At 34.5% G+C, this 72,089-nt stretch overlaps 6 protein-coding genes across 7 annotated transcripts; 1 reads left to right on the forward strand and 5 right to left on the reverse strand.

The window, feature by feature from the left end:
• Positions 1 to 13,070: 13,070 nt before the first annotated feature.
• On the reverse strand, positions 13,071 to 13,622 carry LOC145956469 (uncharacterized). The gene has a single exon (XM_083072074.1). The coding sequence runs from the start codon at positions 13,620 to 13,622 to the stop codon at positions 13,071 to 13,073; it is 552 nt and encodes a 183-aa protein (XP_082928200.1).
• Positions 13,623 to 19,268: 5,646 nt separating this feature from the next.
• LOC109794724 (RNA polymerase II, Rpb4, core protein) lies at positions 19,269 to 25,272 on the forward strand. Of its 2 annotated transcripts, none has more exons than XM_020354251.3 (5): positions 19,269 to 19,411; positions 22,667 to 22,738; positions 22,845 to 22,962; positions 23,086 to 23,238; positions 24,893 to 25,272. In XM_020354251.3, the coding sequence occupies exons 2-5, from the start codon at positions 22,731 to 22,733 to the stop codon at positions 25,082 to 25,084; spliced, it is 471 nt and encodes a 156-aa protein (XP_020209840.1). In that variant the 5' UTR covers positions 19,269 to 19,411; positions 22,667 to 22,730; the 3' UTR covers positions 25,085 to 25,272. The 2 variants fall into 2 exon arrangements, with proteins under 2 accessions (XP_020209840.1, XP_020209778.1); XM_020354189.3 differs by lacking the exon at positions 19,269 to 19,411 and adding an exon at positions 21,649 to 22,117.
• On the reverse strand, positions 24,801 to 27,617 carry LOC109794880 (putative calcium-binding protein CML18). The gene is made up of 2 exons (XM_020354341.3): positions 26,972 to 27,617; positions 24,801 to 25,006 (listed from the first exon to the last, which is right to left on the reverse strand). Exon 1 carries the CDS (start codon positions 27,406 to 27,408, stop codon positions 26,989 to 26,991), a length of 420 nt encoding a protein of 139 aa, XP_020209930.1. The 5' UTR covers positions 27,409 to 27,617; the 3' UTR covers positions 24,801 to 25,006; positions 26,972 to 26,988.
• A 7,025-nt stretch (positions 27,618 to 34,642) lies between these two features.
• On the reverse strand, positions 34,643 to 35,050 carry LOC109790063 (uncharacterized). The gene has a single exon (XM_020349193.2). The coding sequence runs from the start codon at positions 35,048 to 35,050 to the stop codon at positions 34,643 to 34,645; it is 408 nt and encodes a 135-aa protein (XP_020204782.2).
• Positions 35,051 to 41,170: 6,120 nt separating this feature from the next.
• Positions 41,171 to 44,506, reverse strand: LOC109795322 (putative serine/threonine-protein kinase PBL7). Its single transcript, XM_020354783.3, has 6 exons — positions 43,786 to 44,506; positions 43,027 to 43,284; positions 42,771 to 42,934; positions 42,583 to 42,662; positions 42,318 to 42,465; positions 41,171 to 41,729 (listed from the first exon to the last, which is right to left on the reverse strand). The coding sequence occupies exons 1-6, from the start codon at positions 44,324 to 44,326 to the stop codon at positions 41,376 to 41,378; spliced, it is 1,545 nt and encodes a 514-aa protein (XP_020210372.1). The 5' UTR covers positions 44,327 to 44,506; the 3' UTR covers positions 41,171 to 41,375.
• A 17,110-nt stretch (positions 44,507 to 61,616) lies between these two features.
• LOC145956470 (uncharacterized) lies at positions 61,617 to 63,862 on the reverse strand. The gene is made up of 4 exons (XM_083072075.1): positions 63,259 to 63,862; positions 62,942 to 63,060; positions 62,494 to 62,842; positions 61,617 to 61,687 (listed from the first exon to the last, which is right to left on the reverse strand). The coding sequence occupies exons 1-4, from the start codon at positions 63,860 to 63,862 to the stop codon at positions 61,617 to 61,619; spliced, it is 1,143 nt and encodes a 380-aa protein (XP_082928201.1).
• Between the last annotated feature and the right edge of the window lie 8,227 nt (positions 63,863 to 72,089).

Genomic DNA, 72,089 nt, shown 5'->3' on the forward strand with positions numbered 1-72,089 from the left:
TTTTGCTATGTGTTTGATGATCTAAGTATAACTATGAAATTATTGTTGTGTTTGATTGTGAATGATGATGGAATTCATTGATTGTGATGATTGGGTGGTGATATGCTATAAATGATTTGAGAGTTTTGATATGATTTGTTTAATTATAAAATTTTTGATTTGAATATATCTCGACATTTAGATGATTTTTATCTATATTATTAACCAAATAGAGTTTTGTTTGTTGTAACATTATGCACCAGAGTAATATAGGTGAGCTCTAAGTCTGTAAAATACATTCATCTTTTCTTTTTTTTGTCTAGATTTCCTTAGTGCGTGAGAAATTATTACAGGATTTAGGATTTGAAACTTGAAGTTTAGGATTGAAGTGGGTTGGAGTGAAACTTGTGTGGATTGAAGTTCAAAATCGTATTCTTTCTTCTCCTTCATCATCTTCACTCTTTCTTAAATAATATTACTTATTTTATTAATTAAATATAATATATTATTTATAAAAACTTCTCTAAAGTTATAGATTCAAACCTTTTTCACTTCTATTCTAATTCTTACTAATAAAATAAATTAGAATAACTATTAACTCTGTAAATATTTTATTTTCCTTATTTTCATCTCATATTCATTATCATTTAAATAAGTATTAGATTTGTAATCGTTCTATTCTCCTTTTACACTCATATTTATTATTAATTTATTTACATAAAATAAATAATTATCATATGCATCATACATACTAAAATATTAATTAATTACAAAATATGTAATATTTAAAAACTTTTATATTATTATTCGATAAAAAATTTTAGAAGATATTTTACCTAACTTAATTTAACATAGGTTTTCTTTTGGTGCAAAACATAACATAACAATGTCAATATATATTAAAAATATTTAATGAATAATCTAATTTTTTTAATAAATATACTGTGGTAATTACTGATTCAAAAACTTGTCAATATTTAAAAAAAAATTATGAAATTAAATTTTAAAAAGTATAAATGTTTTAAAACATTATAATTAATTTTATTTAACTTTATTACTTACTTTTTATTTTGCTGAATACTATATTACTTACTTAATTCAGTAACATTTTTTTATTTTATGTAATGAAAAATTAAAATAATTGTTATTTTTTTAAAATAAATTATATTAATAAATAAATAAATTTCAAAATAAATAAATTCAAAATAAACTAGAATATGTGATTATTATTTAATACAGAAGTCAATGAAACACTCAAATTACGAAATCAAAATCTAATGTATTGAGCATGCATGCATTTACACTTTGTGAAAATAATATATATAACGAAAACTATAGTTGATTCGTGATGAATGTAAAAATTTGTTGGATTAGTAACCGACATAATATCGCAAATAAGATTAATCTCTAGCCTAATTAATTAAAGAAAACTTGTGATAGAAAAAAAAAAATCAAGACAGAAAAAACACATGATTTTAGGATAAAGTGAGATTCAAAGAGGAGTGTGAATAAATTAGGCATATGTCGTAAAAAAAAACTATACTAAACTAAAAGTTACTTTTTTTTTTCTTCAAATTTTCTTCTAAGGAAATAAAATTTTCATTTTTTAAGAGTTTTTATGAATTTTGTTTGACTCAACTTTTTTTTAAAATAAAAGAAATAAGTTAAGAAAAAAGATGGATGAAACACATTGTAAATTATTTGGTCAAAACTCAATGGAGAAACATTGCATGTTGGACGGCGAGAAACTCTTCCACTGTCTGCTAGAGTGAGTACCTTCGAATATGAAACAATTTATAGTATTTAGATTGAAGACCACCCAAATTTCACGTGCCAGACATATATGTCCATTTTCTGGACGGTCCTAATCGAAGGCTCCGCCACCTTTCAGACTTTAAAGGTTCGGGAAAATAAATTGGTTGAACCAATAAATGAACTTGTCTAGAAACATTATCTATTTATAGTTTTATTCGACTCAATTTTATGTAATGTCTCAATAAAGAATTTGCTTCATGTTATCATTTTTACTTCTTCATTTTGGCTTTAACTGTATACTTCTTACTCACTGTATAATTTTTTTTTTAATATTATTATCTCATCATAAATTATTGATATCATAATAACTAAAACCAGAATATAAAAGATTTTACACTAATAATACATAATTATTAAATCTTTAGATTTATGTTTATGTTTTAAAAAAATGTTAATTTTTAATTTAGCAAGTAACTTGTTTTTTTTTTTAAATAATTGTTTCTCGGTATAAAGTGTGTATTAGCGTCACTTATAATTAATCTTGAAAAATATAACTGAACACTTTTAATAAAGTACCTTTTTCAAATCATGATTTTTTTTCTTCATAATATTTATACCCGATACCTTATTTAAAATGTCTAAATCAAAATCGACTTGAATTAACAGGTAATTGTAAGTAAATAACTTGCTTGATGAATATAAAATTACTTGAAGCATATTAAATTTATCATAATGAAAAATAAACCCAATTAAAAAAAATCATTTATTGTGTATAATTTTATTTTCAAAGAGTGAATTGATATGATAAGCACTCGTGACTCATGGCATGGGCCACAAAATTCAAATGAAAAGTTGGCATCATCCACAAAAAGGCAGGCCAAAGAAAACAAGTTGATGAAATGTGAATATTCAGATTAGGGCAAGTTGAGTTCAACCCATCTCCATCTCGAGTCGAAATGTCTTTAGTGGGTCCTTGAATTCAATTGAGTGTCTAAATTAAATTTTGCTCAACACAGTTTCTTCGAATATACAAGGTCAGAACAATGATTTCAGAATACTTGGTACAAGTATTTTTTGCTATTATTCTTAAACAAATTTAAAATTTATTTTAATAACCGGCACAATAAAAACTGCACTAAAATTTTTATTCATAATTTATTATTTAACAACAATTAACGATACACTTTCTAATACATTTTTTTAATATATTGTCTATTATTGATTAAAATTATAAAATTATGAATAAAGACATGAAATTCATTAAGTAAAAATTAATACTTTCAAAATTAACAAATCTTAATAAATTTAAATCGGTAATGGATGTATCATGTTATATTCTCCTACAATATTTTTTTTTAAAATTTTGATATTTCCTTTGTATAATAAAAAGTAAATATGGTTTATATTTATAACTTTTTTTTTAATTTTGATATTTCCATGTGTAGAGGAGTGTAGAGGAGCAATTGGGAGAAGGAAATTGTATTGAATCTGGATGTAAGACTGAATGTGAATATCTCTGTGGAGAGTGACATAATACAGGAGTATTTATATACAAACGGAGAAGGGTAGAGATAACTAGAGAATATCCTTTTTATCCCCCTTCAAACTTAGTGTGGATTGTTTATCTACAGTGAGTTTGTGTCTTAAAGCTAAGAAGATAGATGAACTTGGAGCCTTAGTCAATAAATCTGCGACTTGAAACCGTGCTGGGATATGCTTGACTTGAATTTGTCCCCGAGCCACTCTTTCTCTAACAAACCATAAATCCAACTCAAAATGTTTTGTTTTAGTATGTAATACTGGATTGGCAGATAAGAGAACTGCTCCTTGATTGTCGCACCATATGAGAGGTGGCTGGGTGCTGCTAATGTGAAGTTCTGAAAGCAGATTCTGAATGTATTGAACCTCTGTGACCAGACTTGCGAGACTCCTAAATTCTGCCTCGGTGCTGGACCTAGAGACAACCCTTTGTTTCTTTGCCATCCAAGACACTATATTAGGCCCTAGATACACACAGTTCCCTGATGTTGATCGCATGTCTTCATGGTCACTCGCCCAATCTGAGTCACAGTATGCATGTATTCCAGTATCGGTTGACTTCTTGTAGTGTAATCCATGTTGTAGAGTGCCTTGGAGATATCTGAGTAGTCGCTTTACTGCTTTCCAGTGGCTTTCAAGGGGGTGATGCATAAACTGACACAGCTTATTTACTGTATAAGCTATGTCAGGTCTGGTGATGGTTAGGTATTGCAGGGCACCAATGACTGACCTATAGAGACTTGGATCCGGGCACACTGCTGTCCCATCATTTGTGAGCTTGAGGGAAGGTGCCATGGGAGTTTTGACAGGCTTCGCATTTGACATGTTGAGTTTGTCAAGAATATCTTTAAGATACTTGGTTTGAGAGAGGTGAATGCCACCTGCACCATCAGAATTGACTTCGATTCCAAGAAAATAATGAAGACTGCCAAGATCTTTGAGAGGAAAGAATCTATGAAGAGTAGAAATCAGAGTTTGTATAGCTGCAGGGGAGTTGCTAGTTATAATAATATCATCAACATATATGAGAATGTATATAGAGGTAACTTTAGATGTAAAAGTGAAAAGAGAAGAATCTGATCTGGCCTGTTTAAAACCGAGTTGAAGGAGAATTAGAGTGAGTTTTTGAAACCAAGCTCTTGGAGCTTGTTTGAGGCCGTATAGAGCTTTCCGTAGTTTGCAAACTGTGTTTGGAGCGCCATTATGAAACCCCTGTGGCTGAAGCATGTAGATGTCTTCTTTGAGATCACCATTTAAAAACGCATTGTCCACATCTATTTGATGAATTGGCCAGCCTTTTGAAACTGCTAGAGCAAGAACAATTCTAATGCTGACAGGTTTGACGACAGGACTAAAGGTGTCTGTGTAATCGAGTCCTTGTTGTTGGCTGAAACCTCGAGCTACTAGTCGAGCTTTGTGTCGAAGGATCGAACCGTCTTGTTTGTACTTATTTTTGAATATCCATTTGCAAGTTATTGCTGTTCGTCCTGGTGGTAAGGAGACTAAATCCTATGTATGGTTTTTGAGTAAGGCATTGTACTCATCTTGCATGGCTTGTTTCCAGTGCTCGTTGTCAAGAGCTTGTGCAACACTAATTGGTTCAGATGTAGCAAGAAAAGCCTTAGGTTTGAAAACACCAATTTTGGCTCTAGTGATCATAGGATGTTGATTTGTTGTGCGTGTTGCAGGTGATGCTGGATCTGGGACGGTTGTAATAATTGGTTGTGGGTTCGGCTGAGAGGAAGATGTGATCAGATTATCTTGGGAGGTGTCAGTGGTGGAAGTGAGTTGAGAATCTTGAAGAGACTCATCAATGGAAGAGACTAATGGAACAGTGGTAGCTGAATTGGGTGCTAGAGACTGAGATGGCAAAACGTGTATACTTGGCACAGGTTGTGGTGAGTGAGACGATGACAGACCTGCAACATTGTTAGTGTTGAAATAGGATGGACCAGGAAATGTGTCTTCATCAAAAACCACATTCCTGGAAATGATGATTTTGCCATTTGTTGTAAAACATTTATAACCTTTGTGTTGCATGCTATACCCAATAAAAACACATTGAGATGATCTAAAATCCATTTTATGACTGTTGAAAGGTCTTAAGTGGGGATAACACGCACAACCAAAAGGTCTTAAGAGAAGATAGTCTGGTATTTTATTAAACAACACTTCATATGGAGATTTGTGTCCAAGAATAGGTGTTGGAAGTCTATTTATAACATGAATAGCCGTGCTAAAAGCATCAGACCAAAAAATATGTGGAAGACCAGAGGAAGATAGCAAAGTTAAGCCAACCTCTGTGATATGTCTGTGTTTCCTTTCTGCTGTCCCATTTTGTTGGTGACTATGAGGACAACTGAGACGATGTGTTATGCCATTTTCATTGAAAAGCTTTGTTAGACAGGTAAACTCTTTTCCTCCATCAGATTGGAACATTTTAATCTTGTGTCCAAATTGGTTTTCAACCATAGATTTAAAATGAATGAAATGATGTGCAGTTTCAGATTTATTATGCATAAAATAAATCCAGGTATACTTTGAAAAAGCATCAGTAAAATGAACATAATATCGAAACCCCTCTCTAGATGCATAATGAGAAGGTCCCCAAACATCACTGTAGACAAGTTCAAGAGGAGAATTATACACAGTATATGAATCAGAAAACGGAAGTGTATGTGATTTCCCAATACAACAGGATTTACAAACAATAGAGTCTTGATGATTAATAGGCATTGGAACATTACAGGTTTTCATAACAGCTTGAACTATTTTCCTAGAGGCGTGAGCAAGTCTATTGTGCCATACATCATAGGATTTCCTAGTCCTTTGTACATATAGAGTGGTACGGTTAGTGGGAATAGAGTCAACAGTATGTTCATATACATCAGGTTTCAGAATTTGCACTTCATCAAAGACATATAGGCCATTTTTAAGATTCCCTCGTAGAAGAGTTTCCTTCGAGTCCTGAGATTTAACAAGACAATAATTGGTGTGGAATTCAACATATACGTTATTATCTTTGCAAAATTTTGATACACTTAGCAGATTTTTGGTAATGTGAGGAACATGTAGGAGTTCTTTTAAAGTAAATATTTTAGAAGACATAGGAGTATGAAAGAATGATGTACCTGTATGATTTATTCCGATGGCTTGACCATTTCCCATGTGAATCTTGTCTTGTCCCGTGTAATCAGTTTTGGAACCAAGATTATTCAAATCTGATGTAAGATGATTTGTGGCACCTGAATCTGGATACCACTGATCATCATATACCATATTTTGTGAACCCGCAATCATGGCTTGCATCTGTTGCTGGTTTCCTGGGTTGTAGACATTAGTATTATGATTTAAATTGGGTTCAGTATATTGTTGATCATACCTGTGCCAGCAGTGAAAGGCTATATGGCCAATCTTGCCACAGACTTGACACGGTTGCTTATTTCCTCTGCCGAAATGCTGGGCTGATCTGCCACGACCCCTGCCCCTGTGAGGACCTCTTCCATGAGTGCCATTATTATTGGAACCTCTTCCTTGATTGGTAAATTGTTTTCTTGAGTTGAAACTGCCTTGAGCCAAATTGGCTTGAAGAGGAACACTTTCACTTGCTTTGTGTTTTTCCAGTCGTTCTTCTTGCGCCATCAGTAGAGATTCTATTTGCTCAACAGAGTATTCTTCGGTTCTTGTAAGAACAGAGGTGATAAAGGGGTCATACTCTTCTGATAACCCATCAAAGATAGCATCTATGTGTTCAGCCGTATTCAGAGGTGACCCAATTGCTGCAAGATTGTTGACAATCTTCTTGATTTCAAGAAGGTACTGATTTATGGCTGTGGTTTTCTTGATTCCTCTTAATTGAATCTTGAGTTGTTTCACACGGGCTTTGGTTTGCGAGGCAAAGTATATTTCTAGGTTATTCCAAATCTGGTGGCACCACTCATATCCAACCATCCTTACCTTAAATTGCGGTTCCATACTCTCCAGTAACCAAGATTTGAGGAGATTATCTTGTTGATCGTAATCTTCATATTCTGGACTGAGAACTCCTTTGGCTTTATCCTCGTCTGTCTTGTGTTGGGCTGGAACATGCATGGCTCCAAGAATGTGTTTCTTTAGACGATACCCTCTTATGGTAGATTCGGCTTGTTGCCTCCATGTGAGAAAATTGTCCTCACTGAGTTTGGACGAGATGGGATTTGAAAAAGCTTGTGGGATGAACTGCTTGGTAGTTGCGGAAGCCATGGAAGTTTTCCCGGGAAAGAAAAAAAACAGGAGCTCTTGATACCATGTAGAGGAGCAATTGGGAGAAGGAAATTGTATTGAATCTGGATGTAAGACTGAATGTGAATATCTCTGTGGAGAGTGACATAATACAGGAGTATTTATATACAAACGGAGAAGGGTAGAGATAACTAGACATAATACAGGAGTATTTATATACGACTTCTGCCTACTCTAAGCAGTCTTCATCCTTTCCTGAATCATCTTCACTTTCTCAATGGTCTGTAGGATCAGCTCCGAACCCACCACCACTGACTCACCATCCTGATTCCAGCACAGAGGAGTCCTACATCTTCTTCCATACAACGCTTCAAATGGTGCCATCCCAATGCTTGCATGAAAACTGTTGTTGTAGGTGAACTCAACCAACGGTAGGACCTCCTCCTAGCTACCCAAGTGGTCTAACACACAAGCCCTAAGCAGATCCTCCAAGGACTGGATTGTCCTCTCTGACTGACCATCCGTTTGCGGATGATAAGCAGAACTCAGCTTCAACTTCGTGCCTAAGGCTTGGTGTAGACTCTGCCAAAATCTGGAAGTGAACCTTGGATCTCTATCAGAAATAATACTAGGAGGCACCCCATGCAGCCGTACTATCTCCTTCACATACAACTGTGTCAGCTTCTCCAAGGACCACTTGATGTTGACAGGCAAGAAATGCGAACACTTGGTCAACCGGTCTACGATCACCCAGATAACATCATTATTCCTAGCTGACCTAGGCAACCCAACAATAAAATCCATAGTAATGTTATCCCACTTCCACTCCAGAATTTCCATCTACTGCATCAATCCACTCGGCTTCTGATGCTCAACTTTTGCTTTCTGACAGGTCAAACAGGCCGCCACATACTCAGCTATCTCCTTCTTCATGCCAGGCCACCAGAAAGTCTTTTTGAGGTCTTGATACATCTTAGTCATACCCGGATGTATGCTAAGTCTACTCTTGTGGCCTTCCTCTAATACAGCTTTCTTCAGCTCAGCATCCTGAGGTAGGCAGACTCTGCCTTTGAACCTCAAGATTCCATCTTCTTCTAGTTCAAAACCATCAGCCTTCTCGGTACCCAACAAACCAAGAAGCTTCACCAACTCAGCATCTTGCAACTGCTTAAGTCCAACCTGCCTCAAGAACTCATTAGTTATGGTGACCGTCCCACAACTAATGTGATCCTGAGCTAACTCCACAGTTCAAATCTTTGAATTCCTCAATCAGTTCCAACTCCCTCACCATCATACTCGACATGTGGATGGATTTACTACTCAGCGCGTCCGCCACAACATTGGCCTTACCAGGATGATACATCAACTGGAAGTCATAGTCCTTCAGAAACTCCATCCACCGTCTCTGCCTCATGTTCAACTCCTTCTGATCAAACAGATACTTCAGACTCTTATAATCACTAAAGACGTTGAACCGAGCACCATACAAATAGTGTTGCCATATCTTCAAGGTAAAAACAACAGCTGCCAACTCCAAGTCATGAGTGGGATAATTCCTCTCATGATTCTTCAGTTGCCTTGAAGCATAGGCCACCACTTTCCCGTGTTGCATCAGCACACACCCAAGACCCTGGTGAGAAGCATCACAATACACATCAAAGGGTTCACCAGAATCCGGCAACACCAACACACGAGAAGTAGTTAACCTCCTTTTCAACTCTTCAAAACTTCGCTCACAGGCGTCCGTCCAGATGAACGGCTGTTCCTTCCTTGTCAGCTGGGTCAGAGGCGCTACTATCTTAGAGAATCCTTCAATGAATCGACGATAGTAGCCTGCCAAACCCACAAAGCTCCGAATTTCAGTGACAGTCCTTGGACGCTCCCACTGCAACACCGACTCCACCTTAGCCAGATCAACACAATCCTCTCAGCTGAAATCACGTGACCCAAGAACTTCACTTCATCCAACCATAACTCACATTTTGAAAGCTTAGCATACAGCTGCTTCGCCTTCAAAATCTCCAGCACCATACTCAAGTGCTCTCCATGCTCCTCCCGGTTCCTTGAATAAATCAAGATATCATCAATGAACACCACCACGAATTTATCCAAGAACAGCCGGAAGATCCTGTTCATGTAATCCATGAACACCGCAGGGGCGTTGGTCACACCAAACGGCATTACGACGTACTCATAGTGACCATACATAGTCTTGAAAGCAGTCTTCGGTATGTCACCCTCCTTCACCCTAATCTGGTGATATCCTAACCTCAAGTCAATCTTAGAAAACACCGATGCTCCCCTCATTTGATCCATTAAGTCATCTATCCGGGGAAGTGGATATTTGTTCTTAATGGTCAACTTATTCAACAGTCGGTAATCAACACACAGTCGACTACCTCCATCCTTCTTCTTCACCAACAGCACAAGAGCACCCCACGACGAAACACTCGGCCGCACCAACTGCTTCTCCAATAGGTCTTCCAGCTTACCTTTCAACTCAACCAGCTTGGCAGGAGTCATCCTATAGGGAGCCACCGACACTGGCCCCGCACCTGGAACCAGATCAATGCTAAACTTCATCTCCCTAACAGGAGGCAACCCAGGCACCTCATCAGGAAACACCTCAGCAAAGTCTCTCACCACATCTATCTCAGAAATGACTCTCTCAGTCTCCACACTCATTATAGCAAGCAGAAGGTAGTACTCCGCTCCATCCCTCAGCATTGATTCAGCTTGACCAGCTGAAATCAACAACTCATCCTCTTCCTGTGGAAAGATCAACCGCCTATTGGCACAATCTATAAGGATACGATTGGAATATAACCAATCCATCCCTAAGATTATGTCAATATCAACCAAAGGCAAACAAATCAAGTTTACCTTGTACTTCTTCCCATTCACAACAATAGGGCAGTTAGCACACAGCTCAGAAGCAACTACTGAAGCAGAAGCAGGCGTCGACACTAGCAGTCTCAACCCCAAGTCACACACAGACACACCTAGCATAGCAACACAAGTATAGGAAATAAATGAATGGGAAGCCTCAAAGTCAAACAAAAGCATCACATCCTTACCAGCAGCCTTGCCCTTCCCCTTCACTAGGTCATAAGAAGTCGAAGCCTTAGCACCTGTCAAAGCAAACACCCTACCAGTTGTAGTGGGTCTGTCACCCCTCTAAGTCTCAGCCCTCTGCACACTACTCCTCTAAGTATCAGCTCTCTGCGCATCACTCCTCTGAGTACTCCTCTCTGGTCTACTCCTGGTGGGACAGTTGAAAGACACATGGCCTATCTGCTGACATCTGAAACATCTGCTCTCAGTGTGTGGACAATCCCTGATCAAATGGGATCCACCACACCTGTAACACCTAAGGGCAGTACCTCCACCTTGTCCTCCTCCTCTGGTAGTCTCAGCAGGTTGCCTAATGACAGGACCCCCTTGCTGTGGTTGGGGCCTATCATACGGCTTCCTCTGACTTCCACCTCCTTTCTTGGACCCAACTGGTCCCTCAATAGTTCTGATCGCACGGTTACCCCCTTCTAACCTCTCCAGAATTTTCGCCTTCTCTACTATGGCCAGAAACTCGGTGATGGCCATAGGCACCACCACCTTCTTCAACTCATACTTCAGACCCTCAGCAAACTTTCTGCACTTCCAGGCCTCATGATGGAACCAACTTCTCCATGAGAGTTAGTGGTTGATTCCTTCTCTTCTCCAAGGTTGATATGATGTGAAGGATGATCTCTTCAAGGGTATGGAAGTGGAGGATTTGGTGTTTGGGAAGGTGAAGGGTGACGCACAAAATGAAGGAGAGAAATGGATGGTGTTTGGTGGTGTAGCTCCTTTAGGCTAGCTCACTTCACTTAGGATGATGAAGGCCAACCAAGGAAGACCCAAACTCACTCTAGCTAGAGAGGAGAGGATAGGGGGCCATGGAGTTCCTAGGGGACTAAGGAAGGAATGAAGAGGCACAAAGGCTCACTCAAATTCATTAATTTCCAAAGTGGCTACAAGGTGGGTTACCTAGAGTACTTATAGGGAAAGAAAGGCATCTAGGGTTTCTTGGGAGCATTTGGCCGAAATTTTGGTGTCCAAATGCACCCTAAATGAACCCTAAATACATCCCAAATGAAATGGGTCTCATCCCTCCTAAAAGACTAAAGTACCCTTAGGTCAAAAAAAGAAAGAAATGGACTTTTGACCTTAAAAACAAGGCTTAAGTCCTAAAATAAATCCTAAGACTAATTTTTCCCCATAATATAAAGGCTAAATAAAAATACAAAATAAAATCCTAATATCTAATGTACCCCAAAATACAAGGGCAAAATGGGAAAAGGAAGCAACAAATTAAGGAGATGGCTAAAATTCCACACACATGATGATCATGGCCTTTGGTGTGGTGTGTTCTTCATCTTCCTCTACTCTCCTAGCCATGGACCTTGTGATAGGCCCTATATGATGCTTCAAGGATGGTCCTCCATCATCCCCTCCTTCTTGAGAAGGATTTGACCTCAAATCGTCATCCTCATCCATGTCATTAGTCCTCTTGATTTTGCTTGAAGGCAAGTGATACACTTGGAGCAATGCCTTTGAACGTCCACTCTCATGTGTGGCCAATAAAATTTAGATTTCAAAAGGCTTAGGGTTTTATCAACCCCAAAGGAAACCTATTTTAAAGGAAACCTAGAGCACAACAAAGGAAGGCTCATGAACCAACAATGAACCACACAACAAGAAGACAAGATTTTAAGCAATATTTGAGAGGATAACATCAAGACATATGAGAAGACATAGACATGACAAGAAACATTTAGAAGACACAAAAGAGAAGAGACAAGTTACCCTTGAAGACAACCATGGCTCTGATACCACATGATGGAACCAACTTCTCCATGAGAGTTAGTGGTTGATTCCTTCTCTTCTCCAAGGTTGATATGATGTGAAAGATGATCTCTTCAAGGGTATGGAAGTGGAGGATTTGGTGTTTGGGAAGGTGAAGGGTGACGCACAAAATGAAGGAGAGAAATGGATGGTGTTTGGTGGTGTAGCTCCTTTAGGCTAGCTCACTTCACTTAGGATGATGAAGGCCAACCAAGGAAGACCCAAGCTCACTCTAGGTAGAGAGGAGAGGATAGGGGGCCATGGAGTTCCTAGGGGACTAAGGAAGGAATGAAGAGGCACAAAGGCTCACTCAAATTCATTAATTTCCAAAGTGGCTACAAGGTGGGTTACCTAGAGTACTTATAGGGAAAGAAAGGCATCTAGGGTTTCTTGAGAGCATTTGGCCGAAATTTTGGTGTCCAAATGCACCCTAAATGAACCCTAAATGCATCCCAAATGAAATGGGTCTCATCCCTCCTAAATTTTATTGGCCACACATGAGATCATCCCAAATAAAATCCTAATATCTAATGTACCCCAAAATACAAGGGCAAAATGGGAAAAGGAAGCAACAAATTAAGGAGATGGCTAAAATTCCACACACATGATGATCATGGCCTTTGGTGTGGTGTGTTCTTCATCTTCCTCTACTCTCCTAGCCATGGACGTTGTGATAGGCCCTATATGATGCTTCAAGGATGGTCCTCCATCACCTCAGAAATAGCCTGTGAATAAAAATGAGCCAAGTGCTCGAACCTCATCGCGTACTCCGATACCGATAGTGCTCCTTGGTGTAACCGCATGAACTCAGCCTCCTTGGCGTGCCTCACGCTCTCCGGGAAATACTTCTCCAAGAACACTGTTCGAAAGCACTCCCAGTCAATTGTAACTCCTCTCGCCACAAGCATCTGATAAGTGCCCCTCCACCAATGTTCGACCTCTCCTACAAGCATATACATAGCATATGCTAACCTCTTCTCTGGAGAACATCCCAGAACAGAAAAAATCTTCTCCAACTCACATATCCAGCGGTCAGCTGCCTCTGGATCTGCATCTCCCACAAACTGTGGAGGATGACACTTCCGAAACTCAGCTAAGTCCTGGCTCTCCTGTGACCCCGTGGGCCTTGCTGCACCAGCTGCAGCTCTTTCAGCTTCCATCCTTGCAAAATAAGCATTTTGTTGCTGCATAGTCATAGCCATCATCTCTATGGCACGGGCTATTTGTTCGTTGGTTCTAGTCATCGTCTACAAAAATAACAGCTTCTTCAGTATACTACCACTCAACCAAACAACAATTAACAACACAACAATTCATCGCATCAATCAACACAGCAGACAACACGACAAGACAACACAACACAGAGCTAACACAACAAAAGCCTAAAGGAACCACCCCCAAAGAGTGTCCACTAGACTCGACCTGCTCTGATACCACTAAAGTATAACGACCTGGCTGGTCACTACACTCACAACCAATAGCACACCGGAAACACTAGACAGAATCGAACAAGTATATAAATACAAGATCTAGAATATAAATATATACAAAAGTTCCAATCCGACTAGAGTTAGAGTGTACAACGTAAAATACAATCAAAATAGCCAGATACTGGCTTAACATCCAAAACACCAGCAAGACAAGACTCCTCACCCTCTTCCAGCTACAAACTTGCTCTTATCGCCAATCTAGCCCTGCTCTGCTCCCATACAAGTATGATCATCGCAGTCCAAGTACACGAAAATGACAAGGGTAAGCTAGTAATAAAAAAAGAACAGCATATAGAAAAATTTAAATATTAAAGACAGTTACAACTATCAACACTTAATTAGCATACATCTCATCAGTTGTACATTATAATCATTAATAAGCACACAATGTGTCGTCACGCATATCATCTCGGAGATATCCTACAACAACTCAGTCTTTCGGCCTACAACAACTCATATCCACATACAACACAACACAACTTTTCAGTACATCATATCATCTTACAGCACATCTCAACATCGTACAACATTATACATCTAATACGACTCAACATCCTCAAACAACCTTATCTACTAGTCATTACATCATATTCATCAATTTCGGCTCATACTCAACATAAAATAACTTCTTATCAGCAATTTAGAGAAACTCATCTCCGCGCCCGGCGCACTCGTGGTTGCGCCCAGCGTGGTGAAACCAGAGAGCACCAGGGGGCTAGCGCGCCCAGCGCAAACATGCCTGCGCCCAGCGGGACTCAGCCAAAGAGCCCAAGGCTCACACGCGCCTGGCGCAATACCAATTACGCCCAGCGCAGGCCATGCAGAGACTCCAAGGAGTCCCATGCGCCCAGCGTGCTCCAACCTATGCCCAGCGCGGGGTAGGCAGAGACCTCCCTTGGTCTCGCGCCCAGCGCAATTCAAATTGTGCCCAGCGCCCACAAGGCAGAGACTCCCAAGGAGTCTCACGCCCAGCGCGACAAGGGTCGCGCTTAGCGCCATACCAGAAGTACAAAAACAAGTCACAACCAATATCGCGCCTGGCACGGTTCAAGTCCCGCCTGGCATGGGCCATCCAGAGGCTAACATCCTCAAGCCCGCCCGGCGCACACATCTTTGCACCCGGCGGCTTGCCTAAATGCTGCCCTCGGGTGGCCACGCGCCCGGCGCGAAGAACTGTGCTAAGCGTGAGCTCAGCAGCAGACCCCCTATTTTCGAAAAAAAACTCTTCAAAACCTGCAAAACAACCAGGAAACTCCACATGCAATCCATTCCAGATATCTCATTTTCATCAAACATTTAAAAAATACCACCTTTTTCAACATGCAACAACAAATCAAGAAATCCCCAAATTTCTCAAAACCCCCCAAAAAACCCCAACTTCATTTTCCAGCTATCTCAACTAAAAATCATCATTCATCAACCAGCAATGGAATCTCTAGAACTTGTTCACAACCAAAATCCGCAAGAACTAGCTTCCCTTACCTCGGGCAAAGATTTCCGAGCTTCCGAGAACTTGAAAGGAGAAGAAAGTGAAAAAGAACTTGAACGGAGAGGAAGAACTAGCTTGAGGGATCAGTTCACGGACAAGGAATCATCTCCCACACCACTTGTACCTACGGCCACCAAGATTCACCACCAGAAAAATTGAGAGAAAAAGTGTGAGAGTTTTGGGGGAAAGGAGTGTCTTGAGTGAGGGAAGGTGAGTGAGGCTGAAGTGAGTAAGGGTGAAAATGGGAAAATAACAGTAGGGTCCTCACACAAATCTGTTATGTAATTCTATAACAAAAACTGAGTTTGAGATGATGTATAAATATTATGTTTTTCAATTTAATTTAAAAAATTATTATTTATAAAAAATTAAAACAAAAATAAATAATGGAAAAGAATATGATTTAGGTTTTTTTTTTAATCTTGGATAATATAAGAACTATAACATGAATAAATCACACTGAATTATGATTACACCATATTTTTGCACACAAATTATGAATAAATTGCAATAAATTATTGTAATGTGACGCTAGTAAAAACGTTTTTCCTTAATCAAAGATTGAGTAATCTAGGAGTATATGTTGAGTCAAACTATTCTCAAGAATTAATTTCAAGTTTTTATGCAAAGGAACCTTCCCTAAAGGTGTATTCTGTATTATACCATCACAAAACACATATATAGATGATACATGACATTCAATACTCAATGTATTTACAACATGAAATCACATATTATTTTACATGTCACACTTCATCACTTATCATGTTATAATTCATAAAACTTCATACTTCATCACTTTATCATATTATGATTCATAAAACGTCATGCTTCATCATTTATCACTTCCATTTATCATAATCTTATCTTATTGTGAGTATCATACCTTTACACAATTCACATATATACACCCACATGAAATCAAGTCTAGAAATAAGATTGTGCTCAACAAGACACATCCTACACTCGCCATGTGTGAGGTCCAGAGTCTAGAAGGATTACGCTTGACATGGTTCTCCCCATGACCGAAAAGATGTATCCTGAGGACTTATAGAGCTCTTGTGCCTAGCATGACCTAGACCACATCTATCATTAACATTGCCGCAAATATTTTGGGCTTCCACGACTAATGAGACCAAGCCCACACCTAACGTGGTCAAGGCTGCAAGTAATTCATGGTTCTTATGCTCAACAAGCTCAAGTTGTTATTCAACCTTGACAGAAAGTATTATCTCAAACCCTAGCTATCACGAAAGATAGAGAGAGTATAAAGAAAAGTCAAAGAGAGTGAAATCTTGGTTTTCTTCTCAAGAAGATCAAAGTACTATAAGGATCAAAGGAGATTTTCATTATGGGGAAATGTACATACTATTTCTTATTATTATGTGAGTATCATGAATTTCAAAGATCCTTCTAATTTTCTATAAATGATGTATTAGACAATTATAGAAGTTACAAAACAACCCAATTACAATTATAATATAATAGAAAGATAAGCTAAAAATATTATTTTTTTAATTAATTAACTTTTGACGGGTACGAGTATACCCGATACCCGATGGGGATGAGGATGAGATGAAAATTACATACTCGACGGCATGAGAACATGAACGAGGATGAGGATGGGTTTGAACCACGGGAATGGGGACGGGTATTATGAAACTTGTACCCGACCCGCCCTGTTGCCATTCCTACTCTAAGATACTCATTCTAATGATCCTTTTTATTCTTACTATTAAATTAAAAAAAGTAACTTGAAAAATATTGTTTTTTAAAACAAGATTAATACAACAAAATGATGTTAACTAATTTTCTTAATTAATGTGAATTATTATTTTTTAAATTTAAAATTAGAGATAATACTTTTGTATTGATTCATCATCAAAGAGTATTTTTTATCAATCATATAGACAATTTTTTTAGGGTATAAAAAATATTGAATAGGTGAAATTTCCATCTCAATTAAAATCTTTTGCATTTACAAGACTCAAAATTTAATCCTTAATCACTTGGTTAAGTGATGTGAATTTCTCGCTACTCATGTCAATTCAAGTTAATAGAGATAATATTTTATAATCACATATTATATTTTAATTTAAATATAAAATTAAGATATAATAGAAAATATTATTTCAATATATTTATAAAAAATATCATAAAAGAAATTAAGTTGCCAAGATGGAGGCAGGGACATGCGAAAAAAAGTTAATTTGTTTCTACATATTCAAATACACAAGTGTTTTAATTAAAATAATATTTGATTAATAAAAATCATATCTTATAAATTTATTATGTAGACTATGTTGACATTAAAAAAAATATACGAGTGATTTATCTATTAGTTAGTGTAGAAGTTTCAATGTTGGAAAATTGAAATTTAGTTTGTCCTTTTAAATTGACGCCTCTTCTTCTAATGTTCACATCTTATTGCACCAACGAAGACGGTGGATAATTCATTTTTTTTTTTTAAAATGTCATTACTATTGGTTGGGGAGACTTATATATATATATATATATATATATATATATATATATATATATATATATATATATATTAATGCAAAGCACTTTAATATAATTTTTTGAATTTAATTAGAATATATTTACATTTTCATTTAATTATGAATTATCATAAATGATATGATTACTAACTTTATAATAATTATTTTTAAATAATTTGTAATTAATTAATATAGAGTGTATGAAAATTAAACCTATAACTTTTCTTATATAATTTATAAACCCTTACACTAGTTGAGTATGACCATAACACCATACCCTGTCGTATAACAAATCACATGAACATTAACTTCGAATAAAAAATCACAACTCTTCCCGTTGTTTAAAGATTTGAATGAACCAAGTCTTTCGTAATATAATATAAATTCAATAAATTTTAAATTCTTAATATTTAAATTATTTTGATTTTAATTTTTATCATTTTTAAAATATTTTATTTGGATAAGTCAATTTAAATTTATCAAATTTTAAATTATTAGGTAAGGTATGATAATTTAATTCCATCATGATCAAATTAATTTTAAAAATATATTTATATATTGAAATTTTTAAATTAAATTTTATAAAAATAAATATTAGATAATTTTTAAATATTTAATAATTTTAAAAATTAATATTAGATAATATTTAATAATTTTAAAAATATTTTAAATATTCAATAATTAAAAATATGAAGAGATAAAAGATAAGATAAAATATATTAGTGAAATAAGAAAAAAATATAAAGAATTTCAAATTCTTATTATTTTAAAAAATTTCACAAATGCTTAAACTTTAAATTCTTTATAAATTTTTCATCTAAACAAGATATTTTATGTTAATAAATTTTAAATTATTCAAATAAATAAATTACTCTATTTAAATTTTTCATTCAAACACACAAAAAGATTTGAATATTTTATCACTTTTAACTTTTACGTTTGGTTTATGATATATACACCTCCTTTTTAAAAAATAATTAAAATTTTAAAATATTCTTAATTTTTTGTTTTAAATTTTTTAATTTTACATCCACAACATTTAATTTAGTATTTTTTTTCACACATCTGTCCTCCTTTTTTCAATTTTTACATGCACCTCCTTATTTTTCCTTCACCTCACTTATTTTGGTGGTAACATGTGAAAATTGAAAGAGAAAAAAAAGTATGTGAATAAGAAAAAGAAAGTAACAAATTGAAAGTTAAAAGTGTAAAATTAATTTTTTTAAAAAAAATTTATAATATTTTATAATTTTTTTAAAAAAAAAAAGATGTACTTATAAAAAAAAGAAGGTGTATATATCATGAACCTTTACGTTTTCGGTCAAGTTTCGTTTTTTTCTTTTTTAGGTTTGGGCTTTTGAAAACATTGGCCCGTATAATGCAAGCCCTAAAACCTAAGTTTACTTAGAAAAAACACGTCACTCAGTTCTTGCGTCCTCTTCAACCTTTTTTCCCAAAACTGTGTAGAAATATCGTGACCACTGAGTCACTGACCATAGCTCTCATCCGCTGCATCTATTGTGAAGCAAAAAATTGTTGTGCTCCTTCCCGCGGTTCGTCATTCTCGTAGTTCTCTTCTGATTGTTTTTTCCTTTACTCCTGTGACTTTGTTTTGCTCACAAGTCATTTGTTATCTTTCTTAGTTTCTGTTTTCTATGATTTTAATTTGGATTATCTATTTTAGTCTTAAACTAGGTGTGTTATGCTGTTTTGCTATTTTAGGAGCCAGAATTGGAATGAACCTCCAGCTCTATGTATTCATTTTTTGGTTTATGATTCTATGATTTGAAAACTCAATGGCCATAAGTCTACTTTCATGTCTTGTGGTGCCACGAAGCTATTCTGCTAGGGTTGCTCTGAATTTTAGAGATTATCATAAATTCATAATTCCATTCTTGCATGGCCAGTGAAAAACCAAGAGAATGACCCCTGCATATTATTGTTTTTGTTTGATTCAAGAAATTACGAATTTCAAATTCTTAGAAGTGAAATATCTTGTTTGGATGGAGAATTTATAAGGAATTTAAAATTAAAGCATCTGTAAAATTTCTTGAAAAAGTAGAATTTCAAATTCTCTCAAAAAAAATAAGAATTTGAAATTTTTCATATTTTTTTCTTCTTATTTCACTTGTATATTTTATCTTATCTCTTATCTCTTCATGTTTTTAATTATTGAATATTTAAAAATATTTTTAAAATTATTAAATATTATCTAATATTAATTTATAAAATTATTAAATATTTAAAAATTAGCTAATATTTATTTTTATAAAATTTAATTTAAAAATATAAAATATAAATATATTTTTAAAATTAATTTTACCATGGTAGAATCAAATTATCATATTCAATCCAACAATTTAAAATTTGAGAAATTTGAATTGACTTATCCAAACAAAATATTTTAAGAATGATAGAAATTAAAATTAAATTAATTCAAATATTAAGAATTTAAAATTCTTTAAATTTGTAAAATTTATCATCTAAACATACTCTTAAAGTGTTTGTGGAAATTCCTCAAAGGGAGTAAAGTTGGTCTGAATTTCTACTTTAAATGGAAACTTGGAAAGTGTAATTTATTTTTGGTTAAGTTGCTTCTCGTTATTATGTGTGCGGATGAATTATAAATTAGTTGAATAGGCTATATTTTTACTACGAAACCTAGTTAGCAAGTCTTGGGGGTAGGTCTTGTGTTAAGACTCAAAGAATGAGAGGGGAACCTCTGAAACCAGTTAGTGTGGTTAAATCTTTAGAAATTAATGGGGATCTGGGAATCCTTGGAAGGGCCTCTAACAAAATTATAACTTGGTGAAGAGTATGGTCCATGATGCAATATTGCTAATAGTAATCAATTCGGATAGCGGAGCAGTCGACCTTAAAAAAAAAATTAAAAAAATAAAATAAAATAATAAAAAATATATATATATATATATTAAATAATTAATAATATATATATAAAACTAAAAAAAATAAAAAAATAAAATAAATCTAAACTCATGAATTAAACATTTTTAATAATTAAAAGTTCATAGTACTCAAACAATACATAATATAAAATGTCTTTAAAACAAAGTGCTACAACTCTAAGTAAGTTAAAAATTAAACATTATAATTTAATCTTCTTCCTCGTCTAGATTAAAGTCTTCCTCTCCTTCAAATAATAAATAGCTATTATTCTATTTTTTTAACTTATATATATACATTAAATATTTTTAATAATAAAAATTTATAATAGTTAAACAAAATAAAAAAAGTTAAAAAAATAAAATATTTAAAGTCTTATATTAAATTTTTGATTACTTAAAATATTATCTAAATTATAATAATAATTAATAATAAAGAGAAGTTACTTTCTAAAAAAAAAATTAATGAAATAAAAAGTCCTTAATCAAATCAAAAGATAAAAGCTTCTATATAAACCCTTTTTTATATATATATAAGTACACCTCCCTTTAAAAAAAAAAATTAAAATTTTAAAATATTTTTTTTAATTTTTAATTTTTAAAATTTTAATTTTACATCTACAATATTTAATTTAGTAAAAGAAATTTCATACATCTTCTCTCCTTTTTTCAATTTTTACATGCACCCCTTACCTTTTCTTCATCTCACTTATTTTGGTAATATGTAAAAATTAAAAGAGAAAAAAAATACGTATAAAAAATAAAAAAATAATAAATTAAAAATTAAAGGTGTAAAATTATAAAATTTATAAAAAAATCTATAATATTTTATAATTTAAAAAAAATATAAAAAAGATGTACTTATAAAAAAAGAGGTGTATATATCATAAGACAAGATAAAATAAAACTTGGCCCAGCCCATTTGGCCCAACCCTAATTATTTTTCCACCCTTTCTAATCGTTTGACTCCGCTGCCTTCCCTCTTTGAAGAAGACAAGTCTGTAGATGCTGGAGAACACATAGCCACCATCGGAGAAGACAGAGTCGCTGTCAGAGAAGACAGATCGACGGAGATCCGCCAGAGAAGACAAATCGACGGAGATTCATCGGAGAAGAATACAGATCGGCGGAGATCCGTCGCCCACCGGCGATCGCGCCGCCACGCTCCGCCGCTTTCGCAGCCGCTCCGACCGCTCCTTCAAAGCGCTCCACAACGAAATTTTTGAAGCGGCACGGAGTCGCTCCGCTCCGACGCGCGGCGATTGCGGCCGCGACAACCGCTATTGAAATTTTTATAACCCGGACCACCTGGCACCTAAACAAATCAAGCAGCAAAGCCAAAGAAATTGAATTAAGGTATCGACTCATAATAAAATAAAATATTAACATTTCACACAACAATTTGCTCACCACAGAGTCCACAACGAGCATTCCAGTTTCACCAGCTGGAGAAGCATGACGTACTATCTGCATAATTTTAAAAGTGTAAATAATTCAGGGCATATTTGAGGGGAACTTAAGTAAGATAAATTCTCAACTTTACCATGATATCATAGTGGAAGGTTTTAAGTTAAAGGCAAATCAGAATTCCAATTTGATATTATTTTACAGGTTGATGCAACGTGTGTGATGCCTGTCGCCTCTTCAAAATGCTGACTGTAGATATGTAGCACTATGACAGTTTCTGTCATCACTATTTTTAGCTGCTCATTATACGTGTTGTTCTAATTTTCCAACATTGCTATCTATCTTAGTAGGAAAAACACACTCAACACAATGTTGTTGCTTCTGATGTCCACTCCCAACCCAATTTTGTGTGTTTAAACAGTATCAGCCGTGTGATTTGTTGTATTTTGTGGAAATTCAATTCTGTAATTGTGTGTTTATGCATTGGCTTTATTGCAGAAACGAAGGAGACATTTTCTTTGTGTAGTTACTGCCTTTCCTCTCACTCTCCGTTGTCTAACAGATGAAGATGTATGTTTCCACCATTTTTATTTGTTTCCAAAATTAATACACTAATTTCAATTGAGCCTTTCTCTTTTAAATGGGATATGGTTGATGTTTAATAGTTTTGTTATAGCTTGGAGGCTAATGCTGGTGCACTCACGAATTTTGAGGTCCTTCATTTCTTACGAGCTAAAGGAGCTTCAAAGGATCCAACAAGGGTTATTGCCAAAGTAGCGCAGTCTGAATACAAGGTTAGATCTGTTATTGTGATGTTACATAACCCATTTTTATAGGTAATTTTATTTTTTGTTTTCCTAATAGATGTCATTACTTCTAAGTTTTATTGGTAGATAAATGTGCTGCACATCTAACAGGTTTATGATTATTTGGTTAACACTGCTGCATCTGCTCAAACAAGAGAGAACATCAAAGATTTCTTGACAAGTGTTAAGCAGCATGACCTGGCAAAAGCTGAGGTTTTGAACATATTAAACACTAGGCCAGTTGCTGAAGTTGAAATATTCCCAGTAAGTATTAAAATTATGATTTTCCCATTTATTTTACACCTAAGCATTTAGTTAGAACTTAGAAGTTATTAGTTCCGCATTTTTTTTTGCTGTAACCACATTCTCTGCAGCTGGCCAGTGGAATAAGTAATAAAAAAGATATAATTACTTTTAATGGGTGAAAAAGAATAAGTAGTTAGTTGTTCCTCAACCCATATCTCATTTTTTTATGTAACCAATTCAATTTTAAATGATTTGTTAACCACTTGTCTGATATCAACTGCCGAATTGCTTTTTTGGGGAATCCTGTGATGCTATCTTAGTTAGTTAGCATTTACACAATTAGACTTAACTTTGACTTGCTTTGGTCCCAATTTGTATAGTGAATTAGAAAATGAACCTTAACGCAACGGTGAAGTGCTCATTTGTGGGGCAACCAAAACTATAAATCAATTTCAAAGGATAACAATTCATTCTCCTCGCATCCACTGAATGGACCTTGAAAAAGTTGATGATTACAACCTAGCTTTATTCTTTAATTAGTCAACAACGTAATGGTACTTTGGATCGAGTTTTGATGTTTCTCGTTTTTCTTCTTGTTTAAACGGCAGCTTACTTTTTGAACTAATAACTTACTTTGTGCCAGAAGTCTAGGGATAGTTATGCAAATCCCCTGACCCCTCTCATTTTGTTTATGAAAAAAAAATGTTGACTACTAAATTTGATTCTAGAATGGTGCCATGAATAAATTCAGAACAAGCAGTCTATAGCCCTAAAAGAATAGTTTATGGTTGGTTGATTGGTCTAGTTGGTGGTTAATTATATTTAAGAGGATCAAATTATCGTTCATTCCCGATTTCCATTGAAATTATGCTGCCAGTGTCGTTGCATCGGTTTTTATTTTGAAACAATATTAATTAATTAGTCTCGTGGTGTTATCATATCACCCGTGTTAATTCCTTGGATTGTATTATTCAACAGTAAGACTGATGTATTATTTCCACAACTCTGCATTGTAATAGATTTGTGGATGAGATCACTGATTATATATGAGGAGGAGCATTTGTTACTGGGTTTTAGGAATCTAGGTTCATCTTTAGTTTGAAATCTCACCAAGGATTAAGGAATTTTACTTGGAGACAAGCTTTGGTCATCAGTACAATACGGTTAAAGATATCAAAAAATGTTCCAAGTACTTGAAAACAACAAAGGCTTTGGCGTTGGCCATTTGAATTTGGGGATGATGATTGATGACTTACGTAGTTCTATTAGGGTTTGTTATTCTTCAGGTTCAGGGGCAATAATCCATCTGTTTATCTGCCTACATATTTGCATTCTAGAGTGACTGATGCTGATTATCATATTCTTTGTCAAATGTTCTTAATGGTGTTTGTCTTGGAATTGTCTATGGAGTAGGGAGGATGGGTTCATCAGGTTTGCAAGTTTGCTATGTTTGACTGTTCATTAAAAAATAGCAATGCGTGAATTATTAACGAAATTAGTGTGCTGTGTTATGTTTATAAGAATTTTGTGTTAAGAGTGTTGTTATCTCGATTTCTCCCATTCTAGGTAAGACTTGGATGTAGGAGAACTAATAACATGGTTTAAAATATTTAGTCTATTTGATAGCTACTAGTACTACCCTTGCGAAACTGAAATCAGTTTCATTACACAGATGATAGAGAATTGTGAGGAGCGTTTTCCAGACGAAGAGGTGAGTGAAATAGTAGAGCTGGTGAAGAAAACATTGCCACCACCTCTCATTATGAAGCAGGAAGAAACCGCAACACTGAAAAATGAACAAGGCAAAGAGATTAGCCAAGACCAAAATGAAAACGAAGGTGGAGAACAAATGGACACTAGTTAAGACGCTACTTTTGACTGCATGCCTAGTTTTTTGTGGGTCAAATCAAATCAATACAAGGTTTGTGTTATTTATTCCACAGGCAACTTTTGTGGTGCATACGCAGCCTTTGCCTTGCTTGTATGCTATTTATTATAATATTTTATTGATTGCTTTATTTTAGTACAAAAAATATAACTCTGTTTAGTCCCGCGAAATTGTTATGTTTCTTTAATTCTTTCAGATTATTTTTTTGAAAAAACAATATTCTAAAAGTTTAAATAGAAAAGAAACGGTCGTTTATTTAAACACGCATTATTTTTCTTCCATTTATGAATTTAGCTAGAATGTAATGACAATACAAATATCTTTACTATAATTTAATTATAGCTTATCAAGTATAATAAAATCATTTATTTTTGTAATACTTATTATAAAAGTTGTATAAAAAATAACTTTAGTACACCTAAGAACTTTTTAACATGTATTATTATTAATTACATAGATTAACTGACATAAAAAACCACTAGTTTAGAATATAGATTAACTAACATGAGATGTTTTAGTTGAGCCAATAGTTTAAAATTTAAGGCTCAAGACATATAGTTGTTTTAAATATTTAAAAACTTTTGTTATTTGTAATCATGAGTTCACAACGATTTACACTTCCCTTATTATATGTTTTTCTTTTAGGAATATTAAGCCTTTTTTTTTATGTTTCTAATTAATTGTCTCATTATAAAAATTAGAGGAAACAGTCGTGAAAGTAGCGAGCAATATCATACAAGTTTTTGAGAAAAAAAATATTAAACAAGTATTTAAAATATCAAATAAATCATTAATTTTTGTTACTTATTCTTATTTTAGTCGTTTAATATATATTAATATTATAATTTTAATCACATTTATTTAAAAATTTAATAATGCGAACGACAATATGTAATTTTAAGAGCTTATGAAATTTTAATAGTTTCAGATATCAATATGATAGCGTTTTCCAGATTCAAGCAAAGAATGATCATTTATTTTAAAAATTATTAAAACTATTCTTGGATTTTTAATTAGATTTTTGTGCAGAGGATTAAATTATTCAAGTATTGTTTCAAAATTTTTAAATTTATTTATTTTATCATATAATTTTCAAAATTTTACATGTTACCATATGTTAGTTTAACGTTTAACATTATTAGTTAATTGTTGATACGTCAAAAAAAAAAAAAAAAATAGCGAATGTGAGAAGAAAATGAAATAAGCTTATAGTGTGTTTGGATGAGAAATTTTACAAATTTAAAGAATTTTAAATTCTTGGTATTTGAATATTTTAATTTTAATTTCTATTATTCTTAAAATATTTTGTTTAGATGAATCAATTTAAATTTCTTAAATTTTAAATTATTAAGTTGAATATGATAATTTGATTTTATCATAATAAAATTGACTTTAAAATATCTTTATATGTTGAAATATATTTATATGTTGAAATTTTAAAATTAATATAAATATTAATCTATTTTTAAATATTTAAAAATTTTAAAAATTAATATTAGATAATATTTAATAATTTTAAAAATATTTTTAAATATCTAATAACTAAAAGAATGAAAACATAAAATAAAATATATAGATGAAATAAGAAAACAAATATAAATTTTTGAGAGAATTTAAAATTTTACTACTTGAAGGAATTTCAAATACTTAGATGAAATAAGAAAACAAATATAAATTTTTGAGAGAATTTAAAATTTTACTACTTGAAGGAATTTCAAATACTTAAATTTTAAATTCTTTGTAAATTTCTCATCCAAACAAAGCATTTCAAATATAAATTTCTCAACAAACACACAATTAGATTTGATGAAATTGCAATAATTTATGTTTTAAGAAAATGAGTAGCATTTTAGTAATACTTACTAAAAGAGAGTGCTAAACTAGGAGCGAGTCATCATCTTCTTGAACTCTTCGAAATTGACGCTGCCATCGCCGTCGGCGTCGACGTTTCCGATCATCCTCCGGCAGTCACTGAGGGAGCACTTCTCCCCCAACCTCCTCATCACCGAATGCAGCTCCTTCGCCGAGATCAGCCCGTTCTTGTCCAGATCGTACAGCTCGAACGCCTCCCGGAGCTCCCTCCCGTCGCCGCCGCCGCCGCCGCAGTGAAACTCCCCGAACTCCTTTAGGTCAATGTAGCCGTCGCCGTTCTGGTCCAGCTCCGCCATCATGCGGCGCACCTCCTCCGCCGTGGTCTTGGATCCCAGCGCCGCCATGAGGTCCTTGAGCTCGGCGCTGGAGATCTTGCCGTCGCCGTTCTTGTCGAACTTGCTGAAGATCTTGCGCACCTCCTCGTCCATGGCGTCGCCGAGAGAGGACTCGGTTTGCTGAGTTGCGGTAACTCGCACTTTATAGGAAGGCGATTTGGTGACGCAAACGCGTTATTTGTGAAAGAAGGTGAGTAGTGTGTGAGCCAAACGCGGTGTTGGAAGCGGTGGAGGTAGTTAATCGAAAGCGAAGGGAGCGTTTTATTAACCACAAATTTGGACGCGTGTCACCTTTTCAAGCCCTGCACGAGAATCCAGATATCATGTCGTGATCCATTTCTGCTCTCCATTAACCTTCTTTTTTAATGTAATCGACAGTTACACTTACACATCAATGTCTTTATTATGTGCAGAGGAATACCTCAGGAAAAAAATAAATAAAGATATAAGTGAGTAAAAATAATATTTCTTTAGTCCATAAAAAACATATAAAAAATAATATTACGCAGTTTCTAATTTAATAATTTACATGAATTGACAGAATTGTAGTTATACTCGTGTACGATAATGGTTCCCACGAAATGTAAATGCTACGATTGTTTTTGTCTGTGGAAACAAACATGTCATCATATCCTGCTTTTTTTTTTTAATACTCCATGTTTTGATTCCCGTTAAATTATTTGTAATTACGTTCAATTATTAATTAATACGATCTTGAGTAAATTTTAAAAAAATGATTTTAAGTAAATGTCTATATGTTCAGTTTTCGTTAAAAGGATGTTTTTGTTTCTAAAATTAATTTTAAGTTAAAGGAGCTTCAAATAAGTTGTGATGAAAAAATAAATTTAGAGATAAACACATATTAGGTTCATATGTAAAAAATGATAGATAAAAGATGATATTTTTATAACTACTAAGTAGGAGTTGGTGATACATAAAAATTCTCGGATCAAGTATCATATTATTTATTTAGGGACTCACTAGAATCCAATTTGACTAAAGGTTATACTTGTCTAACGGTAATAATTAAAGATTTACAAAAAAATTTTTTACCTCTAATGTCAAGGAATTTCCTTGAATAGATATATTTATCAAAGTAGTCTTATAGTTATAGGGAGTGTTAACTCACTTTATAAAAAAAAGAAAAGTAAGTTTGTGCAGAATCTTGAAGCATTTTTGCCCACTCATAATGACAAACACATATTAAGTTGATTCAAATTTAAAAGATATTTAAATGTAAATTGGTCAACATTAACTTTAATTAGTTTGAATTGAATGATATTTTTTTTTAATTAGAATTGAACTAATTTGATGATATTTAAGTTTATTAAGATTATATCATTAGATCATCCAATAAATTAAAAGATAAAATAAATATAATATATATTTTTTTATTTATGAACATGGTTTACAATATTTCAAAACTGTTAACCAAAGACTAATCTACAATTGAAGGATGAAAAATAAAATAATATAATTATATAATTGCACAACATAAGAAATGATAGAATTATAAAACTATAAGTTCTAAGCATTTCTGGAGAACCAAGTAGTAATTATCACAGAACAGAGAAGAAAATCTTAGATTTTCTCACAATATAAAAATCTATTTATTTTTAAATAATATAAATTCATATTAGTTTGAATTTTACATGTCCAAATATGATATATAGCTAAATTGATGTCATTATATTTGTAATTTTAAACTCTAAAACAAACGAATATCTGAAATTCAAATATTAACTACTTCACTTCAAAGTTCAAACTGAATTTTAGTTTTATAAAAATCAATTTTATTTAAAATTAATCTTGAATACAGTCGCGGCTTGTCTAAAAACAAACTAATAATTCTTGGTTATTTTGAGTGTAGGATAGGACACAAGCTGTCTGCAAATGGCGGTGATCATGCATGGTCACATGATCACATAGGTATAGAAGCCAAGGATATGGTCCACATGCTCACACATCACATGCCAAGATATGTGATCGTACTCATGAAATGTTTATTCATTTCGCGCCAACTAATTAGTGGACTTTCTTTGCCAGATGCACCTGTCTTTTGCCTACTCAAACCAAGAAATTTCACCAAAGATGAGGGACCCCTTTTCTATGTTTTTGTGATACACAAATAAAACTTATTAATTCAATTGTTCTTACATCAAACTTTCAAGTAATTTGAATCGTTAGTGTCGGTTTAATAATGAGATTGGAGTAATTTCTTTGGATAAACTAAAAAGTTTTAAGTACTTTTTTTTTTGCTTTTCTTTAAATCTTTCAACATGGAAGGGGACTCAAGGAATTTGGCATCCTTCCCTATAGTCGAATCAAACAAGCTAAATCAACCAAACATTTTGTAAGAAGGCAGATGGAGGTGACTTTGCTAATGTTTGTTTCATTGGGAAGTTGTCATATCAATATATCCATCCCAATTCCCATGACTTCTTGTTTAATTTTAACAGGAACAGAAAGCATCATGCTTTAGTGTGCTACTTACTACTTGATTACTTAGGCATAAAGCATCTATGCACTTTACTTGCAAATTGCCCAAACTTTGCCCAGAAGATGGGGCTAGAATTCAATTTTCATCCTCAAGTTTAAGAGAGGATTCTTTTTCTGTCCTTTCCTGTTTTAGATATAAGAAGTAACAACAGTGTGTTTCATAATCAATTAAATTTGCAGTTATAGGTTATAACACCATACTTTGTATTGTTAGACAGCATGCCGTGGGCTATGTATTGTATTTTTTGTACACTTTCTGTACATACTACATAGTGAAGAATGCTTTATAAGGTATCCCGAAATTCCAAGATCTAAATATCATTTCATTGGTGTACAAAATTCTTTAGCATTCATTACATTGAGGAGTGAAGGAGAAAGATAGTTAATGATCATGTTTTATCATAATTCCAGTGTTGATACACTGCTCCAAGATGTTGCTGATCTTGATTTTGAATTAGAAAGGTAAAATGAAAGCTGCAATTAGTGGTAGTCATACAAAAAACAAAATGCATGTCATAGATCCATATAAGAAAGTATCCATTGATCTGGTAGTTTGTGTGTTTTAAATTAGTAGTTTTATACAATATACCAACTCAATGTCGTCTATGGACCTCAACCAACAACATTCTGATTGAAGCTTCCTCTATGGCTTTCTACAGAGAGATAAATAGGTAGAGTATGTATTCTTCAATTCACAATGGACTTTCTTGTTCCCATTTTAGAGAAAATACAGACTACCGAGGAACACAAAAAGACACTGATCACTATAGAGCAATACCATCATCTCTAATGACACCAATCTAGTGTATATATGTTTGGATATTAGGAGAAGTTCAGAATTACTTCCAAAATAACAAATTCTTCCTTTTTTATTATATATTTTGTGTCTTAGAATTTAGGAATGTGCATTACAATCTCCAAAAAGTACATTTCTCATTTTATCCAGAGTCCTAATTATTATTTTCAGATAAATGAAGAGATTTCTTTTCTCATGATTCAATATTTATTTTTTTGTTGTGACCCTCTTCATGGCCCTTTAGAGACGATGTCTAATTGTCTATATTAACAATAAACAACTAATTTTCTGTACTGTCACATTCCGAACAGATTAAGAATTGACTGCATTATAGATGCATGCATGATTCTTACAGTCAGTATTTAAATAGAAATAATTTTAAATTCTCTTACAATAATTTTTTTATTAATCATCTTATATGTTAAATATATTTATATACTTTCTCATTTATTTTTTTTATAAAATATTAAAAGATTTCTGTTCCGGCCAAGGGAGCGTCTAAGGTTCTTCTCCTAGGTCAAGCCTCCAAAGTCAGAGCATTCAAGAGTGTAATCTGCCGTCTTAACTCTAGGGTTTTAGGTTTTATACTTTTTTGTTCATGGGCCACCTGGGCCTTGTTAGCGCGAGGATTTTTATAACGATTTTTCTTGGGAATATTTGATTATCAAAGATAGGCTTTTCATCCTTAATTCTCGGACCAGTCCAAAGGGTGAGACCCACTCGGACTTTGGCCGACCATACCCTGACCGAGCTCATCATGGCCGAGCACACCCTGGCCGATCTCACCATGGCCGAGCACACCCTGGCCGATCTCACCATGGCCGAGCACACCCTGGCCGATCTCACCATGGCCGAGCACAGCCTGGCCGATCTCACTATGGTCGAGCACAGCCTGGCCGATCTCACCATGGCCGAGTGCACCCTGGCCGACCATACCCAGGCCGAGTTCGTCCAGGGGGAGAGTGAGATCGCGGTCTGACTGATCTTACCCATGTGAGAGGTTAGATCGCCTGCCGACCGAGAAGACCCATATTCAAGATTCATTGGATCAAAACCTGTAAAGGGTATCAGATCGGGATCCGACTGGGACGGTACACTTGCCTTCTAACCCTAAGCCTATAAGGCGCTAGGGCTTAACTGTCCCTAAGATCGAGTTTAGATCGGATTCCGACCAAACTCCCCCGAGATCACCCTCGTTGGAGGGAATCAGGTCAGATTCCGATTATTTTCATGCCTGGGCCAAAATTAGGTCGACCCTTTTCCGACTCCCCCCTTGGTGTGCCGATACGGTACACTTGCCTTTCATCCCTGAGCCTTATAGGCGAAAGGGCTTTAAGGAATTACTCCTTGGGACCGTATCAGAATTATACCGAGATGGTACACTTGCCTTCCAACCCTGAGCCTTATAAGGCGTAGGGGCTTAACTAGCCATGATATTAGATCAATGCCTATGTGAGAAGGTTAGATCAAATTCTGACTGAGACGGTACACCTCCCTTCAAGCATTGACTTTACGTTGTATTGGCGCAAAACTATTATTATTTTATTAAGCGTATTACTAGATTTCGATTCACTGATCATCATTATGCATTATGTGGGAGAGAATAACCGAGACATTCGTCGATATCATGAATAATGGAGAAAATAAACTAAGTTAACAAATTTCATTTTGGTAATACCATGTCATCCAAATTTCGATTGGAAAAAAATAAACGAAGTTAAAAACTCCATTTTTGGTATATCATGTCATCCAAATTCCGATTGGAAGAAAATAAACTAAGTTAAAAAATTTTGTTTTGGTATACCATGTCATCCAAATTCCGATTGGAAGAAAATAAACTAAGTTAAAAAAATTTGTTTTGGTATACCATGTCATCCAAATTCCGATTTGAAGAAAATAAACTAAGTTAAAAACTCCATTTTTGGTATACCATGTCATCCAAATTCCGATTGGAAGAAAATAAACTAAGTTAAAAAATTTTGTTTTGGTATACCATGTCATCCAAATTTCGATTGGAAGAAAATAAACTAAGTTAAAAACTCCATTTTTGGTATACCATGTCATCCAAATTCCGATTTGGAAAAAATAAACTAAGTTAACAAGTTTCATTTTGGTATACCATGTCATCCAAATTTTGATTTGGAGAAAATAAACTAAGTTAAAAACTCCATTTTTGGTATACCATGTCATCCAAATTTCGATTGGAAGAAAATAAACTAAGTTAAAAACTCCATTTTTGGTATACCATGTCATCCAAATTCCGATTGGAAGAAAATAAACTAAGTTAAAAAATTTTGTTTTGGTATACCATGTCATCCAAATTCCAATTGGAAGAAAATAAACTAAGTTAAAATTTTTTGTTTTGGTATACCATGTCATCCAAACTCCGATTGGAAGAAAATAAACTAAGTTAAAATTTTTTGTTTTGGTATACCATGTCATCCAAATTCCAATTGGAAGAAAATAAACTAAGTTAAAAAATTTTGTTTTGGTATACCATGTCATCCAAATTCTGATTGGAAGAAAATAAACTAAGTTAAAAACTCCATTTTTGGTATGTCATGTCATCTAAATTTCGATTGGAAGAAAATAAACTAAGTTATAATCTATGTTTTTGTAAAGCATGATCGCTCAAATTCCAATCTTAGGAAAATGAGAAAATGAACTAAGTCAAATTTTAAGTTGATTGATAGAAACATACCATTCAAATTCTGGTGTCTTCGAGTTGTTTATACTCGTCCAGTCAGAATTTAACCGATCAATCACGAGTTTGATCTTCGAGTTATTTATACTCGCCAGTCAAAATTTAACCGATCAATCACGAGTTTGGTCTTCGAGTTATTTATACTCGCCCAGTCGGAATTTAACCGACCAATCACGAGTTTGGTCTTCGAGTTATTTATACTCGCCCAGTCGGAATTTAACCGATCAATCACGAGTTTGGTCTTTGAGTTATTTATACTCGCACAGTCGGATTTTTACCGATCAATCATGAGTTTGGTCTTCAAGTTATTTATACTCGCCCAGTCGGAATTTAACCGATTAATCACGAGTTTGGTCTTCGAGTTATTTATACTCACCCAGTCCGATTTTACCGATCAATCACGAGTTTGGTCTTCGAGTTATTTATACTGCCCAGTTGGATTTTACCGATCAATCACGAGTTTGGTCTTCGAGTTATTTATACTTGCCCAGCCGAAATTTAACCGATCAATCACGAGTTTGGTCTTCGAGTTATTTATACTCGCCCAGTTGGGTTTTACCGATCAATCACGAGTTTGGTCTTCGAGTTATTTATACTCGCCCAGTCGGATTTTACCGATCAATCATGAGTTTGGTCTTCAAGTTATTTATACTCGCCCAGTCAGATTTTACCGATCAATCACGAGTTTGGTCTTCGAGTTATTTATACTCGCCTAGTCAGATTTTTACCGATCAATCATGAGTTTGGTCTTCGAGTTATTTATACTTGCCCAGCCAGAATTTAACTGATCAATCACGAATTTGGTCTTCAAGTTATTTATACTCGCCCAGTTAGAATTTAACCGATCAATCACGAGTTTGGTCTTCGAGTTATTTATACTCGCCTAGTCAAATTTTTACCGATCAATCACGAGTTTGGTCTTCGAGCTATTTATACTCGCCCAGTCAGAATTTATTAATCAATCACGAGTTTGGTCTTCGAGTTATTTATACTCGCCCAGTCAGAATTTAACCGATCAATCACGAGTTTGGTCTTCGAGTTATTTATACTCGCCCAGTCGGAATTTAACCGATCAATCACGAGTTTGGTCTTCGAGTTATTTATACTCGCCCAGTCAGATTTTTACCGATCAATCACGAGTTTGGTCTGAACCATGAACTATATATGTCAAATTGAAAAATTGATATTTATTGCTTACTTGTGCCTCGTTAAAAACATTCTCATCAAAAAACCCTTTCACACTTTTATAGGGATAAAATACTAAGCTAGGAAAAGAGTACACTTGATAAAAAACCTTCTCGATTTTCTGCTGCTCTTTTATTGATTTGTCATTCCTCCGTCTTTATATGGCTCAGGGTGAAAGCTCTTACCTTGGACATCGTTTGACAATTTGCTCTTTCCAGTGCGACGTCGAAATCACCTGACCTTAGTCCCTTTTGAAAGGCGATGACCGCCATCTTCTCGTCCAAGGATGTTATCCTCAAAGTCACTTTATTAAACCTTTGCAAAAATTCCTTCAACGACTCCTCACGTTGCTGCTTGAGATCGAACAAATCCGACGTGATCGGTGGTTTCCTCTTATTTGCCGCAAATTGTGCCATGAAAAGCCGACTGAAAACATCAAATTCGTTGATCGATCGGTCAGGAAGACCGCTGAACCAATCGAGGGCTGCCTTTTTGAGCGTTCCCATGAACAGTTTGCATCGGACTTCCACACTCCCCTCACATATCAACATCTAAGCGAGGAAATCTGTTAGGTGTTGAATAGGATCCTGTGTCCCATCAAAAGGTTCTACCTGGGGGACTCGGCGGTCTCTCGGAATGATTTCGGCCTCTATAACCTCCGAGAAAGGTCTATAGTCCCTTGGGACTTGCGTCATCACGTCTTCCTCCACCGTTATGATATTAGCTGCCATCATGGCTTGCATCTTATCGGCTCGTCGTCTGATTTCCTCGTTCTCCTGCTGAATGGCCTCCTCCTTTTTCCTAGATCGCGCATTCTCCTCTCTTAAGTCGTTGATCAATGCCATCATCTCCTCCATAGTAGGGTGTTGTGGGTCGTGGTTTGGTGCACCGCCTCTCGCCATTTTTCGTAGCTTTTTGTTCTTCAAGTTTTTTTTTTTTTTTGTATTTCTTGGGGTGTAGGGAAAGTTTCACCGTAGCCCCACGGTGGGCGCCAAAATGTTCCGGCCAAGGGAGCGTCTAGGGTTCTTCTCCTAGGTCAGGCCTCCAAAGCCAGAACATTCAAGAGTGTAATCTGCCATCTTAACTCTAGGGTTTTAGGTTTTATACTTTTCTGTTCATGGGCCACCTGGGCCTTGTTAGCGCGAGGATTTTTATAACGGTTTTCCTTAGGAATATTTGATTTTCAAAGATAGGCTTTTCATCCTTGATTCTCGGACCAGTCCAAAGGGTGAGACCCACTCGGACTTTGGCCGACCATACCCTGGTCGAGCTCATCATGGCCGAGCACACCCTGGCCGATCTCACCATGGTCGAGCACACCCTGACTGATCTCACCATGGCCGAGCATAGTCTGGCCGATCTCACCATGGTCGAGCACAACTTGGCCGATCTTACCATGGTCGAGCGCACCCTGGCCGACCATACCCAGGCCGAGTTCGTCCAGGGGGTGGGTGAGATCGCGGTCCGACTGATCTTACCCATGTGAGAGGTTAGATCGCTTGCCGACCGAGAAGACCCATATTCAAGATTCATTGGATCAAAACCTGTAAAGGGTATCAGATCGGGATCCGACTGGGACGGTACACTTGCCTTCCAGCCCTAAGCCTATAAGGCGCTAGGGCTTAACTGTCCCTGAGATCGAGTTTAGATCGGATTCCGACCGAAATCCCCCGAGATCACCCTCGTGGGAGGGAATCAGGTCAGATTCCGATTATTTTCATACCTGGGCCAAAATTAGGTCGGCCCTTTTCCGACTCCCCCCTTGGTGTGTCGATACGGTACAATTTCTAAGAAAAAATACTATTGACCTTTAGACTAAATATATATAAATTGTTAAATATATTTTAAAAAATATTGGCTTAATAAATGATCATATTTTAATAACAAAAATATAATTAAATTGAAATATAAAAATAAATGCATTTATTTTTTAATTTAAAAAATATTAAAGTGGTTTAATTAACAGAATATTTCCTCACCGGTAATTGATTAAAGACATTAAATAAAAATATTTTAATGAAATAACTAATTAAAGAAGAAGAAAAATATTAACTTAACACCACCTGTCATAAAATGAAAAAGACACATAAACTACATTAAAATGACAATACAATACATACATAAATTATCTCACTTGACTCAATTAAATTTATACTCCAGCATCAATCCAGGTTGTTCTATTATGCAGCTAGTTATAACGTATTGTTCATAATAATTATGTTTTGAAACCTGTCTCATCTATTTCAGTGGTGAAGTCAAGGGGATGCTTTTGACAACACTGGTGCCGGTGTTTTTGTGGCAAGACATTATCACACATAGCTGTACAAGAATTATGAACTTCATTTTGTCGCATATTCAACTTAAATTATCAAAATACTTTTTAGGCAATCTACTCCATCATTGAGTAATGGAGAAGAATTTTCTGCTTCCAATGTCATATCATTCCATAATATTTGCATCTGGTATTAAAATTTAGAGAATAATATGATCTTTACTTATTCAGCTTTCTAAATGATATTTCTAGGATTACTTTGCTAGGCCCATTACAAGTTTCTTACTAGCCTTTTGTTAGGCCTAGTAAACTTCGGAATACTAGTTAAAAATATGTAAATACGAACAAATTATGTGTTGCTCCCCTTCCTGCTTTCTTATTAAATACAAAGCATGCACAATTGGTTGAATTTTATTCTACCAAATTTGAGGAGGAAGGGGATAGCCATTTTGGAGTCGGATCTTATTGATTAATGTGTAATTATTAGAATATAAACAAAGTGTTACATTATCAAGAGAAACATGATTTATAAAATCTCTATCAACATAATTTTTTTTGAATAATGATTAAAGTAAATTCACAAAAGCTCAAATCCAAAGTAGATTATACTAATCTAAAGACGTGTTAATTATTGATATATCTATATGTAATGTATGTAAGTTGTGCACATATATCAATGTTTAGTAATTGGGAGGTGGATAATTTTACTATTATGCTCCTCAAGTAAGTTAGATTTGATTCTATCAATCAAATAACATTAATTAGGTGTGTGTTTAGTATCTATTTTCTAACGCAATTTTTTCTTCTATCTCGAAATGTGAATTTACGTGAAAATTAATATTTATCACTTCAAGTTAAACGTGAAAATTCACGTCAGGACTCAAATGTAAACACAACATAACTCAATTTTTATCTCCTTATTTGGAAGAAAATTTGGATAAATCTACGTAAATAAAAGCTAAAGAGATAGTACAATGTTGGATATAACCACCATAATGACTAGTCAAACCAGGGTTTGAAAACCCATTCTTCTTTTGCTAATTATGGTTTGATTTCCTCTGTAACATGATGTTATATCAGGTACACAGTATAAAAGCAAATCTTTTCAAGAGGGGCCATGCATGCAGGATTTCTAGAATCACATCTCATAAAGAAAATGACCCAATTTGGCGAAACACTATCAACCATCCTCTTAAAGGCCACGTACCTCCATTCATATTTGAAAATTTTGAACTAGGCCAAGTTCGGTAAATAGTTATGAATTATGTTACCTTGGTGACTAGGTCTTATTGTCAATAAAAAGTAATCCGCTTTTCTAAAAATGGTCTTATCTTATCTAATTTGTTTAAAAGCCTAGCTATTAGGCCTTTAACCTCTCAATCTCCATTTTCAGTGCAACTCATTCTCAAACGTACAGTACCAACATTATACAATGGTTGATGATCCACAAGATGTAGCTGATAGGCAAGGACGGAGCCAAGGAGGGGCCTACGGGTGCCACGGCCCCCCCAACAATTTTAATTTTTTTTTATATTTTTTTTATATGCTTTTGATACTTTAATTTTCATTTATTATAAATTATATATTATTTATTCTCGGCCCCCCAGTATTGAAATCCTGGCTCCGTCCCATTAGGGAACGCATTTTCAAGCATTTTGATTCCAATGGTGATGGCAAAATCTCTTCACACGAGCTTGGTGATGCCCTTAAAAAACTTGGATCGGTGACCCCAGATGAAGTGCAACATATGAAGGACGAGATTGATACAGATGGTGATGGCTTCATTTCATATGAAGAGTTCACAAATTTTTCACGAGCCAACCGAGGCCTTGTGAGGGATGTTGCCAAGATTTTTAAGTTCTTACATATTTTCCACCTTAGGTTAATTATATCTTTGTGCTATATATGCTGTCAACAATTTTACAACGTACAATCAATTGTCATTGTGTTCGTCATTTACATATACGATGTAATAGTGATAGATTCATGATGTTAGCTCCTCTTCGGGGTCTTGTTTTTGTGGGTGTATCCTAATGCATTCGTTGTTGTTTCATTGTCGTGTCTTGCGATTAACTTAACCCGATTGGTTTTTCACATGTTGATTATTATAAAGCAATAAGGCCATTGACATTGAGTTAGAGGCAGTTGAGATGCTCTATTCTCAATAGGGACCTGCTTCAATTCAAAACACCACAATTATGTAAATAAAATCTTAATACTTAAGGTTGTAAATAGATACAACACATTTTTTTCTTTTTGACGTTGACGTAACTCATCATAATCTTCTATTCATATATATATATATATATATATATATTATTTTTAGGAGAAATTCGTTTACTCTAAGAGTAAGTCTATTTAAATTATTTGATATTTTATTTCAATAATTTAAATCAAGGTATGAGGAAGAATCAACTTACTTCAAAAATAAGTCTATCTATATTTACTTTATCCAATAACTCATATTTTACATTTAATTTTAATAATCCAATTATTAATTAAAAAAATTTAATGCATAAATAAAATTTGTAAATTTTTTTTAAAAAATGAAAATCATTAAATATTTCGTTCCATTAATTCAAATTGATAGATAATTATAAAAATATTTTACATGTTGATTTGACTTAAAATTTGTAAATTTGATTTATGTATTAACAATTTTTAATTTAATGATTGGATCGTTAAAATTTAATGTGAAACATGAGTAATTGAATAAAGTAAATATAAGTAGACTTGCTCCACTCAATATAACTCATGTTACATAAAATTTTAACAATTCAAACATTAAATTAAAAGTTTTTAATGCATAAATCAAGTTTGCAAAGTTTTAATAATTTTGAAAACTATTTAATATTTTATTTCATTAATTCAAATCAACATATATAATACTTTTATAGTTATTTGTTAATATAAATTAATGAAATGAAGTATCAAATACTTTTCAAATTTTCAAAAAAAAATTACAAAATTGATTTATGTATCAAAAACTTTTAATTCAACAGTTAAATTGTTGAAATTTGACATGAATATGGATTATTGAGTGAAGTAAGTCTATATATGAGAAGGGATCCATTTATTCCAAAAATAAATCTACTAAGACTTACTTTACTTAATAACTCATGTCTTATATCAAATTTTAACGATCTAATAGTTGAATTAAAAGTTCTTACTACATAGATCAATTTTACAAATTTTTTTAAAATTTAAAAATTATTTGATACTTTCCTTCATTAATTCAAATCAATATATAAAATATTTTTTTATTATCTGTTAATTTAAATTAATAAAACAAGGAATCAAATACTTTTCAATTTTTTTTAAAATTTACATAATTGATCTATGCGTTAATAATTTTTAATTTAAGAGTTTGATCGTTAAAATTTGATATAAAATATGAGTTATTGAATGAAATAAGTTTAATTAAACTTACTTCACTAACTCTGTTTTACATCAAATTTTGATAATTCAATTATTAAATTAAAAATTATTAATACATAGATCAAATCTATAAAATTTTAAAAAAAATTGTAAAATATTTAATAATTTATTTCGTAAATTCAAATTAACATATAAAATACTTTTATGATTATATGTCAATTTAAATTAATGAAACAGAGTATCAAATACAGAGTATCAAATAATTTTCAAATTTTTTAAAACTTTACAAATTTAATCTATGCATTAAAAATTCTTAATTTAATATTTCATTTTTTAATTTTTTTTAATTCAAATTGACGAATAATTATAAAAATATTTTATATTTTTATATATTGATTTGAACTAATAAAACGAAGTATCAAATAATCTTCACATTTTTTTTTTAACTTACAGCCTTGATTTATACATTAAAAATTTTAAAATTAATGATTAAATCATTAAAATTTAATATAAAATATGAATAATTAAAAAAAAATAAGTTTAAATAAATTTATTTTTAGATAAACAGATCGTTATATATATATATATATATATATATATATATATATATATATATATATATATATATATGGGCGTGTGTGTGAATTAGTAAATTAATGATAAAGCATATGCTAAAAATGGAATTTATCAATTAAAAAAAGTTACTTTATATATTACTCGTCCATTTTCTCCTATTCTTAAATGCATTCCTTGTGTTGTGTGTCTATATGTTATTCCTTTTATTTGTTTAGGGTTAATATGAGTTAGGTGAGACAGAAATAGAAGAGGGGTCTTTTCGGTATGGCAATGTACCCGAAATAAAATCAAGCTTTCCACACTTGTTAACATAAACTTTTTCTAAAAACACTTAAAAAAATATTAAATATACTTCTTCATAAGCTACTCCTCAACCTAACGTTTTCATTGAAATGAAGGCTATTACCCCATCCCACCAAAAACAGGTGCTTGTGAACAAGAAGGATCAGATATAAATCATAAAATTTACGAACATGAAGCACAAACAAAGAATGAAAATCTATTACCCTTTCGAGAAAAGGGGAGTATCTACACACAATCTTCGCCTTAACTCCTATTTCTATTTACAATTTCAACTCGCTCGCATCTAATCATTAGCACTCTTAGTGACAATCAAGGTAAAAAGTTATTTAAGGGTTGTCAACATGTTTTCATCGACCATAGAGATAATCATCATCCTCAAACTCAGCAACTCCTAGCATTGCTAAAGCCAAGTGACTTTTCATCTCATTGTTTGTTTGTTGTAACTGAGAATAACAATCAATCACGCATCCATTCCCAAGAAAACTGGACTTCTTTCTCTTAGACAAAAGAGGTTCTTCTTCACCTTTCAGTATTGCAATAATCTCACTGATGCCGGGTCTTCGAGATTCTTCATTTGTGACACAGGCAGCTGCGGCTTCAATCATTCTACCCATTTGATTTGAGAATCTCAGACTGCACTTGAGTTGAGGATCAAGCAACTCTTCAATGGCTCCTTTGCCTTTCTGTAGAAAAGGTTTAGCCTGCAAATGAATGCCAGATTGGACAAATGTTAACAAGATCGTGTCAATTCGATATTACTGTTCTTAATTTAAATGCAGTGCTGTAATTACCAGCACAAATGTGGTCATTGATGCCGAACTTTGGTGCAAGTTTTCTACTATGATTCACTATGAATACTGCATGCATATTAAATGAACTCCCTAGTTTCATTTATCCACCCAAAAATAAGATATTAAATTCAAAATAAATAATACATATACTCCTGCTAAACATGGTATCTATCTAAACTATTAAGATGCATTACAAATCTAACTGTCGTACTTTACAGCTACATCAATTAAGTTTGATTACAGAAGTAGATAAAACAAACAATTTTCAATTTTCTTATGATTTGTTATAGAAGTAAACAAACAGCTAGGAAAACACATAGTTCAGTGATCAAAAAGGAATAAATTAGGGTGAAATTGATATTACTGCTTTAATGTACCATCAAAAAGTAGATATGCTTAAGAGTGTTTTGGTTATTAATTTATCATCAATCACATTAGTTCAATCATCGTATAATCAAGAATTAAGGCAACTTTGCAAGAATTAATGCAATAACTCACCCATAAGACCAAGTTCTCCTCTCCCGAAGGTCTTCTTGCTTCAATTGGCTTCCGGCCAGTAATGAGTTCCAATAAAACCACTCCAAAAGCATAAACATCTGTCTTATCTGATACTTTACCATGTTGGAAATATTCAGGAGCCAAATATCTGTAGGGAAAAGAGGTACAGAAGATTTAATTTCAGCTAATCATAACATGAAAAGAAATTATACACGAGTCATGACCAATATTTTGCAGAATCAATATGAAAGGCTTAAGTTTGTACCCAAATGTTCCTTTGACAGTTTTGCAAAGGAAAGGAACCGAAGGTGCAGAAGTCCATGTAGCTAATCCAAAATCACATAGCTGCAATTTAACAAAAACAATCAGAATGACTTCAACAGGGTGCGTCCAAGAGCGTTTCCACATTACTTAACCACAAGTCAACAACAGATTCACAAAAAAAAATCTCACCTTGGGAGTCTTCCTTGAAGAAAGCAGAATGTTTGAGGGCTTAATGTCTCTGTGCACAACACATCTTTCAGTTCCACTATGCAGATAAGCCAAAGCTTCAGCAATCCCAATTGCCACTTTGTACCTCACAGACCAAGGAAGTGTTGAACTAACCTTCTTCCTTCCTGCAAAACAGGCATGCTACAATCAGCGAAATTCACCAATTCCCGACCTCAGAAAATAGGAGCCAGAAAAAACCAGAGAAATGAATAAATACCATGCAAGTGGCGCTCCAAACTGCCCCCAGAGACATACTTGTACACCAAAAACAAACCCTCCTCAGGATCAATACAAAACCCCAAAAGGGGAACAACATTTGAACTATGGAGAGAACTAGCAATCATCAATTCTCTACAAAAGGCCTTGGCAGATTCCTTGTCTTCCTTGTCCAACCGTTTAATTGCCACAGCAGTCCTTAAAAGCCCAACTCTCCCCCTAAAAACACAGCTCAACGCCCCTCTCCCCAACACCCTCCCTACACATACCATAACAAATAAACAAATCATGATCTAACACAAACCGATCAACTTTTATCAAAAACGAAAAACACAACACTCAAAACATAAAAAACACAGGTTAATGATGTTGTTAGTCCCTGAAAAGTTATTCAATTTTAGTTTTAATCTCCAACTTTTAAAAGTCATAGTTTTCGTCTATATATTTTTAAAAATACTCAAACTTTAGTCTAGCCAACACTTTTTCCCCCAACATAGGAATAATTATTACATGGTCCAAATTTATCATGAATTCCAGACAATTTTTTTGTAACACAACTGAGTTTTATACTTTTATTAACTCTTTCTCATTAAATAAAAATAAAAAAAATAAAAAAAAAAAGTTGCGTCATGGTAAAGATTAACTGAGATCATGGATATGCATATGTGGTAGTCATGGACCATGGACTAAAATTCAGGAAATTTTCATGTAATCAAAATACCATCAATCATAAAAAATAAAAAATAAATAAAAAACTTACCTTTGGAGAAATTCCTAGTAGCAGACATGATTTCACCAAAGCTGAACCTGATCAAGGAGTGAGCCACAGGGGAAATGCTCTTCTCCAAGGACTCCATCCTCCTCCACTTGATTTCCCTGGCGCGAGATTCGCTCACCCCATTGTCCAAATTCACCATCAAAACCGTTGCAGCGGAAGACGAACTCATGTTGAGTGACTCCAACTCAACCTGAGAGCAGAAACTAAACCTAAAAGAGGAGTGCACCGATTGAGGGTCAGCATTGGTCAATTCCGCCCCACACCCACCAGACTCTGCGAGCAACCACGCCTTGTTGTGCTCCAAACTGGCCTTCTTGCCGTCGCTCGGAGTCCCCTCGGAGCTTCTCCGGCGCCGGGAAGGGGTGGCGACGCAGGCGAGGCCGAATTCCCAGATCATTTTTCTGAGAAAGGTTTGGAATTTGAGCTTGTTGTAGTTACAGTAGTGATCTACAACTAATGGGGTTGGAGCTGAGGCATTGGAAAGGTCCCTGGAATCAGTGCAGGGTCCTTGGGAGAAGCCCATTGTGAAAGTAGATCAGCACAGAAACCCAGAAAAGCAAAATGGGGCAGAGAGAAAAAGAGAGAGTAAAAAAATGTTAAGGGTGCTTTGCTTGTGGGGTGGGACTTGGGAGAGAATTTTGAAAAGATGGAGAGATGGAAAGGAGGCATGGCATGGCTGTGACCTCTGTGTATAAATAAATAATTGAATTCAATTTTGATTTAAAGAGCAGTGTAGTGTAGAGAGTCGGAGAAGGTAAAAAACATTCGACAATATTCTCTTACTGTAATCAATAATCTTCTTGTTGAATTAACCAAAATGTAATTAATATTTTAAGTTTTATAACAAATTATTATGCTTTTGTAAAGATTTTTATCTATATCTTGTATAGTATATTAAATATACTAGTTCCTATCAGTAAAAGATATTTAAAATTTTTAAATTCACATATCAGCAAATTTTAGTTAATGCTCTTATTCAACAATATTCTTTAAACAATAAATGAGGATACTAATAAATGTGATTAAAAATATTTTAATAAATATAATATATATTTTATATAAAATTATATAAATTAAAGGTATTTAATTATTTTTCTTAATTTATGTGAATTTTTTTTTATTTTTTTATTTTTTATATTTAGGTTCAAAGGGAATGTCTCATATAAGATAAAATAAAATTAGGATATCTTTCCTCAAAGTATTTTTTTATGTTTTCACTTTACAACAACTATGCAAGGAAATAATAGAAAAAAAATTTGATATTTCAAAATATAATTAAGATATTTTTCTTTTCTAAAGTGTCAAATAAAATAGGTAGAAAAAGTATAATAAATAAAAATAAAAATATTTAATATTTGTAATATTCATAATATATATATATATATATATATATATATATATATATATGAAGAAAAATCATCATCAGTTTAATTCTTAAATTCACATGTATTAGAAAATATATGTCGACAGAAATTCAACTCTTTAAATGAATTTTCAAATAAATTACTATATAAATTTTGGCCGGTGATATCATAGACACCAAATATTTAAATTAATATTTTAATTTAATAAATGAGAAGAAGAAGTGTAAGAAAAATTATAATTATTAGGGTATGGGATTGAGTTGGTTAGGAAAGGGATTCTTGTGGTATAAAGGATTGAAGAAGACGGGGAACCCTCAGGACAACATCCTTTAGTTGTTAGATGAGCTCGGGACCAGGTTCTAATGAAGTTAGAATAATCCTTTCGCATGATGTTTGTTTTGTTTAACTTATTTAAGAATAATACTAATGCTTTATTTTTTAAGAAAAATAATTATTTTAATTTATACTAAACTAAACTAAACATATAAAGCGTTTTGGTTCAATTTATTTAAAATAAATTATTTCTGTTGGCGAATTTTCTCTCATGAAACAAATATTTTTGTTATAAATATGTAAATAAATCTAATTTAGAATTTTCAATGTAACGACCCGACTGGTCACTACGCCCGGCATAGCACACTAGAAACACCAGACAGATAGAACAAGTATATGAATATAGGATCTAGAATATATGGATATACAAGGTTCCAGTCTGACTAGAGTTAAAGTGTACTAAAGAAAAATACAACCAAGTGCTACTATCCCACGTAGCCACAAGCAAAACAACATCGCCAAGCAAACAGCTGCAAGGTCCACCAACCTCACCACAAGACGCACATCTATTCCTGCCCTGCTCCCATACATAGTATGATCATCGCAGTCCAAAAACATGGAAAACAACAAAAGGGTAAGCTAGTGAAATTAAAATTCAGCATACAATTATATAAATGTCAATATAAATAACAACAGATACAGTTATCAGCACACTTGTACAGCTTATACCACTCAATAATATCAGCACCGCAATACGGCAATATCAGCACTGCTTAGCAGCAACAACAGCACCACTCTAGTGGCTATAACGGCACCGCAAAGCGGCAACAACAGCACCGCCTTAGCGGTTAGAATCAGCACCACATGTGTGGCTAACAACAGCACCGACTTAGCGGCTATAATATCACCCCACCCAGCATATCTCAGCATAGTACAGCACAGCACAGCACAGCAATTCAACAAAATTATTACTTTCTACAATTCAGCCCAACGGTCTATAATTCCGCTATACTATATAATTTCTCTTATTAATCCATTGATTCCAGCTTAACAATACACCTCTAATACAACTAACCTATTTATCTCAGCTTTATCCCCTAATCATCACAACATATTCATCAAATTCGCTTGGTTCAGCATATAACATCATTGATTAACAATTTCGGCACAACTCAACAGTTAACATCCTATAGATCATCATCTCCTTGCACGCCCGGCGCACTCGAGGTTGCGCCCAGCGCGACTCAACCCGAGAGCACCAAGGCTCTCCCGCGCCTGGCGCAATCCCAAATTGCGTCTAGCGCCTGTCTGGCAGAGACTCAAGGAGTCTCGTGCGCCCAGCGGAGCCTAACCCGCGCCCAGCGTGGGGAAGGCAGAGACCTACCAGGGTCTCGCGCCCAGCGCAATTCACAATTGCGCCCGGCGTGCCCTTGGCAGAGACTCCCAAGGAGCCTCCGCGCCCAGCGAGTCCAAAAGTGCGGCTAGCGCAGTCCAAGTATCCCAAAAACATGTTACTCTTGATATCGCGCCCAGCGCAGCTCGAGTCACGCCCGGCGCGGGCCAACCAGAGACCCCCATTTGCAAGCTCGCCCAGCGTACACAGCCTTGCGCCCGGCGGGCTTGCCTAAACAGAGTCTCCTGGTGGTCGCGCGCCCGGCGCGAAGAACAGCGCTCAGCGCGAACTCATCAGTAACTTCCCCAAGTTCGAAAAGTTGCTCAAAACCTGCAAATCTTAACAGCAAACAAGCATGCAATCCAGCCAAAATGTCACATTCTCATCAAACATCAAGAAAAATACCTCATTTTCCACATGCAACCACAATCCAAGAATTTCCTCAAAATTTCTCAAAAATCCTGAAAACCCCAAAATCTTAACTTTAGAAATTTTCAACCAAAATCATTAGTTCTCAGCCGGTTAAATGAGTCCCCAGACCCCCTTTTAACCAAACCACAGCATAAAACTAACTTCCCTTACCTTGAATCCAGAAATTTGAGCTCCGGGCACTTGAATGAAGAAGGAGAACGAAAGGGAGTTTGAACAAAGAGGAAGAACAAGCTTGGGGACTCAGCTCTCGGACAAGGAATCAGTTCTCCTACCGCTTGCACCTAGAGTCACCAAGATTCACCACAGGGAATTTTGAGAGAAAAGAAATGAGTAAGGGTTGAGGAGAAGAAAAATAAGTGAAGGAGGAGGTGAGTGGGAGAGAGAGAACGGGGTCTCACATTCAACATGCTATAATTATTAGAATATATTGAATTACCTTATTTCATATTTTAGGTTAATTAGAACTAGCTTGTATATAAAAATTAGATTGTGTATATTTCAAATCATTGAATAGTATTCAGATTTTTTTTTTCATATTTCAAATATTTTTCAAAAAAAAGTTATTACTTTAAAATAATAAAATTATTATTGAACGAATCGTTTATTATGATATTTTTAAAATATTTTCATTGATGAATAAAAATTATATAAACATTTATCCATATATTTAGTAAGTTTTCATTTTTATTTGTTAATTTCACTTAATAATAATATTTGTTTTTTACACCTATAATAATATTATTTGTGAAAAACATATTATTAACCTTTCTCCAATTCATATATGAGAAAAAGTTAACAATATATTGTTGTATTATTTTATAATATTTTTATATTAAATAAATTTATGTGATATACATATTAAAATATAAATATCATTTTCTCATCAAACATGTATGCATAAAACTTACTTGAAATTAATGTAACGTGTTACTTAAAATGATTCTATATGTATTGAATTATTTCCTTTGTTTAATTGGTGAAAAATTAAAAGAGATAACTTGTGAAAATTCGGCTTTTTGATCAAAGTAGGATCGTTGATCAAGTTATTTACGTAAATGGGGCTGTTTTGAATTTATTTACGCCTTTGGGGCTGTTTACAACGGTGTCGCTATGACCCATAGCAACACCCATGCCACATGACTTTTTTTTTTTGGCGTAGGGATGGCTGGAATGAGCCACAACAGTGTCGCTATGGGCTGGACCAACACAGTTTGTGAGCCAACAAAGATGGTGTAGCCCATAGCGACACCATTTAAGAAAAAAAATGAAAAAAACTAAAATAATTTAAATGTAACCTTAAAATAATCAACTGAGTATACTTATTATATATTTATAAAAATAAAAACTATTTATTTAAAAACGTAATTTTAAAAAATAGATTTAATTATTTATGTAAGTGGTGTTGTGGCCTATAGCGACACAGAGTCGCTGTGGCCCACAGCGCCACTAATTAATTTTTTTTTTTTAGTTATTAACTTATTTTGTTTGGAAATTTGTTTAATTTATATTTAGCACTTAAATATTAATTTGTAATTATAAAATTTATTTTTCTGTAATTTATATTGTTTTTGTATATATATTTTTGTACTTTAAATAATTTAAAATAGGCGCTGTAGCCTACAGCAACTCTTAGTGTCGCTGTGGCCCACAGCGCCACTAATTAAATTTTTTTTTTAAATTATTAACTTATTTTGTTTAAAAATTTCTTTATTTTATATTAGCAGTTAAATATTATTTTGTATTTATAAACTTATTTTGTCGCTATGGCCCACAACGACACTAGCCTTCTTTTTTTTTTTTTTTTCAAAATTTTCGTTTTTTTGGGTTATTGGGTTTTTTTTTCTCCAGATTTATTGTATAGTTTTTTTTCTAAAAATTATTTTGTAACTCATTTTTTTTGTATTTTTTATTATCTCCATTTATATAAATACAGTCTGTCCCTAGAAATTTTTTTTTTCATTTTTTATTATGCACTATATACAATTTTTAAATAAAATATATCTGTTAAAAATTATTATATACTCAACATTCTAGTAAATTATTTTACAAAAATTTACTTAATTCCAATAAATTATTAACTTAATTTCTTTTTCCAAATTTTAATTTATATTATCAATTTCATATAAATATATATTTATAAATTTATTATTTCTATAATTTCTTTATTTTATACATATTTTTTTTCTTTTTTATCTATTTAAATATTTATAAAAGTGGCGCTATGGCCTATAGCGACATAGTGTCGCTATAGGCCATAGCGCCACTATTTTTTTTTTTTAAATTATTAACTTAATTTATTTTTTACATTTGAATTTATTTTTTTTAAGCCGTTTGGTGGCGCTATGCGCTATAGCGACTTTATTTAAGCCGTTTAGTGGCGCTATGGGCTATAGCGACTTTATCTATATGGCTTTCATGGTTTTCTTGAAGTGAAAAAAATGCCACGTGTCACCGGTGTCGCTATGGGCTATAGCGACACCGTTATAAACAACTCCAAAAACGTAAATAAATTCAAAACAATCCTATTTACGTAAATAACTTGGTTAACGATCCCACTTTGGTCAAAAAGCCGTAAAAATTCATGTGATCCTCGATACTACATTTCTTCTCGGTTCATTCGTGATTTTGGACAGAAATTAGAGATTCGAATGTACTAATACAATATTGTTTTTTTTCTTCAAAAGACAACTGTCATTGGTGATTGAGGAAAAAAAAAAAGGCCTCTTTTTATTTTGATATACTTGGATAAAAATAAGTGATCATTTCATCTTACTCGAGCAAGGGAGCATGATTGTATCTAATAAAAAATGCTTATAGTTTATATAAAAAAAAATGGGAGAGAAAGTGAAAGCTTTTATTTTAAATAACTTAATGCACGTGGGGTTCGATTATTATGCGCAAAGAAAGACAAGTGCTATTAATTAAGCAATAATTATCATTCTGTTTTTTTCCAATGAGTAAGGGGTTTGCGAATTTGAGATGACAACCTTGGAGGCGATGTGCACCCACCACTCCTTCTGTGCTTCACTGCTTCTAATCATTTCACTTTTGTTCTTCTACATTTCTTTAAGTTAATTTTTTAAAATTACTTCAAAATATATATTATTTTAAAATTTTTAAAATATTACTTACTTTCTCAATAATGCATTTATAATTACATTTAATTTTTAATTAACAAAAATATTTTGTAAGAAAATCTTTTATCATAATTTTTTACTCCATAATTTTTATCATAATTAATACTGTATAATTCAAAAAATTATTAAAATAATATACCTTTTAAAAAGGTGAATAATATAAAAGGGAAGGAAATATGTATAGTTTTGCTAAAAAAAAGTTTGAAAAATATAATATTTAATATTATTTGTATGTTCTTGTTGTAATTTATAGTAAAAAATTATAATACTACATTTTAATTATTATCTTTAGAGTAATGATAATAAAATAGTATATTTAATAATATTTATAAAAAATAACAGCAATTTTTATTTCTTTTTTATGAAAGAAGCATTACAAACTTGGCTTTCTATGAGATGTATCAAACTATTAAATAAATATTATTTGGAAAATTAAGATGGAGGAGAGTTTTATTTGTTGGTTTATTGTTGTTTGGTGAGTGGGAAAGGGACAAAAAATGGGAGAACGTGGTCTGAAATAAGGGGATAATAGTAAAATAATAATATTAATGAAAATTATATTGTGACAAAGATTCTTGATTGGTTCTTTGTATGAAATTGGAAACATGGAAGCAAGATGAGATCAATAGCCGTTTGGTGACCATCCAACGGCTCCCAGCCACAACATGACAGCCCAGCTTCGCTAGTTTTGTTCCTCTGTCTAATATTAATTAACCATTGTTGCAGATTTGATCATGCAACTTCATAAATTGAAAATCATAGTATTTACCACTGTGTTCACATTATATTGCGAAGATAATTCAATGCAACTGTGATATAGACATTATCATTTAGTAAAATATAAATTATACAACTAAAATTGTCAAAGAAATAATTCTTATACAAAGTATTACACAACAAAAATATCAAAAGATAACGACTTTATTATCCATCTAATGGTCATCTCAGTATAGTGTTTCATACTTATCTTTATTTTACTTTCATATCACATATGATTATTACGATCCAAACCATATGAAAAATACATAAAGATAAGCTAGAGTTTAAAGAAACAACATATATACAATACAAAGTATCCATAGTATCAAAATATCACCACATCTTCACTATATCTTTAATACTATTAACATATAACATCATAACACAACTAACATATATTAGCATGAACAACTCAATCTACTACAAATAGTATCAATTTGAACATCACTATATCAACAACTTAACTTTTTCATCACAACAACATAGTATATACGACACAACAATTACATGTGTCATCACATATTTCAACTAGTAGATCTTCTACAGCATAGAGTAAATAATTTAAATGGCTTGATCCTACCAAATCAATAATATATCATGATATTTTTGGGTTGTTAGATTAATAGCAGATTGGATATCAATCCACAACATAGCAACTTGGTTTCTCGAATGTCACTACTTAAACAAAGAAATCTAGTATTTCTATTAAGGTATAACAATTGAATATAGGTCTACCACGATATTAGCTAGCTTAATTAAGTTTGTTATAGGGTTAGTCCATCGACTACCCTCCAAATACTATACTCTTCTGATACTCGGTTAGAAACTAAGTTCCTAACTTCTTACTTTTGTAATCAATATAGTTCGAATGAAACCCTATACTATGATCGTTTTATGCATGTGTGTCTCGATCTTGTCTACTCACGGTACCAACTAAGGTCCTAGAGGAGACTCAATTGTCCTTTTCAAGGCCTAAAAAGGGTTTTCAACAAAATTTGGACTCTCAAAACACCACAATACAATATTCACATAATCAGACATGAAACTTTAAAATAATCTCTCATTTAATCCTAGGTTGGTCTACACAACTTTCAACATCATGCCTAAATGCCTAAACTATTCTTAAAATTCATCATCAATCATACAACATACTTAAAGCATATTCAACATAGTTATGCCACCAACACACAACATACAACTTAACTCACTTTCAACTCTCAACCATCCATCATCTTTAATTACCATTATATATCAACATATATATAATAATCAACGTTTAACAACTTAAAACATGCATTAGGAAACTCAAATCTACTTATTTCCCTCAACTCATACTACAACCAACAAGAATTTTAATAAACATCCAATGCCCGATGCAACTCCTAACGCCCGACGTCATCAAGGTAGGGAACCCTTTGCCTCACCTACTCCCAGCATCACACAACTCGTGCTGGATGTGGATTAGGAAAAGGCCCTTGTGACTTCAAGCCCAATGTGGCAAAGTCCCACACTCGACCTCATTTCAAGCAAGGTATCTCTACTTAACGCACACTCGATGTCACTATACTAGTGACTGGCGTCATTTAGACAGACAGTCATAGTTTACCCACATTGGGCGCCATTCCACTTGGGCTGATGTCTCCAAGTTAGAGACCTCCTAGTGCTCTCATGGTCGACACCATCCAAACCACGTATGACGTCATTTCAACCCGAGAGAATCTCTCTTCTCATGCATGGTGTCACCAATCATACACCCAACATGACAAGACAGAGGGCCTTATATTGAAATTGCACCTAACGCCTTGAAGGCACACCCGATGTGACAAGGGTTTTGCATTTCTGCAAATCGCAAATTCTTCTATCCATTCACCTAAAATCTAGTAAATCTAACATGCCACACCAAAATGCACTCATATATGATATATGCAACTCAGATACAACACCATTCCCAACATGCAACTCATAATTAAACCAAAAAATCAATCTTTTCATCATATTTTTTCCCAAAACCATAACCCTCAACTCCCAACATGCAACTCACTTCAAATCAACCAACTTAGTTATGAATCTCAAAGATTTCAAACAACATTTAGCTAATAAATCATTCAACAACTCAATTAAGAGCAAGACTCCAACTTCATTTTCCTTAATATTAATCCAAAAAATGAGAAGGAGAAGGAGAAGATTCCACACGACTCCAAGAAGCTCCACACAAATATACTAGCTCGATTCTAGATTCCTATAACATGAATTAATAACAATACAACACATATGAGATTAAAAGAAGAATAGGAGAATATTTAGAGGAAAAGGAAGCTTACGGACCAAAATCTTTCTCTCTAGAATTTCTCTCTTTAAGTTTTTGAAAACTTGAACTTATGTAACTCAATTTTAAATAAAAACCGTATGTGTTCCTCCCGTTGAGATCAAACTAGATCTTTGCCTAAAGAAACCCTTAATACTACTTAAACTCATAAAAAAAATCTTCAAATTCTAGAATTTCTCGATATAAAATAACACTTCAACACAATAACTAACATATAATTATAATAATTATAACATTTTACAATTTTAACCTATATATTTAGATCGATATATACTAACATACAACATTTTACTTTACTTACTTTTCATCAAGTAATATTTTGGCGTGAAAAATAATTTTATTTCAAAAATTTAAAGTTGAAGATGTTAATTTTTCACGTAATGTATTTTTAAGAAATATTTTTTTTATCAAATTGTTCTTATGGACGTTTAAAATGATAATTAATAAATATATTTATATTAAAAATATTTAGTAAAAAATAATTTTATTTATTATTATTAATTTATATTATTTATTTATTTATTTTCATTTTTCACTTATTTAAACAAAAAAATTCTCTAAGTTTTTCCTTTTTATTTTCATTTATTTAAATAACACATTTTTTATTTTTCTATTTCACCTATTTACTTTTCCATTTTTTTATTTTTATTTCAATCCTAATCCACATAAATAATCACACGTTACTATGAAGAGAAATTAAAATTAGTCTCAATCTTTAAAACTTCATCGTGTGGCCGGAGTTTAGGCATGGTATGGTCGGCCACTTGGGAGTTTAGAGTGGTCAAAGAATGCAAGCATGTGTGGGACCCACCTCATCAACTCCAAGTTTGGCCTAACACGTGTGGCAGGTGTCGGTACCCCAATAAAACCTATCAATTCCATCATTAATATAATTAATTAAGGACTAACTAAAATACCAACTTTCTATAATATATTCACTATAAAGTTAATTGCCATGGGAGATGATGATTGGATATGATTCTCACAATTGTTTATACAAAAATTAAGACACAACACATGCACATATATGTTTTATCTATTGATCCAAAACATTACGTGTTAATTCTATTAATATCAAAATATTAGATTTTATATCTATTTATTTCTTTACCCCCTTTAGAGGGGAGGAAGTGGAGGGAATATAAAAAAAATAAGTAGGAATTAATTTGATAAAAAAAAAAATAGGTGGGAAATATAGTGAAATAGAGGAAAATTTATAATTAATTGATAGAGTGAAAATAGATGAAAAATAGAAGTGAATTGATATTTTAAAATTGTATTTATTAAGTTAGAATTTTATGTAAAAATAAACAATATAAAATTATCGTTTTAATCTTTGATGCACTAATGTACATTCTTTATGTGGATAATGAATTACATTAATAGTTTATGGGAATATAGTGCTCATACACAATATATTTGAATGAGGTGTACCATAATGGACTATATAGTCTTGCATGTTTGAATAAGAAGTATCATAATGAAAGTAAATAATCATGGATAGTTGAACAAAAAAGAGGAGCATTAAAGTCTTTAAACATAATTTCACTCAAATTCTCTTATTTTTTTAAGGTAATTATTGTTCACGTGATTCCCACATAAATTCCACTCATGTTCCTTTCTTTCATTTTTACCAATCAATATTGTCTTTCTCCCCCCTCCCTCCCTCCCTCCCCTTAAATTCATCTTTCCCAAGCAGAGGGTAAAAGACATCTATATTAATTGTTAATGTCTTTAAAAATTAAAAATTGACTAATATGAATATAATCCTTTTAGATATTATATATTAGAAAGGTTAAAATATTTTTTTTAGTTCATATAGTTTTACTTATTAGTCTTTATAGTTTAAAATATTTTTTTTCTTTAGTTTCTATACTCACTTTTTTTCAATCATTTTCAGTTTGTATAGTTTAAGATACTTTTTTTAGTCTCAATATTTGTATTTTTTAATTCTTTTAGTCCTTATTTTTAATTTTTTATTGTCAAGTTGTTTGTTTTGTGTTAACAAGGTAGAATCTTCAATTTTGTGAGGATAACAAAATTGTGTCTCAATAATCGACATCATAGATGAAGGTATAAAAAAGTCATAAAGTGTTAAAAAACTTAACCTAGAGTAATTCCAACAAAATAAATTTGATATTAGACATATAAAGTTGAATTAATATCTCTATCACAGCAATATAGTATAGACAACATTACAAAAAAAATTAATGATAAAGACTAAAATGATTAAAAAATTGTAAATATAAAAACTAAAAAAAAAAATCTATCTTAAACTATAAGGATTAAAAAAGATTGAAAGTAATAAGTATAAAAGCTAAAAAAATCTATTTTAAACTATTATAATATGCCTTAAAGTTTCATATTACTTAAGAATCAATGTTAAGGATAGTTTATAAATATTTTTTCTCCTTAAATCACTAAGGCACCTTTTTAATGACAAAATCATGACGATCTAGAAAACATTAAAGTAGACAATACCTTAGATGTAGTGATCCTAATGATGTTAGCGAACTTACAATTGAAACATTGGCTCTATAAGGAGGGTCCACACCACTCTTTCCCCTTAGCCTTAACTAAGGGGCTCAAGCCATCTGTTGGTCAACACATGATCTAACCTTTACACTCCATCGATGGTTGTGAACAAAAAACTTTTGAACCACGCCAACGATATCCACCCTCGTACCATCCACACCATACGTCCCCTCACAACTAGTGCCTACATCACTCTCAACGAGCAACCTCATTATGATGTCAAAAAAGTCGTTATCCTCAGAAGACACCACCAAATGCCTCCTCCCCATTCTAATACACTTGAATGCATCATGAATCATAAACTAAAAGGTAACAAAGGAGAAGGAAGGGGAAGAAAAATATTCGAGATGATGATAATAAAGAGGAACAACAACAACAACAACGAGCAAACAATAGACAAGCAAACAAACAAAATATGAAGCACAACCAACGAGAAATGAAAAATCCTCAAAACCACTCTTACAAAATCATAATTGCTAAACTTCTCTCTCACTCGTTTCATTCAGATCAAAGGTCCACGTTTAAATTCAACACAATGAGCGACCTAGATTCACCCACGACAACAATAATCATTGTCCATTAAAGCACGTGAGAAACTATCATGAACATGTGCTATGCGTCAATAGCTGCTTCACTCAATTAGTAAACAATCCAAACACATTTATAGTTGCTTCACTCCTGCAAAGCTTAGGACTACAAGATTATGTACCTCCCAACTTGGATAGTCTAAGCTGAGTTCACGATGAGCTCAGACTAGGTGAGCATCCTCGTTAGCTCACCACATTAAATCTAAAACAAAACTAACATCCAATCATATCTCGTAGAATCTTAGAACACACTAAATGACAATACATTAAAGGTTCATTAAACACCACACAATCACAAGAGTATATCAATAAATATCATGCAAAATTAAACATTAAGTGTCACAAAATACATAATTTTTTTCTTAATCTAGATTCTCCTATAACTTAAGCATCGAAGTATTTTTGTAAGTATCATTTGTTATCATAAATATTGAAATAGTTGACGTATCATTTTCATTGTTGAAGTACTCGCAAACTTATGTAAAAATATAAACTATTGAAACTAAAAATAAAATAAGTTAAATTATAGATATCTTAAAAAAAAAGTATTTTATCCCGATAGAAATTTAGAATAAGCCATTGCTAAATGAGTTAGTTTACCTGACAGTGTTGTTTCAAAATTGGGGCTTGAAATCATGACGTATATGGAGATAGGTTTGTGTGCAATGCAATTGGGTTTGGAGAAAAGAGGACCCACTTTTTAAATGTTGTGTACTTACGCAATGCAATACTTTTTTCTTGTTTAGGTAACTGACATGTCTTAGGCGTTTCCATTACCTATCTCCACATCATTAACACATGGTATGAATTACCTTCTACATTCTATTTTTTTATTTATTTTATTTTTGGTGAGAAATGTGTTCTAACATACAAGGATGAACGTAAGAAAGAAGCTTCTTGCACGTAATATGTTGTGTGGCGCCCTTATACATACACATAATTTCAATTGAAAAAAGGTGCTAGAAATTCAAAACTTTGTGTCTAACATAATTAATATTATATCTATTTATAATAAGTGTCGTCAATGACGGATCCAAAATTCTATTTTAGTGAAATATTTTTTTTAAAAAATTAATAATCATTATTATATATATATAATAAAATATTAATATTAAAAATAATTATTAGTAAATTCAATATATAAAATTAGATATGTAAAATATAATATTTTTAAATATATATTAATAATTTAATTAAAGTAAAAGAATATATTTATCCACCCTCACTATAATATAAGTCTATCAATAAATAAAAGATTAAAAAGATAAGTGTAACGACCCGGCAGGCCGCAACACTCACAATTATAACACACCAGAAACACTAGACAGAATAGAACGAGTATATAGATATAGTGTCTAGAATATAAATATATACATATGTTCCAAATCCGACTAGAGTTAGAGTATGCAATATATAAGGATTACATCAAAAGTCACTATGCCAAGTGACCAAACCAAAACAAAGCATCCATAGGAGTCAGCTCCATCTATCAGCTGCCGATTCATCACTATCTACCGCCTATCCCTGCTCTGCTCCCGTACACAGTACGATCATAGCAGTCCAACCACATGGAAACACAAAGGGTAAGCTAGCATAAAAAGGAACAACATATGGAAAATTTTTAACAATAACAACAATTACAACCACCAACGAATCGTCAATTAGCATCCAGTCAGTTATTTCCACACAGATTCACCAATACACACAAGATGCGTCGTCACGCATATCACCTCGGAGATCTCCTACAACACCTCAGCCTTTCGGCCTACAACTCCTCAGCCTTTCGGCCTACAACACCTCAGCCTTTCGGCCTACAACACCTCAGCCTTTCGGCCTACAACACCTCAGCCATTCGGCCTACAACAAACAATAGCAACACACAGTACAACACAACTATACCGACAACACATCAATTTCACGGTTCAACATATCATCTATAATATAAAACTACTTTTTAGTCCATTCACTAGAATAATTTAATATCAACTTCAACGTTATCTACTAGACGTCATGTCATAACTTTCCAATTCAATTCAACTCAACATAAGCATCATATTCAATAATTTCTTCTCCGCGCCCGGCGCACACGTGGTTGCGCCTAGCGCGGCGCAACCAGAGAGCACCAGGGACCAACGCGCCCCAGCGCAGGTGTACCCGCGCCCGGCGGGACTCACCCAGAGAACCCAAGGCCCTCTCGCGCTTGGCGCAATCGCCATTGCGCCCAGCGTTGGCGAGGCAGAGACTCAAGGAGTCTCATGCGCCCGGCGCACCGAACCACGTGCACAGCGCGGGGGAGGCAGAGACCTCCCTTGGTCTCGCGCCCAGCGCAATTCAAATTGCGCCCAGCGCCCACAAGGCAGAGACTCCTAAGGAGTCTCGCGCCCAGCGAGACAAGGGGGCGCGCTCAGCGCCCAAAGGAAGGATCACAAAACCTGCCACAACTGGTATCGCGCCCAACGCGGTCCAAGTCACGCTCAGCGCGGGCCAGCCAGAGACCCACAATCTCAAGCGCGCGCAGCGCACTCATCATGGCGCTCGGCGAGCTTGACCAAATGGGGTCTCTTGATGGCCGCGCGCCCAAGCGCGAAGAACCCCGCTCAGCGCGAAGCTCAATAGCAGCCAACCTTTTTCGAAAAATTTCAGCAAAAACCTGCGAAAAGACCAGAAACTTCACATGCAATAGGTTCAAAACACTACATTTTCATCCAATAGTCCAAAAGTACTGCCTTTTCCAACATGCAACAACAATCAAGGCTATTCCCCAAAATTCCTCAACACCCCGAAACCCCAAAAACAACAAGTTTCTCTTAATCCATCCACGAATCAACCATCTACAAGCATCCAACGAGTTTCTAGAACTCGTCCACAACCAAAAATAGCGAAAAAGAACAAAAATACTAGCTTCCCTTACCTCGGGTGAAGATTCCGAGTTCCGGGAAGCTTTAAACGGAGGAGAGAAGAGAACTAATGAGCTTCGAATGCAAGAGAAAGGAGAGGGGATCCCGACACCAGCTAGCACACCTCACAACTCAGCACCACCACCTTGAGTTCAAATAAGGAGAGAAAAGAGTTTTAGAGGATTGAAGGAAAGAGGCTTCAGTTCAAAAATGAGAGGGAGAGGATGAGGTCTTGTGGAAGAAAGGAAAAAGTCAGAAAAGGGTCTCACAACCTCCCTAACAACAAAAGTTTTCGTCCCCGAAAACAGGCTTACTTGAGAAAAGGAACGGATACTGCTCCCTGAACTGCTGCTCCACCTCCCAAGTAGCCTCACCGGTAGCTGCGTCCCACAATACCTTTACCAAAGCAATTGACTTGCCCCTCAGCTCCTTCAGTTTACGATCAATTACAGCTACTGGAAACTTCTCAAAGGTCAGGTTCTCCTTCACCTGCACATCATCTAACTCCACCACATGACTCGGGTCATGGACGTACTTCCTCAGCTGGGAGACATGAAACACATCATGCAGATTTGAGAGTGATGGTGGCAAAGCCAACCGATAGGCAATCGGACCCACACGCTGTATGATCTGGTAGGGACCCACAAACCTCGGTGTTAACTTCTTTGCTTTCAGTGCTCTACCCACACCGGAAGTCGGAGTCACCTTTAGAAACACATGTTCCCCTTCGGAAAATTCTAGCGGCTTCCTCCTCTTGTCAGCATACGACTTCTGCCTACTCTGAGCAGTCTTCATTCTTTCCTAAATCATTTTCACTTTCTCAGTGGTCTGTAGGATCAGCTCCGGACCTACTACCACTGCCTCACCATCTTGGTACCAGCATAGAGGAGTCCTACATCTTTTGCCATACAACGCTTCGAATGGTGCCATCCTAATGCTTGCGTGAAAGCTGTTGTTGTAGGTGAACTCAACTAATGGTAGGACCTCCTCCCAGCTACCCAAGTGATCCAACACACAAGCCCTAAGCAAATCCTCCAAGGACTGAATTGTCCTTTCTGACTGACCATCCATTTGTGGATGATACGCAGAGCTCAACTTTAACCTCGTGCCTAAGGCTTGGTGTAGACTCTGCCAAAATCTGGAAGTGAACCTCGGATCTCTGTCTGAAATAATACTGGAGGGCACCCCGTGCAACCATACCATTTCCCTCACATACAACTGCGTCAGTTTTTCCAAGGACCACTTGATGTTGACAGGCAAGAAGTGTGCGCACTTGGTCAACCGGTCTACAATCACCCAGATAGCATCACTATTCCTAGCTGACCTAGGCAACCCAACAATGAAATCCATGGTAATGCTATCCCACTTCCACTCTGGGATCTCCATCTGCTGCATCAACCCACTCGGCTTCTGATGTTCCACCTTCGCCTTCTGACAAGTCAGACAGGCCGTCACATACTCAGCTATCTCCCTCTTCATACCAGGCCACCAGAAAGTTTTCCTGAGGTCCTGGTACATCTTAGTCATACCCGGATGTATGCTAAGTCTACTCTTGTGGCCTTCCTCCAATACAGCTCTCTTCAACTCAGCATCCTGAGGTAGGCAAACTCTGCCCTTGAACCTCAAGATTCCATCTCCACCCAACTCAAAACCCACAGCCTTTTCGGTACCCAGCAACCCAAGAAGCTTCACCAACTCGACATCTTGTAACTGCTTAAGTCCAACCTGCCTCAAGAACTCACTAGTTATGGTGACTGTTCCACAACTAATATGATCCTGAGCTAACTCTATACAGAGATTCAAATCCCTGAACTTCTCAACTAACTCCAGCTCCCTTACCATCATACTTGACATGTGGAGGGACTTCCTACTCAGCGCATCTGCCACCACATTGGCCTTGCCCGGATGATACATTAACTGAAAATCATAATCCTTCAGGAACTCCATCCACCGCCTCTGTCTCATGTTCAACTCCTTCTGATCAAACAAGTACTTCAGACTCTTGTGATCACTGAAGACGCTAAACCGAGCACCATATAAATAATGTCTCCAGATCTTCAAGGCAAACACCACGGCTGCTAACTCCAAGTCATGAGTGGGATAGTTCTTCTCATGAATCTTCAGTTGCCTTGAAGCATATGCCACCACCTTCCCATGTTGCCTCAGCACACACCCAAGACCCTGGTGAGAAGCGTCACAATACACATCAAAGGGCTCACCAGAATCCGGCAACACCAACACAGGAGAAGTAGTCAACCTCCTCTTCAATTCCTCAAAACTCTGTTCACAGGCATCTGTCCAAATAAACGGCTGCTCCTTCCTCGTTAATTGGGTCAGAGGCGCTACTATCTTAGAAAATCCTTCAATGAACCGACGATAGTAGCCCGCCAATCCCACAAAGCTCCGAATATCAGTGACGGTCCTCGGACGCTCCCACTGCAACACCGACTCCACCTTAGCCGGATCAACAGCAATCCCCTCCGCTGAAATCACGTGGCCCAAGAACCTCACTTCATCCAACCAGAATTCACATTTTGAAAGCTTAGCATATAGCTGCTTCGCTTTCAAAATCTCCAGCACCATCTTCAAGTGCTCTCCATGCTCTTCCCGGGTTCTTGAATAAATCAAGATATCATCGATAAACACCACCACGAATTCATCCAAGAACGGCCGGAAAATCCGGTTCATGTAATCCATGAACACTGCAGGGGCGTTGGTCACACCAAACGGCATCACGACGTACTCATAGTGGCCATACCTAGTCCTGAAAGCAGTCTTCGGTATGTCACCTTCCTTCACCCTAATCTGGTGATACCCCGACCGCAAATCGATCTTAGAGAACACCGATGCCCCTCTTAGCTGATCCATCAAGTCATCTATCCGGGGGAGAGGATATTTGTTCTTGATGGTCAACTTATTCAACTGCCGGTAATCCACACAAAGACGACTACCCCCATCCTTCTTCTTTACCAACAACACAGGAGCACCCCACGGCGAAACGCTCGGCCGCATTAACTGCTTCTCCAATAGGTCCTCCAACTGACTCTTCAACTCACTCAGCTCGGTAGGAGCCATCCTGTAGGGAGCTACTGACACTGGCCCCGCACCTGGGACCAGATCAATGCCAAACTCCATCTCCCTTACAGGAGGCAACCCAGGCACCTCATCAGGGAACACTTCAGCAAAGTCTCTCACCACGTCTATCTTAGAAATGATTCTCTCAGTCTCCACACTCATCATAACAAGCAGAAGACAACACTCTACTCCATCCCTCAGCCATGATTCAGCTTGACCAGCTGAAATCAATAACCCATCTTCCTCCTGCGGAAAGATCAACTGTCGGTTGGCACAATCTATGAGAACACGATTGGCAGATAACCAATCCATCCCCAAGATTATGTCAATATCAACTAAAGGTAAACAAATCAAGTTTACCTTGTACTTCTTCCCATTCACCACAATGGGGCAGCCAACACACAGCTCAGAAGTGACTACTGAAGCAGAAGCGGGCGTCGACACTAGTAGTCTCAACCCCAAATCACACACAGACACTCCTAACATAGCAACACATGCATAGGAAATAAAAGAATGGGAAGCTCCAGAATCAAACAAAAGCATCACATCCTTACCAGCAGCTTTGCCCTTCCCCTTTACAAGATCAGAAGAAGTCGAAGCTTCCGTACCCGTCAGAGCAAACACCCTACCAGCTGCAGTGGGTATGTCACCCCTCTGAGTCTCAGTCCTCTACACACCACTCCTCTGTGTATCATCTCTCTGCGCATCTCTCCTCGGTGTATTCTCCTCCGGTCTACTCCTGGTGGGACAGTTGAACGACAAGTGGCCCATCTGCTGGCATCTATAACATCTGTTCTCCGTGTGTGGACAATCCCTGATCAAATGGGATCCCCCACACCTGTAACACCTCAGAGTGGCACCTCCACTCTGTCTACCTCCACTGGCAGTACTGGAGGATTGCCTACTGACAGGACCCCCTTGCTGTGACTGGGGTCTATCATAGGGCTTCCTCTGACTTCCACCTCCCCTCCTGGACTCAGCTGGTCTCTCATTAGCTCTGACCACACGGTTACCCCCTTCTAACCTCTCCACAATCTTTGCCTTCTCTACCAAGGCAGGAAACTCGGTGATGGCTATAGGCACTACCACCTTCTTCAATTCATACTTCAATCCCTTCGAAAATTTTCTGCACTTCCAGGCTTCAGAAATAGTCTGCGAATAAAAACGGGCCAAATGCTCGAACCTCAACGCATACTCTGATACAGACATCCCACCCTGATGTAATCGCAGAAACTCAGCCTCCTTGGCGTGCCTCACGCTCTCCGGATAATACTTCTCCATAAACACTGTCCTGAAACACTCCTAATCCATGGTAACTCCCCTAGCAGCAAGCATCTGGCAAGTGTTCCTCCACCAATGCTCGGCCTCTCCCACCAACATATATACAGCATATACAAACCTCCTCTCTGGAGAACACCCCAGAACATTAAAGATCTTCTCTAACTCGCGTATCCAGCGGTCAGCTACCTCTGGATCCGCCTCACCCGTAAACTGTGGGGGATGACACTTCCGGAACTCAGCCAGGTCCCGACTCTCCTGTGACCCCGTGGGTCTTGCTGCACCAGCTGCAGCTCTTTCAGCTTCCATCCTAGCAAAATATGCATTTTGCTGCTGCATAGCCATAGCCATCATCTCCATGGCACGGGCTATCTGTTCGTTGGTCCTAGTCATCGTCTACAAAAATAACAGTATATTTAGTACACTACCACTCAACCAAACAACAATTTATAACACAACAGTTCATCACACCAATCAACACAGCAACAATACAACAAGATGGCACAACACAGAGTTAACACAACAAAAGCCCAAAGGGACCACCTCCAAAGGGTGTCCACTAGACTCGACCTGCTCTGATACCACTAAAGTGTAACGACCCGGCAGGCCGCAACACTCACAATTATAGCACACCGGAAACACTAGACAGAATAGAACGAGTATATAGATATAGTGTCTAGAATATAAATATATACATATGTTCCAAATCCGACTAGAGTTAGAGTATGCATATATAAGGATTACATCAAAAGTCACTATGCCAAGTGACCAAACCAAAACAAAGCATCCATAGGAGTCAGCTCCATCTATCAGCTGCCGATTCATCACTATCTACCGCCTATCCCTGCTCTGCTCCCGTACACAGTACGATCATAGCAGTCCAACCACATGGAAACACAAAGGGTAAGCTAGCATAAAAAGGAACAACATATGGAAATTTTTTAACAATAACAGCAATTACAACCACCAACGAATCGTCAATTAGCATCCAGTCAGTTATTTCCACACAGATTCACCAATACACACAAGATGCGTCGTCACGCATATCACCTCGGAGATCTCCTACAACACCTCAGCCTTTCGGCCTACAACTCCTCAGCCTTTCGGCCTACAACACCTCAGCCTTTCGGCCTACAACACCTCAGCCTTTCGGCCTACAACACCTCAGCCATTCGGCCTACAACAAATGATCTAACCTTTACACTCCATCGATGGTTGTGAACAAAAAACTTTTGAACCACGCCAACGATATCCACCCTCGTACCATCCACACCATACGTCCTCTCACAACTAGTGCCTACATCACTCTCAACGAGCAACCTCATTATGATGTCAAAAAAGTCGTTATCCTCAGAAGACACCACCAAATGCCTCCTCCCCATTCTAATACACTTGAATGCATCATGAATCATAAACTAAAAGGTAACAAAGGAGAAGGAAGGGGAAGAAAAATATTCGAGATGATGATAATAAAGAGGAACAACAACAACAACAACAACAACGAGCAAACAATAGACAAGCAAACAAACAAAATATGAAGCACAACCAACGAGAAATGAAAAATCCTCAAAACCACTCTTACAAAATCATAATTGCTAAACTTCTCTCTCACTCGCTTCATTCAGATCAAAGGTCCACGTTTAAATTCAACACAATGAGCGACCTAGATTCACCCACGACAACAATAATCATTGTCCATTAAAGCACGTGAGAAACTATCATGAACATGTGCTATGCGTCAATAGCTGCTTCACTCAATTAGTAAACAATCCAAACACATTTATAGTTGCTTCACTCCTGCAAAGCTTAGGACTACAAGATTATGTACCTCCCAACTTGGATAGTCTAAGCTGAGTTCACGATGAGCTCAGACTAGGTGAGCATCCTCGTTAGCTCACCACATTAAATCTAAAACAAAACTAACATCCAATCATATCTCGTAGAATCTTAGAACACACTAAATGACAATACATTAAAGGTTCATTAAACACCACACAATCACAAGAGTATATCAATAAATATCATGCAAAATTAAACATTAAGTGTCACAAAATACATAATTTTTTTCTTAATCTAGATTCTCTTATAACTTAAGCATCGAAGTATTTTTGTAAGTATCATTTGTTATCATAAATATTGAAATAGTTGACGTATCATTTTCATTGTTGAAGTACTCGCAAACTTATGTAAAAATATAAACTATTGAAACTAAAAATAAAATAAGTTAAATTATAGATATCTTAAAAAAAAAGTATTTTATCCCGATAGAAATTTAGAATAAGCCATTGCTAAATGAGTTAGTTTACCTGACAGTGTTGTTTCAAAATTGGGGCTTGAAATCATGACGTATATGGAGATAGGTTTGTGTGCAATGCAATTGGGTTTGGAGAAAAGAGGACCCACTTTTTAAATGTTGTGTACTTACGCAATGCAATACTTTTTTCTTGTTTAGGTAACTGACATGTCTTAGGCGTTTCCATTACCTATCTCCACATCATTAACACATGGTATGAATTACCTTCTACATTCTATTTTTTTATTTATTTTATTTTTGGTGAGAAATGTGTTCTAACATACAAGGATGAACGTAAGAAAGAAGCTTCTTGCACGTAATATGTTGTGTGGCGCCCTTATACATACACATAATTTCAATTGAAAAAAGGTGCTAGAAATTCAAAACTTTGTGTCTAACATAATTAATATTATATCTATTTATAATAAGTGTCGTCAATGACGGATCCAAAATTCTATTTTAGTGAAATATTTTTTTTAAAAAATTAATAATCATTATTATATATATATAATAAAATATTAATATTAAAAATAATTATTAGTAAATTCAATATATAAAATTAGATATGTAAAATATAATATTTTTAAATATATATTAATAATTTAATTAAAGTAAAAGAATATATTTATCCACCCTCACTATAATATAAGTCTATCAATAAATAAAAGATTAAAAAGATAAGTGTAACGACCCGGCAGGCCGCAACACTCACAATTATAGCACACCAGAAACACTAGACAGAATAGAACGAGTATATAGATATAGTGTCTAGAATATAAATATATACATATGTTCCAAATCCGACTAGAGTTAGAGTATGCAATATATAAGGATTACATCAAAAGTCACTATGCCAAGTGACCAAACCAAAACAAAGCATCCATAGGAGTCAGCTCCATCTATCAGCTGCCGATTCATCACTATCTACCGCCTATCCCTGCTCTGCTCCCGTACACAGTACGATCATAGCAGTCCAACCACATGGAAACACAAAGGGTAAGCTAGCATAAAAAGGAACAACATATGGAAAATTTTTAACAATAACAGCAATTACAACCACCAACGAATCGTCAATTAGCATCCAGTCAGTTATTTCCACACAGATTCACCAATACACACAAGATGCGTCGTCACGCATATCACCTCGGAGATCTCTTACAACACCTCAGCCTTTTGGCCTACAACTCCTCAGCCTTTCGGCCTACAACACCTCAGCCTTTCGGCCTACAACACCTCAGCCTTTCGGCCTACAACACCTCAGCCTTTCGACCTACAACACCTCAGCCTTTCGGCCTACAACAAACAATAGCAACACACAGTACAACACAACTATACCGACAACACATCAATTTCACGGTTCAACATATCATCTATAATATAAAACTACTTTTTAGTCCATTCACCAGAACAATTTAATATCAACTTCAACGTTATCTACTAGACGTCATGTCATAACTTTCCAATTCAATTCAACTCAACATAAGCATCATATTTAATAATTTCATCTCCGCGCCCGGCGCACACGTGGTTGCGCCTAGCGCGACGCAACCAGAGAGCACCAGGGGCCAACGCGCCCCAGCGCAGGTGTACCCGCGCCTGGCAGGACTCACCCAGAGAACCCAAGGCCCTCTCGCGCTTGGCGCAATCGTCATTGCGCCCAGCGCTGGCCAGGCAGAGACTCAAGGAGTCTCATGCGCCCGGCGCACCGAACCACGCGCACAGCGCGGGGGAGGCAAAGACCTCCCTTGGTCTCGCGCCTAGCGCAATTCAAATTGCGCCCAGCGCCCACAAGGCAGAGACTCCTAAGGAGTCTCGCGCCCAGCGAGACAAGGGGGCGCGCTCAGCGCCCAAAGGAAGGATCACAAAACCTGCCACAACTGGTATCGCGCCCAACGCGGTCCAAGTCACGCTCAGCGCGGGCCAGCCAGAGACCCACAATCTCAAGCGCGCGCAGCGCACTCATCATGGCGCTCGGCGAGCTTGACCAAATGGGGTCTCTTGATGGCCGCGCGCCCAGGTGCGAAAAACCCCGCTCAGCGCGAAGCTCAGTAGCAGCCAACCTTTTTCGAAAAATTTCATCAAAAACCTGCGAAAAGACCATAAACTTCACATGCAATAGGTTCAAAACACTACATTTTCATCCAAGAGTCCAAAAGTACTGCCTTTTCCAACATGCAACAACAATCAAGGCTATTCCCCAAAATTCCTCAACACCTCGAAACCCCAAAAACAACAAGTTTCTCTTAATCCAGCCACGAATCAACCATCTACAAGCATCCAACGAGTTTCTAGAACTCGTCCACAACCAAAAATAGCGAAAAAGAACAAAAATAATAGCTTCCCTTACCTCGGGTGAAGATTCCGAGTTCCGGGAAGCTTTGAACGGAGGAGAGAAGAGAACTAATGAGCTTCGAATGCAAGAGAAAGGAGAGGGGATCCCGACACCAGCTAGCACACCTCACAACTCAACACCACCACCTTGAGTTCAAATAAGGAGAGAAAAGAGTTTTAGAGGATTGAAGGAAAGAGGCTTCAGTTCAAAAATGAGAGGGAGAGGATGAGGTCTTGTGGAAGAAAGGAAAAAGTCAGAAAAGGGTCTCACAATAAGTTCTATAATAAGTATTATATAAACCTTTTAATATAATATTAATTTTTTTCTATCTATAATCCTATTAATATTATTCAGTAAATAGTTGTTGTATTGTATATTTTTTAAATAAATTAATTTTATAAAATCATATTTAGTTATTAACTTTGTTATTTATATAAAATAATGATACTTATTAAAAAAAACAGTTATTTAACCAAAATGCACAAAAATATATTCAAAGTACAACAGATGCTTTGTACGTTAAGGTCGCGATTTCGACCTTGGCGGAAAATAAGCCGAAAACTCAAAATGGAAAGTTTAAATGAAATATATTTTCTATCTAAATATAATAATATAAAGATTTAATATCATTCCACCTTTGAATTTTTAAAACAAATTAATCAGGTCTCTACATTAAAAAAATTGTAATTAACTTTTTTTTTAATAATTTTATAATTTAGTCTTTTAAATAATAAAATTAGAAGTTTGTTTACGATATGTGAAATTTAACATAATATTCTTTATATTTGTAAAAAAATAATTTTTTTATATCTATATTTAACAATCACATTATATTACTATTTTATGTCATCATCATCCATATATATATATATATATATATATATATATATATATATATATATTATACTTTAATTTTTATTCATGAAATTCTCCATAATTTCTCTCTGATTATAAGAATTATGGAATAGTTACTAATTTTAATAAAGAAATTAAAATCAGTACATAAAATGACATAAAATAATAATAATCTAATGTAATTATTCAAGTATGATAATATAAATAATATTCTATAAAAAGTTAATAAATTGTAAACAAACATTTAATCTTAAAGATTAAATTATAAAAATATATTTAATTCTATTATATATAATAAATGAATAATTTTAAATTTGTATTTAACGTTAATTTTATTAAAAAAAAAATTTTGCTTGTGTTCATCATAATTCTTTTGGAAGTATTTTTTTATTTGACATTATTTTATCACTTTGCAAAATAAATTCATTTAATATACAAAATTACCAATTCATCAATACGACACGACAACTCGGCAAAATATAAACTTCCCACTTAACTCAATAACACAAGTAAAGTTAAATAAAAAATAATTTAAGGATAATTAAATAATATTACATAATATGTACCTTCAAGTTTGACTACTATCATATTCACTCTTGTGTGGTTTATAAGTAAGTAAAAAAATTCATATTCATTACTTATAATATCTTACTTACTTATAATATCCTTTAAGATATTCATGACATATTTTATCTATGAATATTCATAGATATAGATATTAATAACTTTTTCAATAACATTTTAAAAAAATAAAATAAAATAAATTTATAATTTAAAATTAGTTTATATATAAGTTAAAAATAAGTTTTGAAAAAATCTAACATAATCTATTTTATAAATTAACTTATTAATGAACTAATTTTAATTTAATATAAAAATGAATTTTATTTTTCATTCATCTATTTCGGCAAAGATGAAGGGGGGTTGTAATTTGTGAAATGCATGGATTGGAGGCTCAAGTCTATGGTGCTTGTGAGGTTTCTTATCTAGATAATTATGCAAGAGTTTGGAAATGTCCAGATATATGTGGTAAACAAAAAATTGCGTGAAAATTAACATGACTCCCACAATGTAGTGTGGTTTAGAAAGGAAAAGAATGCAATTAATCATTTATCCTGTTTACATATATAGTCTTTAATTATATTATTATTATATTTATCCTAAGCTTCCTGAAATCCGCAAAGTCCATACGTTTAAAAGGTTGTGACTTTGTTTAGATTTTCTATAGCCATCCCCACCAATTCATATAGTTATATTTAGTTAGTGTTGTTTAATATATACTAATATATAAAAGATATTTTTTTTAATAATCATCTTAATTTTTACATTAATAGATTATTATATTTTTTTATTATTAAAAGATTAATATTTTATCAAACTTAACATCTTGAAGTTCAAGAATAAATTGTAACATTGATTGAAATAACATATTTTTATTATTTATTTTTATTTTTAATTAATAAAAATATGAAAGTATTTTAATCCCACTAATTATTGATAATGACCAAAGGTTATGCATGTAACTTTTATTTAGTAAACAGAAGCTTTCTGAATCTTCTTTTCCTATTGCACATTAGGAAAAAATAACTTGAATTTGCATTTTTTTTAATGATCATGTCTTGAGAGGAAATTAATCAAAATAATTTTCAAATGAAAACTTCGACTTCCAACTTCCAAACTTGCTTTCAGCGGGTCTCATATAGGTCACTATATATACGTCTAATTAATCTCATAATTAGTTTTAATTTTTTGATAAGTGACTTGTTTTAATCAATTGTATTTTGTTTAATCACCGTAAGTATGTCTCTCTCTGTGAGATATGTATCAAATGAGTTAACATTGCTTTTACAAGAACGAGAGGAATAAATATCAATTATTAAATTTTAGTGTAAGTGATCAAAATTAAAATATATAAGTAAAGATTTTTTTTTTTTAATTTTAAATTCTCGATCATCTATAAAGGTTCGATTTATCCTTCCTACTTTTATATAAAAGTAATTTTCTCACAAAATAATCTTTTTATACATGCGTGTGCATAAATTAAAAGTAAAGAAAATACTACCAAGCGACGAGCTAACTTTGATATATATATAATCACAATATTAAAGTTTATAAAAATACCAATTTAGGTTAGTATTAGTGAAAAACTTGTCTTACGAAATTAAATGATCAAAATCAAATCTTACCTCTTAAAATTAAAAAAAAAAGAGTTGGAAATGAGATGTTTATCTTTCGAATCTTTGAAAGAGATACTTCTTAATAATAAATCAATTTAAAAAAAATTAAACATTTTAAAAATTATTAAAATCCCATATAACACAAGAGAATGTATGTTTAAAATATTCTTATTATGATTTCTCTATAATTCAATCAGGTCATTAATTCTAATATATATAAATATTTATCACATTTCTAAAGTTAAACTACTAAAAAAAATCTAATGCCACAAGCTTAATCCATTCTCGAATAATAATTATAGCAAAATTATCTCTGACAAACTGTCATACATTGGCAATACGTACACTTTTAAGTTAGGGTATTTTTTGTTATTTTTTTATAATTAAAAGTTTAAATAAGAATAACACATGTCTCATTAAAAGTTAAGGTTAACCATTAACTATTCTTAAAAAAATTTGAACGCGATTATATATGTATTATTTATCTCATTTCTGATACAAATTTGTATAGAAGGATTTAAAATATGAAAAAAGTAGGCTTCATGATGTATATTGGGTTTTGAATTCAAGTTT

This window comes from Cajanus cajan, chromosome 3 (genome assembly GCF_000230855.2).
Source record: "Cajanus cajan strain Asha chromosome 3, NIPB_CcT2T_4, whole genome shotgun sequence".
NCBI lineage: Eukaryota > Viridiplantae > Streptophyta > Magnoliopsida > Fabales > Fabaceae > Cajanus > Cajanus cajan.

What these genes read in the sequence shown, in the direction of transcription:
- LOC145956469 (XM_083072074.1), bottom strand. Translation starts at nt 13,622, where the DNA reads ATGACTAGAACCAACGAACAAATAGCCCGTGCCATAGAGATGATGGCT.
- LOC109794724 (XM_020354251.3), top strand. An exon ending in TAGCGCAGTCTGAATACAAG is followed by an intron (nt 22,963 to 23,085) that starts GTTAGATCTGTT and finishes CACATCTAACAG; the next exon opens with GTTTATGATTATTTGGTTAA. An exon ending in CTGAAGTTGAAATATTCCCA is followed by an intron (nt 23,239 to 24,892) that starts GTAAGTATTAAA and finishes TTCATTACACAG; the next exon opens with ATGATAGAGAATTGTGAGGA.
- LOC109794880 (XM_020354341.3), bottom strand. Translation starts at nt 27,408, where the DNA reads ATGGACGAGGAGGTGCGCAAGATCTTCAGCAAGTTCGACAAGAACGGC.
- LOC109790063 (XM_020349193.2), bottom strand. Translation starts at nt 35,050, where the DNA reads ATGTTGATATGTGAGGGGAGTGTGGAAGTCCGATGCAAACTGTTCATG.
- LOC109795322 (XM_020354783.3), bottom strand. Translation starts at nt 44,326, where the DNA reads ATGGGCTTCTCCCAAGGACCCTGCACTGATTCCAGGGACCTTTCCAAT. An exon ending in TTTGGAGCGCCACTTGCATG is followed by an intron (nt 42,935 to 43,026) that starts GTATTTATTCAT and finishes CCTGTTTTGCAG; the next exon opens with GAAGGAAGAAGGTTAGTTCA. An exon ending in ACTGTCAAAGGAACATTTGG is followed by an intron (nt 42,466 to 42,582) that starts GTACAAACTTAA and finishes TTTTCCCTACAG; the next exon opens with ATATTTGGCTCCTGAATATT.
- LOC145956470 (XM_083072075.1), bottom strand. Translation starts at nt 63,862, where the DNA reads ATGGAGAAGTATTATCCGGAGAGCGTGAGGCACGCCAAGGAGGCTGAG. An exon ending in TGAATGGGAAGAAGTACAAG is followed by an intron (nt 62,843 to 62,941) that starts GTAAACTTGATT and finishes GCCAACCGACAG; the next exon opens with TTGATCTTTCCGCAGGAGGA. An exon ending in GCCGAGCGTTTCGCCGTGGG is followed by an intron (nt 61,688 to 62,493) that starts GTGCTCCTGTGT and finishes GCTTCTCACCAG; the next exon opens with GGTCTTGGGTGTGTGCTGAG.